The sequence below is a fragment of the Rhinoraja longicauda genome, chromosome 42, assembly GCF_053455715.1.
Source record: "Rhinoraja longicauda isolate Sanriku21f chromosome 42, sRhiLon1.1, whole genome shotgun sequence".
NCBI lineage: Eukaryota > Metazoa > Chordata > Chondrichthyes > Rajiformes > Arhynchobatidae > Rhinoraja > Rhinoraja longicauda.
This window is the reverse complement of record NC_135994.1, coordinates 10,908,423-10,980,511: the sequence shown is the minus strand read 5'-3', so window position 1 is coordinate 10,980,511 and position 72,089 is coordinate 10,908,423. Positions and strand designations below refer to the sequence as shown.

The following is a 72,089-nucleotide window of genomic DNA, read 5'->3' as shown; positions in this document are numbered from 1 at the left end:
ATTCCTGTCTCAGAGAATTTAGAGTACAATTAGAAACAGAAAGTGCCAGATATATTAAGCTTGACGAAATGTGTAAGAAGGAACTGGATGCTGGTTTAAACCGGGTAGATACAAAAAGATGGAATAACTCAGCAGGTCAGACAGCATCTCTGGAGAAAAGGAGTAGGTGACATTTTGGGTTGGTCTGAAAAAGGATCTTGACCCAAAACATCGCCTATTACTTTTCTCCAGAGATTCTGTCTGACCAGCTGAGTTACTGCACAGGGGTATGTAGAGGTCATAGTATAGGCGTGGGGCGCTGTGACGGGGAATTTGGGGGGGGGGGGGGGGCTGGTGTGGACGGGGGGGGGGGGGGGTAGAATAAAGGAGAACCTGGTGTGGGTTACTTTGTAACGTTGTCGGTGCCCTTTATGTAGCAACAATTGCATAACATGGGTATGCAAGCAAAGAATTACATTGTGACTTGTCACATGTGACAAAGAATTTGATTCAATATTAATGTTGGGCGTCTCAAAACTTGGTCTCGCTTGTAAACCTAATAGAAGTGTTCTGTTAAGCATTTGCCCAGTTTGTTTGGTCTCCTCGTTGTAGCAGATACCATGTTGTGAGCAACAGATATAGAATACAAAGTTGAAAGAAGTAATAGTAAATTTGCCCACAAAGCAATTTAATTTCCGATTTCTAGCATCTGAAGTATTGTACTCTGCATTTCTCTTTAAATTAGACCAATTTGCTCTCAGATTTGTCATTGAAGACCACACCAATGTAATGAATAGGGGTGTTGTGGTAATTGTGGTCATTCTGAATGTTTGATTGTACAAAGCCTAGCAATACTAGACACTTGTAAAGTCACAGAGATGGATGATTGGATTTCATAACAATAACCTATTTTTATACACTGCCATAGAGTCTAACAGCACGGAAACGGGCCCTTCAGCCCAACTCGCCCAGGCCAACTAAAATACACCGTCTACACTAGTCCCATTTGCCTGCATTTGGCCCATATCCCTATAACCTTTCCTATCCATATACTTGGCCACGTGGCTTTTAAATCCTCTTCAAATTGTGAAAATGACCCAAGGTGCTTCACAGGAACATAAAGGGACATTTATATTTAAAAAAAAATATTGTGCATTGTAAGGAATTAAAGGTAGATGACCAAAAGGTTGGTGAATGGTAGATTTTAAGGAGCCCATGAGATAAAGAAAGAGTTGGGGAGGTGTAGAGCTCCAGATTCCACAGGTGGAGGTCCCTGGCAACTGATGACTTATCTGGTGCTGTGGCAACAATTAAACGTGGTGAATTGAAGGGAGAGAGGAGGAGGATGGCAGAGATGGGTGCCCACAATTAGAAAAATACATATACTTTGGAGGGAGACAAAGCAGAGGAAAGAGCATGAGGGATTTGAAAATGAGGGTGTGAATTTCTTAAAAATGCACTGTTGTTTAAACGGGTTAATATAAGCCAGTGGGCACAAGCTGATGGTCCACATGTTTTGATTTTGTGATCTCTGCTTTACGGAGAGAAAAATAAGGAATAAAAACAGGAAATGCTGGAAATGGTCAATGGGTCAGGCAGCATCTGTTAGAAAGGGAAAACAGTTGATGTTTGAGGTTGAAGCATGTTTGTCAAAGAGGAAGGCTCACCTGAAGTGCATTGGAATAGGTAAGTTTTTGGATAACAACAGCATGGATCAGTGTTTCACTCGTAGAGGGGCTAAGGTAGGGGAAGAATCAACTAATGTTGCAAAACAAGAAATGGCCATGGAAATTAGCATGGTTCTGTAGACTGATGCTCCTCTCTGGATCAATTAAATACAGTTTAATCTATTGCTACTGTTGCAACAGTCCATTTGTATGCAATGTAACAGATTAAATATTGGATACTGGAGCATAAAATGTCCGTTCGATCTTTAATGAAGATTTCTTCACCAGTGCACCAGTAAATGTCAGCATCGTTTCAATGAGCACAATATAAATGCTGCAAAATAATTTATTTGCTGCAAAATCTATAAAAAGAGTATTGCATATGTTCCTGTTTTTCTGTGGAAAAATAGATGGCCCATAAAACGAGTGTGGTTTTTCAAATACATGAAAATGTGGATTTCATATTGATTTAGTTTTAGATATAAATTCTAGTCTCTGAAAGCTGTTGTGAGTTTGGGTCCTTGTTCAGAAATGAGTGAGATGATACCCAGGTTAGAATCATAGAGTGATATAGCGTGGAAACAGGCCCTTTTCCCCAACTTGCCCACAGCAGCCAACATGTCCCAGCTACACTAGTCTCACCTGCCAGCATTTGGTCCATATCCCTCTTTTTGGACCTGTCCTGTCCATGTACCTGTCTAACTGTTTCTTAATGGATAATTCTAGTGTACAGGGATCACTGGTCGGCGCAGACTCGATGGGCCGAAGGGCCTGTTTCTGCGCTGTATTGTGTGCAGTTTTGGTCTCCTAATTTGAGGAAGGACGTCCTTGCTATTGTAGGTTCACCAGGTTAATCCCCGGGATCGCGGGACTGTCGTATGAGGAAAGATTGAAAAGACTGGGCTTGTATTCACTGGAGTTTAGAAGGATGAGAGGTGATCTTATAGAGACGTATAAAATTATAAAGGACTGGACAAACTAGATGCAGGAAAAATGTTCCCAATGTTGGGGTAGTCCAGAACCAGGGGCCACAGTCTAAGAATAAAGGGGAGGCCGTTTAAAACTGAGGTGAGAAGAAACTTTTCTACCCAGAGAGATGTGAAATTGTGGAATTCTGCCACAGAGGGCAGTGGAGGCCGATTCATTGGATGGATTTAAGAGAGTTAGAAAGAGCTCTAGGGGCTAGTGGAATCAAGGGGTATGTGGAGAAGGCAGGCACAGGTTACTGATTGTGGGCGGTCAGCCATGATCATAATGAATGGTGGTGCTGGCTCGATGAGTCGAATGGCCTCCTCCTGCACCTATTTTCTATGTTTCTTAAACTAAAACTAAATTAAGCAAATGAATTACCGAATTCTCAAGTAAATAGTATTTGGCTTAATTCGGAAGTATTTGAACACAAGTGGTGAACAAATTGTGTTAACTCTTCTAAAGTAATTCAAGTTAGTGTCTCCACACTTGCTGTTGCTTGTGATCCATTTGTTACAATCTCCATGAGTGAGATTGAGTGGTTGGGCGGACTGGGGCCTGGTTCCACTGGAGGCCAAAACTGACTCTTTTTGGGCAAATGGTGGAAGGTCCTCTGGGAAACCCTAGCACTTGTAGTGATGAGGGACACTAGACCTGTCTGAAGCTATCATACACAAGGCATTAAATATTGGGGATCGGTGCCAGTTTCTAAAAAAAGTGATGAATGTGTGCTTGTTTTGTTTTACAGACTTCTGAGTGAAGAAAATATATTGAAGTAGGTTACACTTGAGATGTTCATTGGGATTGATAGTTGTTTTAGACCAATGGAGAAAAACCTTCCATTCATTTAGATTATACATTGTTTAACAAATGGTACCACTTTCCTCTGAATATTTGGAATAGTCTATCCTATTATGGTCATCTGATTGGCGTAAGATTATGCAGCCAGGAGGCTTTACAGGGACCAGGGAAGTGCTTCAGTGTGCCTGCAAAAGAGTTCCAGATTGCTGGAGTTGAGTGGAAGAGTTAGAGTATGAGTGGTGTGTTTTGGGAGATAGACACACAATGCTGGAGTAACTCAGCGGGTCAGACAGCATCTCTGGAGAAAAGGAATAGGTGACGTTTTGGGTCGAGACCCTTCTTCAGACTGAAATGTCGCCTATTCCTTTTCTCCAGAGATGCTGCCTGACCCGCTGAGTTACTCCAGAATTTTGTGTCTCTCTTTGGTGTAAACCAGCATCTGCAGTTCCTTCCCACACGTGTGTTGGGGAAAGTTGGATTGGGGCACGAGCTTTGAAGGGAGATTAGGGTTTTGGATTGATCTTTCACTCGGCTGTCTTTAAACACTGTCCAATCGTTGATCTGTACTTAGGGCCCATGCCGAAGGGAAATGGAGTTGATTCTGCAGGATCTTCAGCCAGAGTTTTTCCACAGCCCAGAAGACATCTACATCCCAAACTGCGATAAGAGAGGTTACTACCGGAGCAAGCAGGTAAACAGTGAACCCAGTCACCACAGTCATCACTTTATCGTTTACGAACGTTGAAGCCCTGTGCCTGTTAAACCCCTACCAAGCCTCCCAAAGATCAATCGAGTCATAGATGGTGTGAAAAGAGAAGGGAAATGGACATCAACTGTTTTTTAAAGTCTGACATCTTAACACCATTTGCCTTCCCTTCCCAGTCGGACCACTTGTAGTTCCTCCCCTTGTTGGGTATGATCAGTTAACACACTGACCAAAAACAAGAGGCTCTGTGGTTTGTATAACTGCCAGTCAGAGAGTTGGATAGGATTTTGACAAATGTAGAAGTCTGCATTTACTGACCAATATTTTAAAGTAAGTAGCTGTTGGCCTTTTGTTTTAAAAGAATGAACCGTTTTGCTTTTGTGAATGCAGAATGCCGAGTCCATGCCTGGCAAGTGGGATGAAATGTCTGTGAAAATGGCAGGGCCACAATTGTTCTCATCCTTAAAATGGGGACAAGAGAACAATGAAATGGATTTTGCTGCCCAGAGGCTTGTGACTACTCCAGTTGTACAAACCTAATATGTATCTCTGTTTAGACATGAGCTGATTTATAAAGACCATTTGACTAATTTTCCCGCCGATTGTTCGGAAGGGATGTTAATATTTCAGATTGACCTTGGAAAATCTCCCTTAGGACTATCTGGAAAAAAAAACTAAGGAAGTTTAGAGATAGTGTGGAAACAGGCCCTTTCGGCCCACTGCAAGTACTGTAAGGCAGCAACTCTACCACTGCGCCACCGTGCTGCCCTATTGTAGAGTTATCTCTAGTGCTCTTGTCTAAAATACATCTAGCATTATAAAGAGATTCTTTCCAAAATTATAGTTTAGGGGAGGTTTCATGCAGCAGTGACCCCATTAACTGTGAAACTCTATTGGGAGGTTTGGAGAATGAAAGATAAGTTCATAAGTTCTAGGAGCAGAATTAGGCCATTCGGCCCATCAAGTCTACTCTGCCATTCATTCATGGCTGATCTATCTCTCCCTCTCAACCCCATGGTTCTGCCTTCTCCCCATAGCCCCTGTCATCTTGAAGGACGATACAGATATATGGGTTTAACATGTTTCTAATGTTTTTTTTCAGTGTAAATCATCAAAAGGCAGAAGGCGTGGTCACTGCTGGTGTGTGGATAAATATGGCCACTCGCTTCCTGGGCTCCCAAGCAGGAAGAGGTCCGTGTCTTGTTCACAGATCGCATCTTCCGAAGAGTTTGGATACTAGCCAGTGCAGGACTGCACTGCCTGAACTTTCTGAAGAGGAAATTAAATTAGAAACGGGATCTCTCCAATCAATCTTGCTCCATATCTGTAGGCCAACTCCAGAAAGGGTTTGCAGACTTTCTAGGGGTCGCATCTGACGGATAAAGCTTACTATAAAGGTTAGAAAACATGCAACAGCTGCTCTGAAAGTCTTCTGAAATCTGAATTTAATTCTAATTCCTGGTTATTCCAAATATGGGGCCAATTTCTTTAGCCGAAAGGCTTCAGTGCCAAGTCCCTGCCACTAACATAATCCACCAGTGTGGTTTTCCTGTCCTTTAGTTTGATCATTTCCTTTTCCTCAGCACCAACCTTAAGCTGGAGCTACAAGGAAGTCCGCCGGGTGACGATGTTTCTGGTAGAACACTCGAGTTAGATCTGAAATTGCCATTTCATGGGCTGAGTCAGTACAGCCGGAATACTGCGGAGAGCTTCTCCTGATAACTTGGTGAGGGCAGCTGAATTACAGGGCCCTCCATAATGTTTGGGACAAAGACCCATTATTTATTTATTTGCCTCTGTACTCCACAATTTGAGATTTGTAATAGAAAAAATCACATGTTTTTAAAGTGCACATTGTCAGATTTTAATAAAAGGCCATTTTTATACATTTTGGTTTCACCACGTAGAAATTACAGCAGTGTTTATACATAGTGCCCCCCATTTCAGGGCACCATAATATTTGGGATACAGCAATGTCATGTAAATGAAAGTAGTCATGTTTAGTATTTTGTTGCATATCCTTTGCATGCAATGACTGCTTGAAGTCTGCGATTCATGGACATCACCAGTTGCTGGGTGTCTTCTCAGGTGATGCTCTGCCAGGCCTGTATTGCAGCCATCTTTAGCTTTTGCTTGTTTTGGAGGCTAGTCCCCTTCAGTTTTCTCTTCAGCATATAAAAGGCATGCTCAATTGGGTTCGGATTGGGTGATTGTCTTGGCCACTCAAGAATTGATAATTTTTTGCTTTGAAAAACTCCTTTGTTGCTTTAGCAGTATGTTTGGGATCATTGTCTTGCTGTAGAATGAACCGCCGGCCAATGAGTTTTGAGGCATTTGTGAGCAGATAGGATGTGTCTATACACTTCAGAATCCATTATGCTAGTACCATCAGCAGTTGTATCATCAATGAAGATAAGTGAGCTAGTACCTTCAGCAGCCATACATGCCCAGTCCATAACACCCCCACCACCGTGTTTCACAGATGAGGTGGTATGCTTTGGATCTTGGGCAGTTCCTTCTCTCCTCCATACTTTGCTCTTGCCATCACTCTGTTTTTCTGTTCATTAAGTCTTTTCTGGACATTGGTCATTGACAAATCCACACCTGACTCCTGAAGAATGTTTCTGATCTGTCGGACAGGTGTTTGGGGATTTTTCTTTATTATAGAGAGAATTCTTCAGTCATCAGCTGTGGAGGTTTTCCTTGGCCTGCCAGTCCCTTTGCGATTAGTAAGCTCACCAGTGCTCTCTTTCTTCTTAATGATGTTCCAAACAGTTGATTTTGGTAAGCCCAAGGTTTGGCTGATGTCTCTTAACAGTTTTATTCTTGTTTCTCCATCTCATAATGGCTTATTTGACTTTCATTGGCACAACTTTGGTCCTCATGTTGATAAACAGCAATCAAAGTTTCCAAAGGTGATGGAAAGACTGGAGGAAAGATTAGGCACTGAGAGCTCTCTTATACCTGCATTAAGGAGGCAATTAAACACACCTGAGCAATTATAAACACATGTGACCCAAACATTACGGTGCCCTGAAATGGGGGGACTATGTATAAACACTGCTGTAATTTCTACATGGTGAAACCAAAATGTATAAAAATACCCTTTAATAAAATCTGACAATGTGCACTTTAACCACATGTGATTTTTTTCTATTACAATTCTCATTGTGGAGTACAGAGGCAAATAAATAAATGATGGGTCTTTGTCCCAAACATTTTGAAGAGCACTGTAGCACTGAGCCACACTGACCAGATGAATTAAAGGTTCATTATCTGATAGGTGGTGTGTTGGTTCCCATCCTTTCACCCTTGTTCGACAAAGTTCTCATGACTGGTTGCCCAGTTCAACTGAGTTGACTCGCTCTATTCTGCCTCGTGCAAACAGCTGTGTGTCATGTGAAATGTATGAATATCTTCAGGAGAGGAGAAAAATGGGTGTAGTGGTGCAGCAGTCATATTACTGATCCACTAATCCAGAGGCCTAAACGAATTGAACACAGCACTGAGGAATCTGGGCAGGTGTCCCCATCTATCAATACATGGTTTGAATGAAACATCTGGAGTAAGATAGTATGAAACTTTCTTTGTTTATATAATTTTTTTAGTAGTTCTGGGTGAAGAAAGAGCACGTCCCCTTGCAGAATGACCTGTTCACCTTCAATTTATTTTTATTTTGAAATCTTACATATTGGTCATGGAGTCGTACAGTACAGGAAACCGGCCCTTCAGCCTAACTCATCCTTGTTGACCAAGATGCCCAGCAGAATTAGCACTGACTGTATTTAGTAATGGCTATCTTTGAGTCAGACATTGGTTTGGTTTGATTGCTTTTCCATCACCGTGCTGCAATGCTTTTCAAGAAATAAAAGTTGCCCTCCTGCTTTTCTTCTTTCAGTTTAATATTTTGAAATTATTTAAGTTAATGTTCTGTTTAAAATCTCTGCTAACAGGTTGAGGATACCTATTGAGAATGCACTGCCCTTGATATGTTTCTGTGCTTCCAGTTCAGTATGAGCACACAGCTCATGCAATTATATATCACTTTATAGAACTTGATAAACACTATGTATTTTTTTTACTGGGAATGTGATCCGCCTAAATATTTAAGTCCACAAACAGAAATAATGTAGTATTTTGAAATGTAATGTCTAATATCAATAAATGCTTTGTGATAAATTGGCGTTGCTCTAAAAATTGGGAATTGCTCTTATGTTTTATTTAATTAAATCTTTTTAATGATTTGATCAGCATTTCATGTTCCTGATCCACAATGTATCTGAGGGAACTGACGATCCAGTTCTTGATACAATCAGCATGTTAAGCTTTGGGTGGAACTCCTCCATAACTGGTCTAATCGTAGGAGTCTATGCTTTCAGTACATGTGAGGGAACGAGCTGGCGGAAGCACCTTTATTGGAGAGAAGCAATTGCTTCACTGAATGATGCAAGAAAGAATGCTTGCTCCGCTGTGCACTGCTGGCCTTTTACTTTGAGCCAACTTGTCAATGGAATTGTGCCTGATACAGTCTCGTGTATAGTCACAGCTGAAAAGCATAATCTCCTCCTTAGTCACAGAGTCATAGCCATACAGCGCAGAAACAGGCCCTTCGGCCCAACCGAGAGACCCGGGAATGGGAAAGGAGGGAGATATAGATGGTGATATAGAGAGACATAGAACAAATGAATGAAAGATATGCAAAAAGCAATGATGATCAAGGAAAGGTGGAGCCCACAATGGTCCATTGTTGGCTGTGGGCTAGGTGATAACATAGAAACATAGAAAATAGGCCAGCACCGCCATTCATTGTGATCATGGCTAATAACGAGTTAGAAAGACAGTGAAACTCAACAAGACGACAGTGAAATTCGTACAAAGGGCCTGTTATTGTGCTGTATTGTTCTATGTGGTATTAAATGAAATGTTATGGTGGAGTGTCAGTGTCAGATCCAGAGAATTGGGAAGGAGTGACACGGGCTTGATTGGGGATTCTGCAAAGGAACAATCGTGACCTGTTTCTGTCTGGATAGAAGGATGAATGATGGGGTGGCATTGTGGCGTAGCCTGTAGAGCCACTCCCTCACAGCTCCAGTGAGCTGAGTTCAATCCTGACCATGGTGCTGTGCATGTGGAGTTTGCATGTTCTCCCTGTGACCTTATGAGTTTTCCCCCAGATGCTCCAGTTTACTTCCACATCTCCCAAGACGTGCAGGTCCGTCAGTTAATTGTCGGCTGTGAATTGCCACTGGAGTGTGGGTGACAATAGACAATAGGTGCAGGAGTAGGCCATTCGGCCCTTCAATGTGATCATGGCTGATCATTCTCAATCAGTACCCCGTTCCTGCCTTCTCCCCATACCCCCTGACTCCGCTATCCTTGAGAGCTCTATTTAGCTCTCTTGAATGCATGCAGAGAATTGGCCTCCGCTACCTTCTGAGGCAGAGAATCCCACAGATTCACAACTCTCTGACTGAAAAAGTTTTTCCTCATCTCAGTTCTAAATCGCCTACCCCTTATTCATAAACTGTGGCCCCTGGTTCTGGACTCCCCCAGCATTGGGAACATGTTTCCTGCCTCTAACATGTCCAACCCCTTAATAATCTTATAGGTTTCGATAAGATCCCCTCTCATCCTTCTAAATTCCAGTGTATACAAGCCTAGTCGCTCCAGTCTTTCAACATATGACAGTCCCGCCATTCCGGGAATTAACCTAGTAAACTTACGCTGCACGCCCTCAATAGCAAGAATATCCTTCCTCAAATTTGGAGACCAAAACTGCACACAGTATTCCAGGTGCGGTCTCACTAGGGCCCTGTACAACTGCAGAAGGACCTCTTTGCTCCTATACTCAACTACTCTTGTTATGAAGGCCAACATTCCATTGGCTTTCTTCACTGCTTGCTGTACCTGCATGCTTCCTTTCAGTGACTGATGCACTAGGACACCCAGATCTCGTTGTACGTCCCCTTTTCCTAACTTGACACCATTCAGATCTGCCTTCCTATTCTTACCACCAAAGTGGATAACCTCACACTTATCCACATTAAACTGCATCTGCCATGCATCCGCCCACTCACACAACCTGTCCAAGTCACCCTGCAACCTCATTGCATCTTCCTCACAGTTCACACTGCCACCCAGCTTTGTATCATATGCAAATTTGCTAATGGTACTTTTAATCCCTTCATCCAAGTCATTGATGTATATTGTAAATAGCTGTGGTCCCAGCACCTAGCCTTGCGGTACCCCACTAGTCACTGCCTGCCATTCTGAAAGGGTCCCATTTATCCCCACTCTTTGCTTTCTGTCTGTCAACCAATTTTCTATCCATGTCAGCACCCTACCTCCAATACCATGCGCTCTAATTTTGCCCACCAATCTCCTATGTGGGACCTTGTCGAATGCTTTCTGAAAGTCGAGGTACACCACATCCACCGGCTCTCCCCTGTCAATTTTCCTAGTTACATCCACAAAAAATTCCAGTAGATTAGTCAAGCATGATTTCCCCTTCGTAAATCCATGCTGACTCGGAACGATCCTGTTACTGCTATCCAAATGCTCCGCAATTTCGTCTTTTATAATTGACTCCAGCATCTTCCCCACCACTGATGCCAGACTAACTGGTTTATAATTTCCCGTTTTCTCTCTCCCTCCTTTCTTAAAAAGTGGGATAACATTAGCTACCCTCCAATCCACAGGAACTGATCCTGAATCTATAGAACATTGGAAAATGATCACCAATGCGTCCATAATTTCTAGAGCCACCTCCTTAAGTACCCTGGGATGCAGACCATCAGGCCCTGGGGATTTATCAGCCTTCAGTCCCATCAGTCTACCCAAAACGTTTTCCCGCCTAATGTGGATTTTCTTCAGTTCCTCCGTCACCCTAGGATCTCTGGCCACTAGAACATCTGGGAGATTGTTTGTATCCTCCTTAGTGAAGACAGATCCAAAGTACCGGTTCAACTCGTCTGCCATTTCCTTGTTCCCCATAATAAATTCCCCTGCTTCTGTCTTCAAGGGACCCACATTTGCCTTGACTATTTGAGGTGAGGTGGAATCTGGGGGGAGTTAATGAGAGTGTGGGGAAAGTGGGATTAATGTAGGATTAGAGTAAATGGGTGGTTAATGGTCTGTGTGCACATGATGGGCCAAAAGGCCTGTTTCCATGCTGTGTGTCTCTGAATCAAAGTGCTTCAATTCAACTAAATTAGATTTTAGAAGAGGGGGATAGTGTGCAAGGGTGACGACTTGGGTGAGGTACTAGAGCTATTCAGAATTGAAATCTAGTGGGAGAGGATAGAGAAAGTGAGATAGAGAGACAGAGAAATGACGTGGAGGCTTTGAAAATGGTGGAGGAGGTTTACCAAAATGATGCCTGGATTTGGGGGTATTAACTACAGGGAGAGGCTGGACAGACTGGGATTGTTTTCTCTGGAACATCAGAGACTGCAGGGAGCCTATTAGAAGTGTATAACATTGAGAGGCATCGATAGGGTAGACAGTCAGAACCTTTTCCCCAGGATGGAAATGTCAAATGCCAGAGGGTCTAGCTTTAAGGTGATGGGTGGGGTTAAAAGGGAGAGGGTTTTTTCACACAGAGGGTGGTGGGTGCCAGGGGTGGTGGTGGAGGCAGGTACGATAGTGGCGCTTAAAAGACTTTTAGAAGGCACGTGGATTTGCAAGGAATGGAGGGGTATGGATCAGGTGCAGGCAGAGGAGATGAATAAATCATGGCATCATGTTTGACACGGACATTGTGGGCCGAAGGGTCTGTTCCTGTGCTGCACTGTTAAGTGTCAGAGAGATAAAGTAATTTGTTTGCAGGGAGAGAAGGAAAGGAAAGGGTTAAAAACTAGTCCCCAAGGGCTGGGGCAAAGAGCTTGTGCATATCTTCTGGATTGGAAGGTCATAGTTGTAACCACTTGGAGGATTACAACACTGTGCATATCTTTGCGAGTGGGTACAAAGGCCGGCACTCACCGAAGTTGATCGAGAAGTTCAGGAGCTGCGGGACTGGAGGTGGCATCGTGGTGAGTACAGACTGCAGCCCGTCACACACATTCAGCTCTGCTACCAGACAGTCGCCGAACAATCCGGGGACAAGCTTTTGTATTTATGGTCAACAGTTTGAAGAAATGTGTTTATAAAGTTATTCTGTTGTTCAGAAATCAATCAAGGTGGGATTTTGATGGTGGAGGTTTGGATTGCAGGTTGCGGGCTCAAGGCTCAAGGCTCAAGGCTCGGACAAGGCCGGGGTGCAGCTCACCCCAGCCCAGGGCTGAGCAGAGTCACAGCTTGCTGTTTCATCAGGCGTGGCAGTGCTTCAGGGGAGCCTGACCCTGACCCTGACCACAGCGCAGCCCCACGCTGCTCCATTACGGTTCATGTCCTTTACACCAGTGGTCCCAGCACGGCGAGCAGCAGCAGGAACAGGAACATGGCATGGGCTCAGGCTTTCAAACCACTCCAAGTAGCTCCTCCTCCAAAAGCTCCCACACTGCTGCAGGACTGACCCTTCCTGCCTCGGTCTCATCTTCTGTACACACCGTGTGTGTGTGTGTGTCCCAGTGTGGAACTATGCACACCGTGTGTGCCACTAGTACCCTGTGTGTGTGAGACCCTGTAGAGAGAGAGACAGGGTCCACTAGAACATCTGTACACGTGTGTGTGCGTGTGTGACCCTGTACACTGTGTGTGTGTGTGTGACCCTGTACACCCTGTGTGTGTGACCCTGTACACCCTGTGTGTGTGTGTGATCCTGTACACTGTGTGTGTGTGTGTGTGACCCTGTACACTGTGTGTGTGTGTGTGACCCTGTACACTGTGTGTGTGTGTGTGACCCTGTACACTGTGTGTGTGTGACCCTGTACACTGTGTGTGTGTGTGTGTGTGTGACCCTGTACACTGTGTGTGTGTGTGACCCTGTACACTGTGTGTGTGTGTGTGACCCTGTACACTGTGTGTGTGTGACCCTGTACACTGTGTGTGTGTGTGACCCTGTACACTGTGTGTGTGTGTGACCCTGTACACTGTGTGTGTGTGTGACCCTGTACACTGTGTGTGTGTGACCCTGTACACTGTGTGTGTGTGACCCTGTACACTGTGTGTGTGTGACCCTGTACACTGTGTGTGTGTGTGACCCTGTACACTGTGTGTGTGTGTGACCCTGTACACTGTGTGTGTGTGTGTGTGACCCTGTACACTGTGTGTGTGTGTGTGACCCTGTACACTGTGTGTGTGTGTGTGACCCTGTACACTGTGTGTGTGTGTGACCCTGTACACTGTGTGTGTGTGTGACCCTGTACACTGTGTGTGTGTGTGTGACCCTGTACACTGTGTGTGTGTGTGTGTGTGTGTGTGTGACCCTGTACACTGTGTGTGTGTGTGATCCTGTACACTGTGTGTGTGTGTGTGTGTGTGACCCTGTACACACTGTGTGTGTGTGTGTGACCCTGTACACACTGTGTGTGTGTGTGTGTGTGTGACCCTGTACACCGTGTGTGTGTGTGTGTGTGTGTGTGTGTGTGTGTGTGTGTGTGTGTGTGTGTGTGTCCCTGTACACCCTGTGTGTGTGTGACCCTGTACACCCTGTGTGTGTGTGTGATCCTGTACACCCTGTGTGTGTGTGTGTGTGTGTGTGTGTGTGTGTGTGTGTGTGTGTGTGTGTGTGTGTGTGTGTGTGTGTGTGTGTGTGTGTGTGTGTGTGTGTGTGTGTGTGTGTGTGTGTGTGTGTGTGTGTGTGTGTGTGTGTGTGTGTGACCCTGTACACCCTGTGTGTGTGTGTGTGACCCTGTACACCGTGTGTGTGTGTGTGACCTGTACACTGTGTGTGTGATCCTGTACACCGTGTGTGTGTGTGACCCAGTACACCCTGTGTGTGTGACCCAGTACACTGTGTGTGCGCATGACTACACTGTGTGTGTGTGACCCTGTACACCCTGTGTGTGTGACCCTGTACACCCTGTGTGTGATCCTGTAGTGTGTGTGTATGACTCTACACTGTGCGTGCGTGTGTATGACTCTACACTGTGCGTGTGTGTATGACTCTACACTGTGCGTGTGTGTATGACTCTGTACCCTCTATGCATGTGAGTCTGGGACCCTGCACTACTGATGTCAGCAGTCCTTATAGTGCAACTCCAGACCAAAAATCACGTTGACAGATCGCAGACCAATGGCTTGATTTGTTTTTACATCTGAAACACTTTTCCTGGACCTGTCATTGCCTGTGTTGGCTCCAGCTCCACTCTTGCTGATCAAACTGTCATTCAGAATCATAACGCATGGAAACGGGCCATTCGGCCCAACTCGTGCATTCAATCCAGTAGAGCCTCAGCTTCTGCCAGCCCTTTTCTTCACTTGTACCAGTCCCACCTGTCAGATAGTTTATAACCACTGAGTTTGCTGATTTTCCACACAGATTAAAGTTCTCTGGGATCTGACTCAGCATCGCTGGAATGGCTTTTAATTATGGGTAACGGACAATGTACGGGCCATTGTTTTGCAACCGGTCCTGCCTAATTAGCACAGAGATACCTGAAATAGACTTTCACTTCTCTGCTACAAAGGTGAAGGCTGTAGGTTTATATTACTATGATATAAAAAATCAATAATAGCATAATAATAACAAAGTTCAGGGCTGACGAATTAACCTTATCATTGCTGAAACCACACCTGGGCCCAGTGCCCACAGTGGGGGAAACCACACCTGGGCCCAGTGCCCACAGTGGGGGAAACCACACCTGGGCCCAGTGCCCACTGTGGGGGAAACCACACCTAGGCCCAGTGCCCACAGTGGGGACCACACCTGGCCCAGTGCCCACAGTGGGGGAAACCACACCTGGGCCCAGTGCCCACAGTGGGGGAAACCACACCTAAGCCCAGTGCCCACAGTGGGGACCACACCTGGCCCAGTGCCCACAGTGGGGACCACACCTGGCCCAGTGCCCACAGTGGGGGAAACCACACCTGGGCCCAGTGCCCACAGTGGGGGAAACCACACCTAGGCCCAGTGCCCACTGTGGGGGAAACCACACCTAGGCCCAGTGCCCACAGTGGGGACCACACCTGGCCCAGTGCCCACAGTGGGGGAAACCACACCTGGGCCCAGTGCCCACAGTGGGGGAAACCACACCTAGGCCCAGTGCCCACTGTGGGGGAAACCACACCTAGGCCCAGTGCCCACAGTGGGGACCACACCTGGCCCAGTGCCCACAGTGGGGACCACACCTGGCCCAGTGCCCACAGTGGGGGAAACCACACCTGGGCCCAGTGCCCACAGTGGGGGAAACCACACCTAGGCCCAGTGCCCACTGTGGGGGAAACCACACCTAGGCCCAGTGCCCACAGTGGGGACCACACCTGGCCCAGTGCCCACAGTGGGGGAAACCACACCTGGGCCCAGTGCCCACAGTGGGGGAAACCACACCTGGGCCCAGTGCCCACAGTGGGGGAAACCACACCTAGGCCCAGTGCCCACTGTGGGGGAAACCACACCTAGGCCCAGTGCCCACAGTGGGGACCACACCTGGCCCAGTGCCCACAGTGGGGGAAACCACACCTGGGCCCAGTGCCCACTGTGGGGGAAACCACACCTAGGCCCAGTGCCCAGGTGTGGTTTCCCCACTGTGGGCACTGGGCCAGGTGTGGTCCCCACTGTGGGCACTGGGCCAGGTGTGGTCCCCACTGTGGGCACTGGGCCCAGGTGTGATTTGAACACTTGGGATCAGTTGGTGAAAGCTCACATTATAGCGAGTCCGAAACTTGTTGGTTGTAAGAGGAGTTTATTGCAGCCGCAATATTCGAATACAGAGTTAAACAACAAGGTAAGGGACAACCAATACAAACTTACTGTCTTCCTTGAAGACTTCGCCGAACAGACTAAATCGGGCGCCAAACGCGCACATGACATCGCTGGCCAAACAGCGATGTCGCTCTCTGGACCAATCCCTATGGTCGCGTTCCCACGTGACCTCGCTGGCCAATCCGAGGGTTCGACGACCTGGACCGTTCTCTATGGTCGCTACATGACCCCCCCCAGAACCCGAGGTGCGGAACCTAGCAGGGAGCCGGATTTCGCGACCATAACGAGTACGGAGAGGGACAGCCTGAACCACAGGAGCCGGAGGTTCCGGACTTGGCGGAACAGCCGGAACGGGAGGTTCTGGAGGAACTACCGGAACGGGGGGTCCTGGAGGGACTGCCGGAACGGGGGGTCCTGGAGGAACTGTCGGAACGGGGGGTCCCGTACTGAGCGGAACTAACGGAGGTCGGCCTCTCCTAGGGGTTTGACCGACCAGGACTGGTTGATCCGGGTCCAAATGGGCAGGTTTGAGCCGGGACACCGAGACGAGCTCACTCTTGCCGCACATGTCTAAGGTGAAGGTAGCCGTTCCCTTACGTAAAACCCGGAACGGCCCTTGATAGACCCTCTGCAACGGGGCGCGATGGGCATCTTTACGCAGAAAAACAAACTCACAGTCCTTCAGGGAAGACGGTTCGTGTACCATGGGACACCCATGACGTGAAGTCGGAACTGGAGCCAGGGAGCCCACCCGTTCCCGGAGAGATGCTAACACTGATGGGACTGTAGGCAGCAGGTCTGAAGGGTCCGGAAACAGATCTCCGGGTACTCGAAGTGTCGAGCCATATACTAGCTCTGCGGACGACGCACCGAGATCTGGCTTAGGAGCAGTCCGGATGCCCAAAAGAACCCAAGGGAGTTGGTCTACCCAGTCCGGGCCTTCAAGCCTTGCACTGAGGGACGCCTTAAGTTGGCGGTGGAACCTTTCTACGAGTCCATTTGCCTGGGGGTGATATGCAGTCGTGGGTTGTAACTTGGACCCGTACAGTTCTGCCAGCGCGGCCCAGAGGGACGAAGTGAACTGTGGCCCTCTGTCAGTGGTAATAACTGCCGGGACCCCGAAACGAGCTACCCAATGAAGGGCCAAAGTCCTAGCACAAGACGCTGATGAAATATCAAACAATGGGAAAGCCTCTGGCCACCGGGTGAACCGATCCACCACCGTGAGGAGGTGGGTGTAGCCCCGGGAGGAAGGCAAAGGCCCGCCCAAATCCACGTGGATGTGGAAAAAACGAACAGCCGGGACCTCGAAATCCTGTACGGGCGGCTGGACGTGGCGCTGGACTTTAGCGGTCTGACAGGGCACGCAGGAACGTGCCCACCCCGCTACCTGTTTCCGCAGGCCATGCCAGACAAACCTCGCTGCTACCAAGGCAGAGGTGGAGCGGATGGACGGGTGCGCCAGCCCATGAATGGCATCGAAAACCCGGCGCTGAAGGGAGGGCGGTACTACCGGCCTGGGACGGGGAAGAGAAACATCGCACCAGACTTTCGTGCCCTCCGACCCACAAGCTACCTGGGCCAACTTCAATCCCGAAGTGGTGGACCGGTAAGCCGAAACGGTATCCGCTAGGAGCTGTGCCTCCGCAAGCTCCTGGGGATCCACTTCGCAGTCCACCGCCGAAATAGGGGGAAAAGCAGGTCTAGACAGGGCGTCAGCAACGGCATTAAGCTTACCCGCGACATGACGGACATCGGTGGTAAATTCGGAGATAGCAGTCAGGTGCCGCTGCTGGCGGGCCGACCATGGGTCAGACAATTTCAAAAAAGCAGATGTTAATGGTTTGTGGTCCGTAAAGGCCACAAATGGGCGGCCCTCGAGGAAGTACCTGAAGTGACGAACAGCTAAATAGAGAGCCAGAAGCTCTCGGTCAAATGCGCTATACTTCAGCTCAGCCGAATTTAGTTGCCGGCTGAAAAACGCTAAAGGCTGCCAACGGCCACCGACCTGCTGCTCCAGAACCCCGCCCACCGCCACGTCAGAGGCGTCAACCGTCAGGGCCGTGGGGGCGGAGGGGCTCGGATGGACCAACATGGTGGCGTCTGCCAAGGCTGCCTTAGCTGCTGTAAAAGCCGACTTTGCGGTCGGAGACCACAACAACTCTACCGGATTCCCTGCAAGGCATTGGAAAAGCGGGCGCATGACTCGCGCCGCTGCCGGAACGAACCTATGGTAGAAATTAACCATGCCTACGAACTCCTGCAGCCCTTTTACTGTGGTGGGCCTGGGAAATGCCCGGATAGCCTCCACCTTCTCGGGCAAAGGGGAGGCGCCGGCAGGGGTAATTCTGTGCCCTAGAAAATCAAGAGCAGGAAGGCCGAATTGACATTTGGAGGGTTGGATAATGAGCCCGTGGTCTTGGAGCCGTTGGAACACGGTCCGCAAATGGGCCTGGTGTTCCTGCACTGAGGGGCTGGCGACCAGGATGTCGTCTAAATAAATAAACAAAAAGGGTAAACCCCGGCCCACGCGGTCCATCAGTCGCTGGAAAGCCTGTGCCGCGTTCTTTAAACCGAAAGGCATAAGCAACCATTCAAACAACCCGAACGGAGTAATAGTTGCAGTTTTCTGTATGTCCTCCGGTCGCACCGGAATCTGATGGTATCCTCGCACCAAATCGATTTTGGAAAACACCACCGCTCCTTCCAGCCCAGGTGAAAAGTCCTGTAGGTGCGGTATGGGGTAGCGATCAGCCGTGGTGACAGCATTGAGACGCCGATAATCGCCACATGGTCTCCACCCCCCAGATGCCTTGGAGACCATGTGTAACGGCGAGGCCCACGGGCTGTCAGACTGACGGACAATTCCCATTTCTTCCATCTTCCTGAACTCCGCCCTTGCCACCACCAGTTTGTCTGGCGGTAGTCTCCTGGCCCGAGCGAAAACGGGAGGGCCTTCGGTGCGGATGTGATGGACCACACCGTGCTTAGCCGAAGGTGTGTCAAAACGTTGGACGAGCAGCTCTGGAAACTCTGCCAGAATCGCAGCATACGAGTCGGGGGCCGCGACGACGGCCTGGACAGTAGGGCTGGGCGAGGAGGCGATTGTCGGAGCGACGTGCTCATCTTCGGCAGAGGGTCGGAGGTCGTTACCGCGGACATCAGGAACCAGTGAAAAAGCCCAGAGAAAATCTGCGCCCAGGATCGCTTGTTTGACGTCGGCTATGATGAATGGCCATTCGTACGTGCGGAGGCCTAACACAAGGGACATCTTCCGTGTACCGAAAGTGCGAATTGGGCTGCCATTAACCGCGATGAGGGTGGGACCTGTCTTACCCGATCTGGTTTCGAGGTCGGTCGGCGGCACTATGCTGACGATGGCTCCCGTGTCTACCAAAAATTCTGTGTCCGTGAATCGATCATGGACATAGAGGCGCCGGTTCTGGCCAATCGTAACTGCCCCTATGTACGATCGGCCGAGGCATTTCCCGCGAAGGTACAAGGCAAACGACAGTTGCGGGATCCGTTACCCCATCGTAGGTGATAATAGCACCAGCCGCGCTTGTGCGGATCTTTTTGGCGGGCTTTCGGAGAATTGGCGGGAGACGTGGCGCCATCTTGCCGTCGCTGTGGCGTGGTCACTGATGTCGAGACTTTGTTGATCGAACCACTTGCCTTGTTTTTTGCCGCTATGAGCGCGTCCGCTTTCGGTGCATATGCTTTGGGGTCCTTAAAAGAACAATCCGTGAGCAGCAGTCGGACATCCTCGGGAAGTTTCTCGCGGAATGCCTGTTCGAACATAGGGCAATCCGTATGCTCACCGGCTAGCATCATCATTTCGGCCATGAGGACTGAAGGCAGTTGGTCTCCAAGATCCGGTAGGTGCAGAAGTTTTGCAGCACCGCCATGCTTATTAAACCCGAAGGTTCGCAGTAATACTTTCTTCATGGCCTCGTACTTGTTTTCCGCAGGTGGATTCACGATGAACCGCATCACGCGCTTGGTTGTGTCCGGCGATAGAGCGCTGACGAGGTAGAAGTACTTCGTGGATTCGTCCGACACCTTCTTTATATGAAATTGAGCCTCGGCGTGGATAAACCAAGCTTGCGGTGCGTGCGTCCAAAACAACGGTAGATGAACGCCTGCCGCGCTTGACTCCGGTGTGCCCTGCTCGGTCATCGTCAACGAGGCGTCGGGTTCCTGCTCAGTCGGTGATCGTCCAGATCATGTCGGGGTCACCAATATAGCGAGTCCGAAACTTGTTGGTTGTAAGAGGAGTTTATTGCAGCCGCAATATTCGAATACAGAGTTAAACAACAAGGTAAGGGACAACCAATACAAACTTACTGTCTTCCTTGAAGACTTCGCCGAACAGACTAAATCGGGCGCCAAACGCGCACATGACATCGCTGGCCAATCAGCGATGTCGCTCTCTGGACCAATCCCTATGGTCGCGTTCCCACGTGACCTCGCTGGCCAATCCGAGGGTTCGACGACCTGGACCATTCTCTATGGTCGCTACAACATCATCTCCCCCTCTGCCCCACCTGTGGGAAAGGACTTTTGATCACCCCTCCCCCAGCACCACCTCCGATGACTCGTGTCTCTGTTCCACAATCACACCTCTTTAAAGCAATTGATTTTTAAAAGGCGTCTGCTTCGTTATTCTTGAAGAAAGTCGATTCTCAATTTAATAAGGCTCTTTCATGGAGAAGACATTATCATCAGTTGGGAATCAATTGTTTCAAGAGTCTTACTTGCAACAATATAATAAACATGAAAAAAGTTTAGTGTGTGTATCAGCAGAGAGGGCAAGGAGCATGGATTTACAGGGAAGGTGTTCGTTTGGGGAACAGCGTGTCCAGTTTATTGGCTGCAAACCTTGTCAAGGGAAGACTGCAGAAAAGCACATGATCAAACACAGGGTGGCACGGTGGCGCAGCGGTAGTTACTTCCTTACATCGCCGGAGATCCAGGTTCGATACTGACTACGGGTGCTGTCTGTACAGTGTTTGGACGTTCTCACCGTGACCTGCGTGGGTTTCGTCCGGGTGCTCTGGTTTCCCACACTCCAAAGATGTGTGGGTTTGTAGGTTAATTGGATTGGTAAAATTGTAAATTGTCCCCAGTGTGTCGGATATGGGTCGAAGAGCCTACTTCTATGCTGAACCTAAAACTAAAATAAAGGAGACAGAAAGCTGGACTAAATTAATGTATGGCTGCTGACCTTTGCCTGCAGGGCACAGTCTGTACCAATTTATCAATCTTCATAGTCAAGTCAAGTCAATTTTATTTGTATAGCACATTTAAAAACAACCCACGTTGACCAAAGTGCTGCACATCTGATTAGGAAAAAAAAAAAGAACAGGTGATAGGGGACTCTCGAGTCAGGGTACAGACAAGCATTTCTGTGGGGGTGAGCGAGACTCCAGGATCGTGTGTTGTCTCCCTGGTGCCAGGGTCAAGGCTGCCTCTCTAGAGGGCAAAGGTCATTCTGGAAGGGGAGGGAGAACAGCCAGAGGTGTTCATATTGGTACCAATGACATACTGTAAGTAAGTAAGATGGGAGGTGAGGTCCCACAAAAATAATTTAACGAGTTTAGTTCAGTTTACCATTGCCACATGTACTGAGGTACAGTGAAAAGATTTTTTGTTGCATGTTGTCGGGTCATGATTACATTGCAGCCATCCAAATTGTACAGATACAGGATAAAGGGGATAATGTTTCGAGCAAGGTAAAGTCTGATTAAAGATAGCCTGAGGTATCACAAAATGCTGCAGTAACTCAGTGGGTCAGGCAGCATCTCAGGAGAGAAGGAATGGGTGAAGTTTCGGGTCGAGACCCTTCTTCAATCTGAAGAAGTGTCTCGACCCGAAACGTCACCCATTCCTTCCCTCCTGAGATGCTGCCTGAGCCGCTGAGTTACTCCAGCATTGTGTGATACCTTCGATTTGTACCAGCATCTGCAGTTGTTCTCCTACAAAGATAGTCTGAGGGTCTCCAATGAGGTAGATAGAAAGTAGTAGGGTACAAAACAGGATATCTAAGAATGTGATCTCCGGATTACTATCTGTGCGATGAGCTGATAAGGCAAGAGATAGTAAGACCATGTATTCAGTAAGTGGTCAACGAGACGGTGCAGGAGAGACGCCTTTAGATATAATCATTATTGGGCTCTCTTCCAGGGCAGGTGGGACCTGTACAAGATGCAACGGGTTGCACCTGAACTGGAGGGGGACCAATATCCTCCCAGGGGAGTTCACTTTGGGGCGGCACGGTGGCGCAGCGGTAGAGCTGCTGCCTGACAGCACCAGAGACCCAGGTTCAATCCTGACTACGGGTGCTGTCTGTACGGAGTTTGCACCTTCTCTCCATGACCTCTGGTTTCCTCCCGCACTCCAAAGACGTACAGGTTTGTAGGTTAATTGGCTTGGTAAAATAGTAAATTGTCCCTAGTGTGTGTGCGATAGTGTTAGTGTGCGGGGATCGCTGGTCAGCACGGACTCGGTGGGCCGAAGGGCCTGTTTCCGCGCTGTATCTCTAAACTAAAGTTAACTAAAAAAGATATCTGGAAACCATGAGAGGAAGGAAGGAAGGAAGGAAGGACGTGGAGCACAAAGCCTGGGATGTGTACAGTACAAGCAGACATGGACACTAGTGGGCAGACTAGTGGAATTCTCTGCCACAGAAGGTAGTTGAGGCCAGTTCATTGGCTATATTTAAAAGGGAGTTAGATGTGGCCCTTGTGGCTAAAGGGATCAGGGGGTATGGAGAGAAGGCAGGTACGGGATACTGAGTTGGATGATCAGCCATGATCATATTGAATGGCAGTACAGGCTCGAAGGGCCGAATGGCCTATTCATGCACCTATTTTCTATGTTTCTATGACACACTGCACACGGTGGTGGGACGGGCAGATTCTTGCTTCTTTTGCAATAAATCTACTTTGATGTATTTTTTTAGAATTCCAAGAAGGATGAATGAACACACGGAAGAGTCTGCTGTCCGGGAGAGAAAGAAGCAATCCAAAGAAAACAGCATACAAAATGCTGTAGGAAATGGTAAGAGTCTTAATTAGATACAGGCCCATGAAAGTAACATCACACATGGAGAACTGCGGCCACAAGTCAGAGGCTGGCTACTTTGCACTGAGCAACTTAGAACTAGTGTGATAAGGTGAGACAACTTAGAACTAGTGTGAATGGGTGATCGATGGTCGGCGTGGACTCGGTGGACTGAATTTAATAGTTTTAACTGTTTAAAGCCCCCCTCTCTACAGTCACACAATAGGTGTCTGCACCAACAATTAGTGATGGTGATGAAGTCAAAGATTGATGTCAAGTCCACCTCAGCTGAACCATCATTTAACCATTTCACCTCAAAACACCTTTGATCCTTTCCAACTTTTTTTGGTGAGCGTTTTCATGCACTCACTGGCACTTCAATAGAGTCAAGAGCATTTAATTGTCATCTGCACCAGGACGTGAACAATGAGATTCCTACCTGCTGCATCTTTACAGGCGCAATAACGCAACAACACGACAAATATACTGTAATTTATTCTAGGTAAACCAGACCATGAGAGTGCAAGCTAAAGTACATAATGCAACCCTGGTGCAAAGTCCATGGTAGTTTGTTGTTGCTGGGGTTGTGCTGTGGTCAGGGTTGTGCAATGTTCAAGAGCTTTATGATTGCTGGGAAGAAGCTGTTTTTGAACCTGGAGGTCACAGTTCTCAGGCTCCTGTATCTTCTTCCCAATGGGTGCAGCATGATGAGAATGTGGCCAGGGTGGTGTGGATCTTTGATGATGTTAGCTGCCTTCTTGAGGCAGTGCTTTCTGTAGATCCCTTCGATGGTGGGGAGGTCCATACCCGTGATGGACCGAGCGGTGTGCACCATTTTCTGCAACCTTCATTGCAAGTCGAAGCCCGCAGTGCATCTGATTTAAAAAGTCCATGGTGGTTTGTTGCTGAGGTAGCATGTGGTTAATGTTGTACAGGGTGGTTCAAGAGCCTGATAGTTGATGGGGAGAAGCTGTTCTTGAACCTGGAGGTCGTGGTTCTCAGGCTCCTGTACCTTCACGTGATAAAAACTGATAGCGGATGGACGGATGTGGTAGACACTATCATGATCTCTGCATCCCACCGTGTCCGATGTAGGTACAGGATGTAAATTACTTTACACTTTAGACTTTAGAGACGCAGCGTGGAAACAGGCCCTTTGGCCCACCGGGTCCGCGCCGACCAGCGATCCCCGCACACTAGCACTATCCTACACACTAGGGACAATTTACAATTTACAGAAGCCAATTAACCTACAAGCCTGTACATCTTTGGAGTGTGGGATGAAACCGGAGCACCCAGAGAAAACCCACGCGGTCACGGGGAGAACTTACAAACTTTGTACAGACAGCACCCGTAGTTAGGACCGAATCCGGTTCTCTGGCGCTGTAGGCAGTAACACTACCGCTGCGCCACCGTGCCGCCCTTGTTCGCTCCCGATTACAAGGGAGTGAGATCCACTCACTGGAACGGTCACGGTAGGAGGGAAGATTTACAAAACATGGCAGTGTAGGAGCTTCAGGGCCCGCTGGTTTTGGCTAAAGCCAAAAGTCCTCAGCAGGAGCTTTTTGAGCCCCTCGTATTTCTCGGTTTGAGGAAGGTTGGTCAGGTACCGTCCCACCCGCGCGGCCACCTCGGCCTGTAGACAGCTTACCAGATGGTGGAACTTCTCTTGGTCCTCCGCAACTTTCTTGAGGTGGAACTGGGACTCTGCCTGCACGAACCACAGGTGCGGTTGATGGGCCCAGAACGGGGGTAGGTGAACGCCGCCCGCGTTCGGCTGCCCACTGTTCGCTCCTACCTGCGACATGCTCTTGTGATCGTTGATCACGTCGGGGTCACCAATGTAGCGAGTCTGATAGCAGATGGATGTTGCAGACGAAGTTTATTGCATGGCTCAAAAACTCCGTGACAATCGCAACACTCAAACTGTAGACAACTACCTAACGTCTTACCTAAACGGAGTTCAACGCTAGACTGACTAATCTCTCCCGCGCTGGCACACCTTGTGACATCGCTAGCCAATCCGAGGGTTCGAACTCTCCCAGCCAATCCCTATGTCCCTACAGTAGGACCCTTGAAACCATTGGGGGAGAGGAGCCCTGTTACCCTGTCAGTCAGTGCTGAGTCTGATCCCAGAGCCCTGGGACACAACCCGTATGTGGTGTAGCCACAAAGGAGCTTTATTAACCTGACTGTATTAATGTTTATGTGTAAGAAGGAACTGCAGATGCTGGTTTGCACTGAAGACAGACCACAAAAATGCTGGAGTAACTCAACGGGTCCAGCATCTCTGGAGAAAAGGAATAGGTGACGTTTTGGTTCCAGACCTTTCATCAGACTGTGAGTTAGGGAGGGGGACACTGGAGGTATGGGAAGATACAGAACAAAGTAGAGCCTGCTTCCATGACTCGGGAAAGGTGGAGCCCACAATGGTCCATTGTTGGCTGGGGACGAGGTGATAACAGAGGAATACAAATGGTGAAATTAGCAAGAGGACTAGGGTGGGGGAATGATGGTGAGAGAGGGAGAGTAAAGGATGGTGAGAGAGAGAGAGTAAAGGACGGTGAGAGAGAGAGAGAGTAAAGGATGGTGAGAGAGAGAGAGTAAAGGATGGTGAGAGAGGGAGAGAGTAAAGGATGGTGAGAGAGTAAAGGATGGTGAGAGAGAGGTAAAGGATGGTAAGAGAGAGAGTTAAAGGATGGAGAGAGGGAGAGTAAAGCATGGTGAGAGAGAGAGTAAAGGATGGTGAGAGAGAGAGTAAAGGATGGTGAGAGAGAGAGAGAGTAAAGGATGGTGAGAGAGAGAGAGAGTAAAGGATGGTGAGAGAGAGAGAGTAAAGGATGGTGAGAGAGAGAGAGAGAGTAAAGGATGGTGAGAGAGGGAGTAAAGGATGGTGAGAGAGAGAGTAAAGGATGGTGAGAGAGAGAGTAAAGGATGGTGAGAGAGAGGGAGAGTAAAGGATGGTGAGAGAGAGAGAGAGTAAAGGATGGTGAGAGAGAGAGAGAGTAAAGGATGGTGAGAGAGAGAGAGAGTAAAGGATGGTGAGAGAGAGAGAGAGTAAAGGATGGTGAGAGAGAGAGAGTTAAAGGATGGAGAGAGGGAGTAAAGGATGGTGAGAGAGGGAGTAAAGGATGGTGAGAGAGAGAGAGTAAAGGACGGTGAGAGAGGGAGAGTAAAGGATGGTGAGAGAGGGAGTAAAGGATGGTGAGAGAGGGAGAGTAAAGGACTGAGGGAGTAAAGGACGGTGAGAGAGAGAGAGAGAGAGTAAAGGATGGTGAGAGAGAGAGAGTAAAGGACGGTGAGAGAGAGAGTAAAGGATGGTGAGAGAGGGAGTAAAGGATGGTGAGAGAGGGAGAGTAAAGGATGGTGAGAGGGAGTAAAGGATGGTGAGAGAGGGAGAGTAAAGGATGGTGAGAGAGAGAGAGAGTAAAGGATGGTGAGAGAGAGAGAGAGAGTAAAGGATGGTGAGAGAGGGAGTAAAGGATGGTGAGAGAGAGAGAGTAAAGGATGGTGAGAGAGAGAGTAAAGGATGGTGAGAGAGAGGGAGAGTAAAGGATGGTGAGAGAGAGAGTAAAGGATGGTGAGAGAGAGAGTAAAGGATGGTGAGAGAGAGGGAGAGTAAAGGATGGTGAGAGAGAGGGAGAGTAAAGGATGGTGAGAGAGGGAGAGTAAAGGATGGTGAGAGGGAGAGTAAAGGATGGTGAGAGAGAGAGAGAGTAAAGGATGGTGAGAGAGAGAGTAAAGGATGGTGAGAGAGAGGGAGAGTAAAGGATGGTGAGAGAGAGAGAGAGTAAAGGATGGTGAGAGAGAGAGTAAAGGATGGTGAGAGAGAGAGAGTTAAAGGATGGAAAGAGGGAGAGTAAAGGATGGTGAGAGAGAGAGTAAAGGACGGTGAGAGAGAGAGAGAGTAAAGGATGGTGAGAGAGGGAGAGTAAAGGATGGTGAGAGAGAGAGAGAGAGTAAAGGATGGTGAGAGAGGGAGAGAGTAAAGGATGGTGAGAGTGAGAGAGTAAAGGATGGTGAGAGAGAGAGAGAGTAAAGGATGGTGAGAGAGGGAGAGTAAAGGATGGTGAGAGAGAGAGAGTAAAGGACGGTGAGAGAGGGAGAGTAAAGGACGGTGAGAGGGAGAGTAAAGGACGGTGAGAGGGAGAGTAAAGGATGGTGAGAGAGAGAGAGTAAAGGACGGTGAGAGAGGGAGAGAGTAAAGGACGGTGAGAGAGGGAGAGTAAAGGACGGTGAGAGAGAGAGGGAGAGTAAAGGACGGTGAGAGAGAGAGAGTAAAGGATGGTGAGAGAGAGAGAGTAAAGGATGGTGAGAGAGAGAGAGTAAAGGTTAGGAAAAAAACTGCAGATGCTGGTTTAAATCGAAGGTGGACACAAAATGCTGGAGTAACTCAGCGGGTCAGGCAGCATCTCTGGAGAAAAGTAATAGGTAGCGTTTCGGGTCCCGAAACGTCACCCATTCCTTCTCTCCCGAGATGCTGCCTGACCCGCTGAGTTACTCCAGCATTTTGTGTCCACCTTCAAAAGTAAGGGTTACTTAAATTTAGAGAAATCAATATTCATACCACTGGGTTGTAAGTTACCCATATTAATATTATGCCCATATTATTAATATTTATGTCCCTTTCTTTGAAGATTCTGCAGATCATGGCAATGACCTCGATCACCCAATTGCCTGGAAGAAACATATTGAGGTAGGACTATAAATGTGTTATTAGGGCATTTCCCCGTTACATTTAGTATTTCACAATAGAATTTGCAGCATCTGGTCATAGAGACTCAATACCATCGTAAACCAGCGACAATTGGTGATTGAAAAGATTTAGTTGCTGCTTCAGCATTGCCAAGTTTAAAGCAGTATTACTGAGCCAGGACGCGCTGCAATGCAAAGTGCGCTGAACAATGCGACTGCCCGACTCATTGTTAACATCGCAATACACTTGCGGCGCAAATTGCGAGAAATGCACAACTTAACGATGCCGCAGGCACAAGGGACTGCAGGTGTGGGAATCTTGCGTAGAGCATAAAGTGCTGGAGGATCTCGAGGAGGGAATGAGTCTATATATATATATAGTGGATGCTGCCTACCCTGCTGAGTTCCTCCACCACTTTATGTTGTGATGACCCTGCAATGGGCAGCGTAACCTCCTGGCTGCGGAAATCCAAGAGCAGAGAAGCAAACAGAGTGAATGATGGCGAAAGAATTAAAAACAGATGAGAGGTAAATAGAGAAACAAGAAGCAAGAAAGTCTCAGAGAGAAGGAAAAGAGACAAAGGAAGAATCGCATTGATATAATGATAATTAAAGCAATCATTGTTCAACAGTATATAACAGCCCCTGTACATTACATGCACATTACTGTACATTATCTGTACACTGCTTGTACATAACCTGCACATTACATGTACATTACCTGTATGTTACTGTACTTTACCTGCACATTACTGGTACATTACCTGTGCATTACACATTAGCTGTACATTACCTGTATATAACCCGTGCATAATCCACACATTACCTGCACATTACTATTTATTACTGATTGTTACTGTACATTACCAGCACATTACCTTTAGATTACCAGCACATTGCTGTACATCACCTGTATGTTACTGTATATTACTTTTACACTAACTGTACACTAATTGAACATTAATGGCACATTACCTGTACATTAACTGCACGTTACCTGTGTATTATCTGTAATTACCAGCAAATTACCAGTACATTACCAGTACATTACCTATACATTTCCCATATATTATCTGTTCTTTACCTGCACATTACAATGCATTACCCGTACATTACCTGTAGATTACCCGTACATTACTGTACATCAACCTACATTACCTGAACATTACGCATTACTGCATATTACCTGTACATCACTGTACATAACCTGCACATTTCCCATACATCATCTGCATATTACTTGCACATTGCCTGTATACTGCCTATACAATACCCATACATTACACCCTCATTACCTGTACATTACTGTACAGTATCTGTATATTACTTGTACCTCACTATGCATTATCTGTACTTTCCCTATACTTTCCCTGTACATTACTGTAAATTACCTGTACAGTAACTGCACATTCCATGTACATTACCATACGTTATGTGTATGTTACTGTACATTACCTGTATATTATTGTACATTACCCATACATTATCTGCATATTACCAATACATTATCTGCACATTACTGTATAATGTGTGTGTATTACTCGTACATTACCTTTATATTACCTGTGCATTACCTGCATATTATCCGCACATTACCATTACTGTACATTACCTATACATTACCTGTACATTGCCCATACTTCCCGCAGATCACTGTACGTTAGAAACATAGAAAAAATAGATGCAGGAGGAGGCCATTCGGCCCTTCGAGCCAGCACTGCCATTCATTGTGATCATGGCTGATCATCCACAACCAGTACCCCATTCTTGCCTTCTCCCCATATCCCTTGATTCTGCTAGCCCCTAGAGCTCTATCTAACTCTCTTTTAAATCCATCCAGTGAATTGGCCTCCACTGCCCTCTGTGGCAGAGAATTCCACAAATTCACAACTCTCTGGGTGAAAAAGTTCCTTCTCACCTCAGTTTTAAATGGCCTCCCCTTTATTCTTAGACTGTGGCCCCTGGTTCTGGACTACCCCAACATTGGGAACATTTTTCCTGCACATTACCCATCTATTGCCCATCCATGATCTGTATGTTACCTGCAAATGACCATGCATTGCTGTACATGACCACACAGCTGACCTGCCTCACAAGCTGTGAAACAACCTGGACTTGCTTGTCTCCATCCCGTGTTTCTTCGTTCAGTCGTCTGTTTGTAATAACGAGAAGGTCACGCCAGTCCAAAAGATGACGGTGAGCGTTGTGAAGAGGGTTAGATTGTGACGTGTTTACACGGGGGTGAAGGCCGGCGCCAAGGACATGCAATCCATCTATCTTTATGATGACTGCCTTATCGGTTCATGAAACGCAAGGTCATGTTTACAACACAGATAAGGACTTGTCACTCCTTGCAGCAGAGCTTCTCTGATCTCTGCTCTACTCCATGGGTTATATTGGTCAACCCACTGGGTAATGGGGGTCACAGAGGGGTGGGTGGGTAATAAAGCTATCAATGAATGAGCAGATGTACTGCAGAACACATGTCAAAGATGTGCGGGTGTGTAGATTAATCGGCTCTCTGTAAATTGCCCCTCGTGTGTAGGGAGTGGACGAGAAAGTGGGATAACACAGAACTCGATGGTCAGCGTGGACTCGGTGGACCGAAGGGCCTGTTTCCCTGCTAATTCTCTAAACATATAACTATGTAAAACTTGAAACAATTCAAGTTTTTTTGAATTATTTCAAATGGAAAACAAATGGGCTTTCACTGATGTTATTATCCAGATTAATCAGTTGGCTGGTTGAGAGTAAGATAAAACTATGGGGGAAATCTACTCCTGAACTGGAATCTAGAGTGCTTTTTATTTAATGATTTAATTCTGTTTCTTTGTCTGCATCTCCCTCTCATTTCAATTCCTGCATCAGCTGAGTGAATATGTTCCAACTCTTCAAACTCAAAGGCGATAAACTTGAATCTCTGGTATTGTATTTGCCCACCCTGACCAATATGTCACATTTACTGTCATCCCACATGCCTGCGTTTGTCCCATATCCCTCGAAACCTGTCCTATCCATGTACCTGTACAAATGTTTCTTAAATGTTGTGGTAGTACCTGCCTCAACTACCTTCTCCGGCACCTCGTTCCATACACCCACCACCCTTTGTGTGAAATAGTTACCCCGAAGGTTCCAATTGAATCTTTCACCCCTCACGAAAATCTTTCACTCCTGGTTTTCAATTCCCCAACACTTTTGCCACCTCCAACGGGATCCCACTACTGGCCACATCTTCCCATCTCCACCCATTTCCGCAGAGACCGTTCCCTCTGTAACTCCCTGGTCAACTCGTCCCTTCTCATCCAAACCTCTCTCCAGAGATGCTGCCTGTTACTCCAGCATTTTGTGTCTATCTTCGATTTAAACCAGCATCTGCAGTTCTTTCCTACACAATATAACCTGTGCCCAGTTACCAGTGATAATATTACCTGTGCCCGGTTATCTGTGACAATATTACCTGTGTCCAGGTTACCTGTGGCAATATTACCTGTGACATTATAACCTGCGACATTATTACCTGTGACCAGGTTACATGTGACAACATTACCTGTGACATTATTACCTGTGGCCAGGTTATCTGTGACATTATTACCTGTGACCAGGTTACTTGTGACAACATTACCTGTGACAACATTACCTGTGACATTATTTCCTGTGACATTATTGCCTGTGGCATTATTACCTACATAGAAACATAGAAAATAGGTGCAGGAGAAGGCCATTGTGATCATGGCTGATCGTCCACAATCAGTAACCCGTGCCTGCCTTCTCCCCATATCCCTTGATTCCACTAGCCCCTAGGGCTCTATCTAACTCTCTCTTAAATCCATCCAGTGATTTGGCCTCCACTGCCCTCTGTGGCAGAGAATTCCACAAATTCACAACTCTCTGGGTGAAAAAGTTGCTTCTCACCTCAGTTTTAAATGGCCTCCCCTTTATTCTAAGACTGTGGCCCCTGGTTCTGGACTCGCCCAACATTGGGAACATTTTTCCTGCATCTAGCTTGTCCAGTCCTTTTATAATTTTATATGTTTCTATAAGATCCCCTCTCATCCTTCTAAACTCCAGTGAATACAAGCCTAGTCTTTTCAATCTTTCCTCATATGACAGTCCTGCCATCCCAGGGATCAATCTCGTGAACCTACGCTGCACTGCCTCAATTACAAGGATGTCCTTCCTCAAATTAGGAGACCAAAACTGTACACAATAATCCAGATGTGGTCTTGCCAGGGCCCTATACAACTGCAGAAGAACCTCTTTACTCCTATACTGAAATCCTCTTGTTATGAAGGCCAACATGCCATTAGCTTTCTTCACTGCCTGCTGTACCTGCACACCAACTTTCAGTGACTGGTGTACAAGGACACACAGGTCTCGCTGCACCTCCCTCTTTCCTAACCTAACACCATTGAGATAATAATCTGCCTCCTTGTTTTTGCTGCCAAAGTGGATAACCTCACATTTATCTATATTATACTGCATCTGCCACACATCTGCCCACTCACTCAACCTGTCCAGGTCACCCTGCAACCTCCCAACATCCTCTTCACAGTTTACACTGCCACCCAGCTTTGTGTCATCCGCAAACTTGCTAGTGTTACTTCTAATTCCCTCTTCCAAATCATTAATATATATGGTAAACAGTTGCGGCCCCAACACCGAGCCTTGCGGCACTCCACTCGCCACTACCTGCCATTCTGAAAAGGACCCGTTTACTCCTACTCTTGGCTTCCTGTCTGCCAACCAATTGTCTATCCATGTCAACACCCTACCCCCAATACCATGTGCTCTAATTTTAGTCACCAATCTCCCGTGCGGGACCTTATCAAAGGCTTTCTGAAAGTCTAGATACACTACATCCACTGGCTCCCCTTCATCCATTGACATACCTGTGACATTATTACCTGTGACATTATTACCTGTGACATTATTACCTGTGTCCAGGTTACCCGTGTCCAGGTTACCCGTGTCCAGGTTACCTGTGACAACATTACCTGTGACAACATTACCTGTGACATTATTACCTGTGACCAGGTTACCTGTGACATTATTACCTGTGACCAGGTTACCTGTGATGTTATTACCTGTGAATTATTAACTGTGACATTATTACCTGTGACATTATTACCTGTGACATTATTACCTGTGGCAACATTACCTGTGACATTATTACCTGTGACATTATTACCTGCGATCAGGTTACGTCTGACAACATTACCACTGACATTATTACCTGTGATCAGGTTACCTATGACCAGGTTACCTGTGACAATATTACCTGTGACAAGCTGCCATGCCATTTAATCTCATGTTCTTGATTAGAACGTTGTCTTTTGTCTCTGACCTAGGATATGAAGGTGGAATTATTGGACCAGTTTAAAGGCCACCTGAGCGAGCTGCTGGACAAAGCCACAGAAGAATCCACTGAGTTCTATTCACAGAATAAACAAGGGACAAAGTCCCAGAAGTCAGGACACAGGTACAGAGAGCTGCAGCCAGAGCGAGCTGTTTGCTTGTGCAGTGAGCGAGGGGCCTCGCGGTGACAGCTCCCACAGTGTGTGACCACAGGCAGCGAAAGGAAAGGGTACTCACCAACCCCTTGGGGCTGGAGGCTCTCGCTGGGAACGCTGTGGGACTGGGCTGTCATCCCCCGGTGAATGCTGGACCTTGCCACCGCCCCTCCCCATCCTAGATCCTTTCAAAGATGGCGCCCAACCGAGGTGTCTCTTTGTGTGCTGGTCACAGAAATGGAATGGATGGAATGGAATATGGAAAACTTTATTGTCACATGTGACAAGTGGCAGTGAATTCTTTGCTTGCGGCATACCGCATGTATACAAATAGCAGCCACATAAAGGGCGCAGATAAAATGACAAAGTATCCCGCGCCGACTCCTCCTTTGTTTTCCCCCCCCTCACCCCCACAGCGGTTCCCCCACACCAGGCCCCCATTGTCCTTTGTTCTCACGGCAGTGATCTGCACCCACACATTGCACTTGCCTCACTCTTTTAAATCTCTACTCCTACAGCAACATTTCTAACCGTGTATCTGTACACTGTGGACGGCTTGATTGTAACCATGTAATGTCTTTCCGCTAACTGTGGACAATAAACTCAACTGAAACGCAACTAAACTAAACTAAACTAAACTAAAACTCCTGCAGATGTGGTTCTATCTGGTGGAGGCTAGGAAACCATCAGATTGTTGCTAAAAAGCAAAGATACTAGAGGAACAAGATAGACCACTCGACCCTAAAAACCGTAGTATGTCACGGCACCATTTTAGTCGGCAGAAACTTGCAGAAACATTTTAAAAGAAAAATAACAAAAATCTTTGAATTGATAGATGAGATATATTCTGCATTTTAATGGTATCATCACACATACTGTTCCCCCAAAACACTGATTACACTGCGAGAGGCAGAGCGAACGGCGGGTTTTGCGTACTAAAATGGCGGACGTTATGCTCCTTTGCGTACTACACTTCAGTACAGGCGATTTCGATGGAGTGGTTCATCTTGCTCCTCTAGTATCTTTGCTAAAAAGCCTTTGGGGAGGTAGGTGCAGCCATTCACAACATGGAGAGCTGACCCTGAGAGATATAGAGTCACACAGATTGGAAACAGCCCCTTCGGCCCACCTTACCCACACCAAACAAGATGTCCCATCTACATTAGTCCCACCTGCCCGCGTTTGGCCCATATCCCTCTCAACCTGTCCTATCCATGTGCCTGTCCAAATATCTTTTAAATATTGTTATAGTACCTGCTTCAACTACCTCCTCCGGCAGCTTGTTCCATACACCCACCACCCTCTGTATGGAAAAAGTTACCCCTCAGGTTCCTATTAAATCGATCCCCTCTCACCTTTTAACCTATGTCCCCAGCTTCTTGATTTACCCTGCTGTCAAGAGTCAAAGGTGCTTTATTGTCATATGTCCCGAAACAGAACAATTCAATTCTTACTTGCAGCAGCACAGCAGACAAGTAAACATAAGAAAGACACAAAATGCTGGAGTAACTCAGTGGGACAGGCAGCATCTCTGGAGGGAAGGAATGGGTGACGTTTTCGGGTCGAGACCCTTCTTCAGACTATAATACTCTGTAAACAACAACAAAAAAGTTAGATATATACGCACGCACACGCACAAACATATATGTACACGCACACATATATATATATATATATATACACACATATACCTTTGTGTCTGCACCATTATTGTTTGTTTATGTGTGTACATACATTACACATGTACATACATGTCCACATATATGAAAAAAAACTTCCTGTTAAATCTTTCCCCTTAGTATCTTGTGCAGAGTACCAGTGTTAATTATCATTGACGAGGTGAGTTGCGTGTTAATAACATCATATTTGTCCCAAGGGGCAAGAACATTGCACCAGAGAAAGGAAAAGTCTTTGTGAATCGACGCTCGATCCTCGAGTAAGTACAGAAGGTATAACTGCGGTGTTGCATGCAGTGTTACTGTGTCGGCGTTTTATTGTGAGCAGTGTCACTGTGTACAGCGTTCTGGTGTAGTGTGTGCAGTGTTACTGTGTGCAGTGTTACTGTGTGCAGTGTTACTGTGTGCAGAGTTACTGTGTGCAGCGTTACTGTGCGCGGCGTTACCGTGTGCGCGGCGTTACCGTGTGCGCGGCGTTACCGTGTGCGCGGTGTTACTGTGTGCGGTGTTATTGTGCGTGGCGTTACTGTGCGCGGCGTTACTGTGCGCGGCGTTACTGTGCGCGGCGTTACTGTGCGCGGCGTTACTGTGCGCGGCGTTACTGTGCGCGGCGTTACCGTGTGCGCGGCGTTACCGTGTGCGCGGCGTTACCGTGTGCGCGGCTTTACCGTGTGCGCGGCGTTACCGTGTGCGCGGCGTTACCGTGTGCGCGGCGTTACCGTGCGCGCGGCGTTACCGTGCGCGCGGCGTTACCGTGCGCGCGGCGTTACCGTGCGCGCGGCGTTACCGTGCGCGCGGCGTTACCGTGCGCGCGGCGTTACCGTGCGCGCGGCGTTACCGTGCGCGCGGCGTTACCGTGCGCGCGGCGTTACCGTGCGCGCGGCGTTACCGTGCGCGCGGCGTTACCGTGCGCGCGGCGTTACTGTGTGCGGCGTTACCGTGTGTGCGGCGTTACCGTGTGTGCAGCGTTACCGTGTGTGTGCAGTGTAACTGTGTACGGTGTTACTGTGTACGGTGTTACTGTGTACGGTGTTACCGTGTGTGCGGTGTTACCGTGTGTGCAGCGTTACCGTGTGCGGCGTTACCGTGTGCGGCGTTACCGTGTGTGCGGCGTTACCGTGTGTACAGTGTTACTGTGTGCAGTGTTACTGTGTACGGTGTTACCGTGTGTGCGGTGTTACCGTGTGTACGGTGTTACTGTGTGCAGCGTTACTGTGCGGTGTTACTGTGTACGGTGTTACCGTGTGTGCGGTGTTACCGTGTGTACAGTGTTACTGTGTGCAGCGTTACTGTGCGGTGTTACTGTGTACGGTGTTACCGTGTGTGCGGTGTTACTGTGTGTACAGTGTTACTGTGTGCAGCGTTACTGTGTGTGCAGTGTTACCGTGTGTACAGTGTTACTGTGTACAGTTACTGTATACCGTGTTACTCTGTACAGTGTTACTGTGTACAGCATCACTGTGCCACCCGATTGCATAAATTCTTGGAAAAGAAAGCAAAATACCCAGAGCACAGTTTAGACCAGGACTGGGGGACTCATTGCAGAACCTCTTCAAAGAATTGATGGGCTGATTGGCCTCCTTGCATGCTATCCCTGCCCCTGGTTGCGTTGATTCTTAGTGGAAGTGCAGCGCGATGCGGAGGGAAAGAGAGGCAGCATCAAGGACAAGAGTCAAGAGTGCTTTATTTACATATATCCCAAAATGGAGCAATGAAATTCTTACTTGCAGCAGCACAACAGATATGTAAACATAGTACTCTGCAAATACCATCATAAACAGCTAAAGACAAGTGCAGGATATTAATTAAAATAACAAACAGACAAATAAATAGACATTAATAGTGCAAAAATAATGTCCCCAGTTTGGAGCATATTTGAGGTTGTGGTGTTTAATAGCCTGATGGCTGCAGGGAAGACGCTGTTCCTGAACCTGGACGTTACAGTTTTCAGGCTCCTGTACTTTCTGCCCGATGGCAGGGGTGAGATGAGTGCGCGGCCAGGGTGGTGTGGGTCTCTGATGATGCTGGCTGCCTTTCTGAGGCAGTGTCTCCTGTAGATGCCTTCGATGGTGGGGAGGTCAGTACCCGTGATAGACACAAAATGCTGGAGTAACTCAGTGGGTCAGACAGCATCTCTGGAGAAATTCCTTTTCTCCAGAGATGCTGCCTGACCCGCTGAGTTACTCCAGCATTTTGTGTCTATCTTCAGTATATGTCAGCATCTGCAGTTCCTTCCGACACAGGTCTGAACCGGTGATGGACTGGGCAGTTTTTTGCAGGCTTCTTCGCTCCTGTGCGTTTGAGTTGCTGGACCAGGCCGTGATGCAAATGGTCAATATGCTCTCCACTGTACATGTACAAGTCCAAGAGTATCCATCGACATACAGAATCTCCACGAAGGTGGACACAAAATGCTGGAGTAACTCAGCAGGTCAGGCAGCATCTCTGGAGAAAAGTAATGGGGGACGTTTCGGTCGAGACCCTTCTTCAGACTGATGTCAGGGGGGTGGGACAAAGATAGGATGTAGTTGGAGACAGGAAGACAGTGGGAGAACTGGGAAGGGGGAGGGGAAGAGCAGGACAGAGGAGCTATCTAAAGTTGGAGAAGTCGATGTTCATACCGCTGGGCTGTAAGCTGCCTAAGCGAAATATGAGGTGCTGTTCCTCCAATTTCCAGTGGGCCTCACTATGGCACTGGAGGAGGCCCATGACAGAAAGGTCAGACTGGGAGGGGGAGTTGAAGTGCTCAGCCACCGGGAGATCAGGTTGGTTAAGGCGGACTGAGCGAAGGTGTTGAGTGAAACGATCGCCGAGCCTGCGTTTGGTTTCGCCGATGTAAAGAAGTTGACATCTAGAGCAGCGGATGCAATAGATGAGGTTGGAGGAGGTGCAGGTGAACCTCTGCCTCACCTGGAAAGACTGTTTGGGTCCTTGGATGGAGTTGAGGGGGCAGGTAAAGGGACAGGTGTTGCATCTCCTGCGGTTGCAGGGGAAAGTGCCTGGGGATGGAGTGGTTTGGGTGGGAAGGGACGAGTGGACCAGGGAGTTACGGAGGGAGCGGTCTCTGCGGAACGCAGAGAGGGGAGGAGATGGGAAGATGTGGCCAATAGTGGGGTCCCGTTGTAGGTGACGGAAATGTTGGAGGAAATCTCCTCTATCTTCTCAGGAGGTAGAGGCATTGATAGGCTTTCTTTATGATTGCGTCAGTGTGTTGGGTCCAGGACAGATCTTCAGAGATATGCACGCACAGGAATTTCAACCTTTTGACTCTCTCCACCTGTTGATGAAGACAGCTTTGTGGATGCTCAGCCTTCCTCTTCAAAAGTCTACAATCAGTTCCTTGGTCTTTCTCACGTTGAGAGCAAGGTTGTTGTTCTGGTGAAGATTGACACAAAGTGCTGGAGTAACTCAGCGGGACGGGCAGCATCTCTGGAGAAAAGGAGTGGGTGACGTTTCAGGTGGAGATCCTTCTTCAGACTGAGAGTCAGGGGAGGGAGAACCCAGAAGCATGAAGGAGTGGGTGACGTTTCAGGTGGAGATCCTTCTTCAGACTGAGAGTCAGGGGAGGGGGAACCCAGAAGCATGAAAAGGTACAAAGAACAAATGGATGAAAGGTATGAAAAGGACAAATCAGAGCCAGCATTGATGACCAAGGAACGGTGGAGCCCACAATGGTCCATTGTTGGCTGTGGATGAGGTAACACAGAAACATAGACAATAGGTGCAGGAGGAGGCCATTCGGCCCTTCGAGCCAGCACCGCCATTCATTGTGATCATGGCTGATCATCTAAAATCAGTACTCGTTCTTGCTTTCTCCCCATATCCCTTGATCCCGTTAGCCCTAAGAGCTGAGATGTGATAATGAAAGGGATACGAGCAGTGAAACTAGCAGGACCACGAGGGTGGGCTTGTTGGTAGGTGGTTGTTCTCGCACCATTTGATCAGTTGATTGATCTTCTACTCAGCTGCATCGCCTGTTATGGAAATACACATGGTCATCTCCCGCCTCTCTACACAGAGGTGGGATGAGTGCCTCACAGAGGTACTCCCTGCAATGCTCCATGTTTGTGTTTTATTGTACATGCACATTCAGACAGGTGTGGGGTATCTTGGTCAAAGTGTGCAGAGTGTAGTGGGGACTGACGTTCCTTTTTACCGGGCACTTGACCAAGTTCAGCCAGTGCAGGCCGTGCTAGCGAGCCACAACAAGCTCCGTCCCAATCACTCACCGAGCCAGCGTCCTTGGGCTGCCAAGACTTAGCTTCATCCTCTCCCAGCTGCTTGCTCCGACTTTACACTGGACTGCTGCTAGAAATGCAAGTGGGAGCATCCCAGGCTTTCCCAGCTCGACTGCGTGCCGGTGATCCAAGGAGATGCCTGTGTTCACGGCACAGCCTCTGCGATATCCAGGCACACCTGTTCCCATGGACCCTGGGCCTCAGGCGGCCGGGCAGACGGGCGCAAGGGTCCTATCGGGGCAACCGGCTCACGGAATCAGCCGGTCAGGCAGCATCTATGGAGAAAGAAACAGCCAGTGTTTTAGGTTGAAGACTGTTTGACTTGGTGCATAATACCTGCCCTGAGCTGTTGCACAAACACACCAAGATTTGACCGCAAACAAAGCAAATCAAAGGGGGATTGCTCCTGTTGTCTGTGTAAAGCAAACTGTTGGTGAATAGAAACATAGAAACATAGAAAATAGGTTCAGGAGGAGGCCATTCGGCCCTTCGAGCCAGCACCACCATTCATTGTGATCATGGCTGATCGTCCACAATCAGTAACCCGTGCCTGCCTTCTCCCCATATCCCTTGATTCCACTAGCCCCTAGAGCTCTATCTAACTCTCTCTTAAACCCATCCAGTGATTTGGCCTCCACTGCCCTCTGTGGCAGAGAATTCCACAAATTCACAACTCTCTGGGTGAAAAAGTTCCTTCTCACCTCAGTTTTAAATGGCCTCCCCTTTATTCTAAGACTGTGGCCCCTGGTTCTGGACTCTCCCAACATTGGGAACATTTTTCCTGCATCTGGCTTGTCCAGTCCTTTTATAAATTTATGTTTCTATAAGATCCCCTCTCATCCTTCTAAACTCCAGTGAATACAAGCCCAGTCTTTCCAATCTTTCCTCATATGTACCAAGCCAATTAACCTACAAACCCGCACGTCTTTGGAGTGTGGGAGGAAACCGAAGATCTCGAAGAAAACCCACGCAGGTCACGGGGAGAACGTACAAACTCCGTACAGACAGTGCCCGCAGTTGGGATGGAACCCGGGTCTCCGGCGCTGTGAGGCAGCAACTCTACCGCTGCGCCACCGTGCCGCCCTTAAATGCTATAAATAACCCCCTCCCGAACCCTCCCGGGGATCAATCTCGTGAACCTACACTGCACTGCCTCAATAGCAAGGACGTCCTTCCCCAAATTTGGAGACCAAAACTGCACACAATACTCCAGATACGGTCTCACCAGGGCCCTGTACAACTACAGAAGGACCTCTTTCCTCCTATACTTTATGAATGATTGAATGAATGAATGAATGAATGAATGAATGAATGAACACTGAATGAATGGAATACTTTATTGTCACATGTGACAAATCACAATGAAATTCTTTGCAAATAGTCGCCACATTAAGGGCGCCGGCAAAGTTGCAAAGTATCCCACGCTGGGTCCACCTTTGTTCTCCCCCCCCCCCCCCCCCCCCACGGCGGTCCACCTACGCTGGGTCCCCAGTTAGCACAACACAACAAACAGCCCATCGAGTCTACTCCGCCATTCAATCATGGCTGGTCTATCTCTCCCTCCTAACCCCATTCTCCTGCCTTCTCCCCATAACCCCTGACACCCGCACTAATCAACAATCTATCTCCACCTTAAAAATATCCACTGACTTGCCCTCCACAGCCGTCTGTGGCAATGAATCCCACAGATTCACCACCCTCTGACTAAAGAAACTCCTCATCTCCTTCCTAAAGGAACGTCCTTTAATTCCGAGGCTGTGCCCTCTGGTCCTAGACTCTCCTTGTGGAAGCATCCTCTCCACACCCAGGCTTTCTTCAGATTGAGAGTCAGGGAGGGGGGGGGGGGAAGTCGAGGTATGAAAGAGGAATGCAGTGGATACTGCACTGAAAGCCTGACCCTGGCACTCCAATGCTGAGAGCAGGAGGCAGGCAACCTGTTGGCTCGGGCAATGGGAATGCTGTGCCATGCCTGGCACTAGGCAGTGCCCAGTCCAGGGGAAGGTGAACCGAATGCAGATCAGAGGTGTCCTTAGTGGGAGAGCGGCCTGGGTTAGTTGGATTTGATCTTATAGAAACATATAGAAAAGTACACATTTATAAAAGGACTGGACAAGCTTGATGCATGAAAAATGTTCCCAATGTTGGGCGAGTCCAGAACCAGGGGCCACAGTCTTAGAATAAAGGGGAGGCCATTTAAAACGGAGGTGAGAAGGAACTTTTTCACCTAGAGAGTTGTGAATTTGTGGAATTCTCTGCCACAGAGGGCAGTGGAGGCCAAATCACTGGATGAATTTAAGAGAGAGTTAGATAGAGCTCTAGGGGCTAGTGGATTCAAGGGATATGGGGAGAAGGCAGGCACGAGGTATTGATTGTGGATGATCAGCCATGATCACAATGAATGGCGGTGCTGGCTCGAAGGGCGAATGGCCTCCTCCTGCACCTATTGTCTATGTCTATGATGGGGCACAATACTGGGGTGCTAATCACTGTGTGAATATACTCTGGGCTTTTTGTTTTGCAGCGAGCTGTTTGAGAACCTCCACATCCAGACGATATACCACATGTTCATCGCCCTCTTCATCGTCTTTGGTGTCAGTACCATGGCTGTCGAGTTCATTGACAAGGGAAGGTGAGAGCGCCGACCGGTGGAGCCGCCCGCCGTGGCTCCCTGCACGCCTTGCCAACGCATTGGGTGGCACGCTGGCGCCCACTGGCTGAGCTCAGTGCCCTTCCTGGCAGAGGATCGCTGGCACGACCGATGCCGCCTCTGACCTGTCATTCACCGTTGCCTCTGAGTCCGAGGAGTCAATGCGGGCAATGTGTCCATGTGGGCAAAGGACAGGGCAATCGCTTGGCATCATTGGGTATCAGATAAGCCTCAGTCCACCTGCCAAGCCTGGCAGAGCTGCCCTTCCCCAAGTGAGCAGCTATTGCCCAGAGGCACCATGAAATGGCTGGCACCTGATCAAATGGGTCAGGATGACAGAGGTATGGTTTATGTACAGAACCCCAGATCGCCAGGAGTGGGTTACAGACTGGGGTCGCATGCAAGGGTTCGGGAGGGGGTTATTTATAGTATTTAAGGGCGGACGGTGGCGCAGCGGTAGAGTTGCTGCCTCACAGCGCCGGAGACCCGGGTTCCATCCTAACTGCGGGCGCTGTCTGTACGGAGTTTGTACGTTCTCCCCGTGACCTGCGTGGGTTTTCTTCGAGATCTTCGGTTTCCTCCCGCACTCCAAAGACGTGCGGGTTTGTAGGTTAATTGGCTTGGTACAAGTGTAAATTATGCCCAGTGTGTGCAGGATAGTGTTAATGTGCGGGGATCGCTGGTCGGAGCGGACCTGGTGGGCCGAAGGGCCTGTTTCCGCGCTAATCTCTAAACTAAACTAAACTAAAAGCAGAAGGTAGACACAAAAAGCTGGAGTAACTCAGCGGGACAGGCAGCATCTCTGGAGAGAAGGAATGGGCGGCATTCCTGGTCGAGAAACTTCTTCAGATTAAGAGTCGGGCAGGGCCGTCTTAACGCATGGGCCTGATGGGCACTTGCTCGGGGGCCCACGAGCATAGGGGCCCCATGCTGATCTGTGTATGTTAAGTGACTTGCAATAAATAAATACTACTTTAAAACTGTAGGTTCAATAAGTGCTTTTTTCGCAACATTTTTGGTCCCTAAGTGCTTCTCACAGCGATCTGTAAGTGCTTTTCGCAACAATGTAGCACCCTAAGTCCATCGCTAAGTGCTTTTCGGTAAGTGCTTTTCGCCGGCACGACAGGGGGGGGGCTGGTAGGGAAAGGGGGGTGGGGAGGGTAACGGTAGGGGCCCCAGTACACTGCTTTGCCCGGGGGCCCATAATGCTGTAAAAACGGCCCTGGAGTCGGGGGGAGGCGGGGGAAAGCGAAACGTCACCCATTCCTTCTCTCCAGAGATGCTGCCTGACCCGCTGAGTTACTCCAGCACTCTGTGAAACGTCACCTATCCATGTTCTCCACAGATGCTGCCTGACACGCTGAGTTACTCCAGCACTCTGTGAAACGTCACCTATCCATGTTCTCCACAGATGCTGCCTGACCCGCTGAGTTACTCCAGCACTCTGTGAAACGTCACCTATCCATGTTCTCCAGAGATGCTGCCTGACCCGCTGAGTTACTCCAGCATTTTGTGTCTACCTTTGGTTTAAACCAGCATCTGCAGTTCCTTCATGAATGAAAAGATGATCCCTGGGGGTGGTTCGAGGCTGGGATGTGAGTGAAGGTTTTGTGCAAAGATACTAGAGGAGCAAGATGAACCACTCCGTGTACTGGTGTAGTACGCAAAGGAGCGTAACGTCCGCCATTTTAGTTGGCAAACCCCGCCGTTCGTTCTGCCTCTCGCAGTGTAATCAGTGTTTTGGGGGAACAGTATGTGTGATGATACCATTAAAATGCAGAATATATCTCATCTATCAATTCACAGATTGTTGTTATTTTACTTTTTAAATGTTTCTGCAAGTTTCTGCCGACTAAAATGGCGCCGTGACATCCTACGGTTTTTAGGGTCGAGTGGTCTATCTTGCTCCTCTAGTATTATGCGGTATTGGGGGTTTAAATGTGGACTAACAGAATGTGCAAGTCTTACACGTTTGACAACAGCCCGGCTTGTATTGTGAGCCGAGGTGTTTGTGGAGAGGAGTTTACCATCTGTATTTTCCCCTCTCAGGCTCATCCTTGACTTTGACATGCTGGTGTATGCCTTTGGGAAATTCCCCAGGGTGTTTGTCGCCTGGAGTTGCCTCTTCCTCTACACGCTGACTGTACCCTACAAAGTTCTGGACGTGTGGGGCAGCTTGTACCAGCTGGCCAGATACCCTCGCCTCGCTACCCTGGTCCTGGGCTTGGTACTGGTCGTGTGCCAAGTCTGCATCCTTGGAATCTACCCCATCTACACCGTCATTCATTACCAGTTGCCCCCAGCCTCCAGGTTCATTGTGATCCTGGAACAGGTATTGTGTGCTGCCCGCGGTTCATCAGCTCTAGGCGCAGAATGAGGCCATTCGGCCTATCGAGTCTACTCCGCCATTCAATCATGGCTGATCTATCTCTCCCTCCTAACCCCATTGTCCTGCCTTCAACCCATAACCCCTGAGACCCGCACTAATCAAGACTCTGTCAATCTCCGCAATAAAAATACCCACTGACTTGGCCTCCACAGCCTTCTGTGGCAATGAATTCCACAGATTCACCGCCCTCTGACTAAAGAAATTCCTCCTCATCTCCTTCCTAAAAGAACGTTGTTTAATTCTGAGGCTGTGCTCTCTGGTCCTAGACTCTCCCACTGGTGGAAACATTCTCCACATCCACTCTATCCAGGCTTTTCCAAGTATTATTCCCAGTATTCTGGCACAGCGACTGGTTGGGGCATTGGATAATTGTTTTTTTAACCACAGATTCGTTTAATGATGAAGAGTTACTCTTACATACGGGAAAATGTTCCCAAAGTGTTGAAGGCGAAACTGTCGCAAGGTAAGGATTCCGTTTACAACCAATCTCTAGCAACCAATGTAACTCACTGAGGGGCAGCACAGCCTGCCCGTGTCTTGCCCGCTCACACCCTGCCCACTGACGCCAATGAAGATGTGGCCTAGGAAGTTCAGCATGTCCTTTACAACTCTCACCAACTTCTACAGATGCACCATAGAAAGTATTTTATCGGGATGTACCACAGCTTGGTTTGGGAACAGCTCCATCCAAGACCGCAAGAAATCGCAGAGAGTTGTGGACGCAGCCCAGACCATCACACAAACCAACCTCCCTTCCATCGACTCCATCTACACCTCACGCTGCCTCGGCAAGGCCAGCAGCCCAGACCATCACACAAACCAACCTCCCTTCCATCGACTCCATCTACACCTCACGCTGCCTCGGCATGGCCAGCAGCCCAGACCATCACACAAACCAACCTCCCTTCCATCGACTCCATCTACACCTCACGCTGCCTCGGCAAGGCCAGCAGCATAATCAAGGACCAGTCTCACCCCGGTCACTCCCTCTTCTCCCCTCTCCCATCGGGCAAGAAGTACAGAAGTGTGAAAACGCACACCTCCAGATTCAGGGACAGTTTCTTCCCAGCTGTTATCAGGCAACTGAACCGTCCTCTCACCAACTAGAGAGCGGTCCTGACCTCCCATCTACCTCATTGGTGACCCTCAGAGGGGTGGCATGACAAATGTTATCGGTTCTTAATAAATTAAAATCTTACTGCTGTTGCTGCTGTGAACACTGCATCCCAACATTTAATGAACAGTTTAATTAAGGAGTGTCCAGAAAAAGCAACAAAGGGCGTGTTTTCCAGATAAACAAGGAATGTCCGTGTCGATCTTCCCCATTGAAGTTGCAGCTCTGAAGGCTTTGTCCCCAGGTCTGTTTGAAACATTTCAGCTTCACTGGCAATCCAAAAAAAAAACACTCTTCCCCTCTTTACAAAGCCAACTGAACTAAGTAAATCGGTGTGGGAGGGAGGTATTTGATGTATACAACCCCATCGATCCAAATCTCAGCTCCCCTGTTTCCAAGTGCTCTTGGCAATCCACCAGCTACTGCCGCCCCTACGACTCGCAAAGACACAGTCAAATTCCTCACAAATTGAAGAAGTATTTTTGAAAAGAAAGCCCCTGAAGTCCGCTGATGATCCAAGCTCCAGAGTCTCGCTGCTTTTGTTCCCCTTCCACAACGAATCCTTCCCAAATTTTGCTTCAAATCCTCCGTCATCAGAACAGCTCCTCTGTGTGTGTGACCCTGGGGGGAGTGTGTGACGGGGTGGTGTAGAGGGAGCGTCACTCTGTGTGTGTGTGTGTGTGTGTGACCCTGGGGAGAGTGTGTGACGGGGTGGTGTAGAGGGAGCGTCACTCGGTGTGTGACCCTGGGGGGAGTGTGTGACGGGGTGGTGTAGAGGGAGCGTCACTCGGTGTGTGACCCTGGGGGGAGTGTGTGACGGGGTGGTGTAGAGGGAGCGTCACTCTGTGTGTGTGTGTGTGTGTGTGTGACCCTGGGGGGAGTGTGTGACGGGGCGGTGTAGAGGGAGCGTCACTCGGTGTGTGTGTGTGTGACCCTGGGGGGAGTGTGTGACGGGGCGGTGTAGAGGGAGCGTCACTCGGTGTGTGACCCTGGGGGGAGTGTGTGACGGGGCGGTGTAGAGGGAGCGTCACTCGGTGTGTGTGTGTGTGTGTGTGTGTGTGACCCTGGGGAGAGTGTGTGACGGGGCGGTGTAGAGGGAGCGTCACTCTGTGTGTGACCCTGGGGGGAGTGTGTGACGGGGCGGTGTAGAGGGAGCGTCACTCTGTCTGTGTGTGTGTGACCCTGGGGAGAGTGTGTGATGGGGCGGTGTAGAGGGAGCGTCACTCTGTGTGTGACCCTGGGGAGAGTGTGTGACGGGGCGGTGTAGAGGGAGCGTCACTCGGTGTCAAACCTTGCTGTTTATTTCTGCATCAGTGTCGAGTGTATTGGCCTCATGTTTTTTTTTGAAGGAGCCGATGCACTTGGATATAATATTTGCCCATTGATGTGTGGACATCCTCCCAGCGTCCGGGTTAGCAATAGGCAGTTGACTTTATACAGGGGTAATCATTGGGTTGAACTCTGCCCTTTTGTTTGTGGACTGTGAACTCCGAGTCAACCCACGAACCTTTCTACTCCAGCATTTTGTGATACCTTCGATTTGTACCAGAATCTACAGTTATTTTCTTACACAACCTTTCTATTCCATCACATTGAAAGGTAGTTGCTGCCTTCACTTCTACTCTGCCTGTATCCACTCACCTCAGGCCACTTTGAGTGATGCATCAAGTGTGGTTCCCCAGCCATTCCCCGCCCAGTGTGTGATGGGGACAGTCTCTCTGAGATATATCACCACCCAGAGGCATTAGACGGTATTGCCTTACTCCCGAATCTCTTTCCTCTTTTACTGCAGCATATTGGCTTGATGTTTTACCGTCTGTGTCCCCAGTTTTCTCCCACCTGTTTCTGAGGCTTCTACTGCTGGCTATGTCCTCTCCTGACCTCTGACCTCGGCATCGCCCTCGGCAAGTGTCCACCCTTGACCTCTGACCCCAGCATTGCCCTCGGCCAGTGTCCACCCTTGACCTCTGACCCCAGCATTGCCCTCGGCCAGTGTCCATCCTTGACCTCTGACCCCAGCATTGCCCTCGGCCAGTGTCCACCCTTGACCTCTGACCCCAGCATTGCCCTCAGCCAGTGTCCACCCTTGACCTCTGACCCCAGCATTGCCCTCGGCCAGTATCCACCCTTGACCTCTGACCCCAGCATTGCCCTCTGTCAATGTCCACTCTTGACCTCTGACTCTAACATTGCCCTCTGCCAATGTCCACTCTTGACCTCTGACCCTAACATCGCCCTCAGCCTGTGTCCACCCTTGACTTCTGACCGCAGCATCACCCTCAGCCAGTGTAGATAAATCAGTTCATCCCAGATGCGGGCAACATGGAGGTTGATGCTTGTGGATCTTTTCCTGGCCTGGACCATTGATACAATATCTGTTGCTATTCTATCCAAAGAAAAATGTGATGAATGCTAAGAATACTTCCAGGCCACACGCCATGGGTACATGAAGAAAACTCTCTTCAGAGAGACTAATGTGAAAGACGTTGCAAGACTGGGACTCCATCATAAGAAAACGTGATGCAGTGTACTACCGATCTCAAGCTGAATGAAGCAGCCGTTTGTGAACTGATTTAAATTGTCTTCTTTTTATTCGCAGGTGAAGTGTTTCAGATGCCAGCGTTCTCCTGTTATCTTTACTTCTTGTTCTGCCCCACCCTCATCTATCGCAACTCATATCCCAGGTATGTCTTGGTCTCTCACTGAATGGGGCTTTTTTCCTTACCCATATTGCTTACCTCCTCTTTGGTTGGGCCAAGGGGTGGGCCTGCCCTGTGTTACTCCCCAGCGTTGTGGGCCCAGATCAAGAACCGCCCACTCTGGTCCGTTCTTCAATGGCCACTCCAACCAGCAGTAATCCATCTCTTGCATCAATATGCCGACACACTGGGCAGCTCGTCCCAAGCATTCTCCTCCCACCCTCTCTGTGGTATTGTTCCCAATGCTTCACATGTGACCTAACCAAAGTCCAAGAGTGCAGGAACAGTGGATTACACTGAGGCAGTTCACAAGGGTCGTCACGTTTCCGCCGCCATTTTGTCTGATTCAAGTCCAAAGTTGTCAAAGATGTGGAGTCTCAACTTGGCCATGAAGGCCCTGTTGTCCTGGCGACGGCACTGGGTGGGAGTTGCAGGGATCGGCCTGGCCTGGCGATGTGTCAATGACCACCACTGCTGCTCTGCTACCGGGGGTTTGTACTCCGCCTGCCTTCTGCTGAAGAGTGGGGTGAGTTGGTGACGTTATCTAGTGAGGCCAGATCCCCTCACAAGGACTGCTTTGCTGCGATGGATGGAAGGGGGCAGGAGATTGACTCTGCTCCACCATCCGCCCCCACACCCACAGCCCCCAGAAGTGGCATTGGGTTCCTTACCAGAAATAAGGGTGGGTGTGACTTTATGTGTCATTGGATAAAGGACACATGCATGATCCTGATGTCCAGGGTTTTAGTTTAGATTACAGATACAGCGTGGAAACAGGCCCTTCGGCCCACCGAGTCTACACCAACCAGCGATCCCCGCACACCAGCGCTATCCTACACTCACTGGGGGCAATTTACAATTTTACCAAAGCCAATTAACCGCACGTCTTTGGTGTGTGGGACGAAACCGGAGCACCAGGGAAAAACCCACGCAGGTCATGGGGAGAACGTACAAACTCCATACAGACAGCGCCCGTGGTCAGGATGGAACCCGTGTCTCTGGCGCTGTGAGGCAGCAACTCTACCGCCGCGCCCCCGACCCCTTTGCTGTCTTGGGGCAAGGACTTATTCTTCAATCAATGCGCAGACTCGGTAACCTCATTCCTCCTTGTGGGAGCGTGCTGTGTAACAATTTCCCACTATGTCCCTTACACTACAGCAGAGGCTACGCTGCAGAAACTTAGTGGGAGTGTCGAGGACCAGAGGGCACAGCCTCAGAAGAAAAGGACGTACCTTTCGGAAGGAGATAAGGAGGAGTTTCTTTAGCCAGAGGGTGGTGAATCTGTGGAATTCATTGCCACAGACGGTGGTGGAGACAGTCATTGGGTATTTTTAAAGCATAGATTGATAGATACTTGATTAGTGCGGGTGTCAGGGGTTACGGGGAGAAGGCAGGAGAATGGGGTTGAGAGGGAGAGATAGATCAGCCATGATTGAATGGCGCAGTAGGCTAGATGGGCCGAATGGCCCAATTCTGCTCCTAGGGCTTATGAACATGAATACTCTGGCAGTTACATGGCTTCGGGACTAACTGGGCTGATGAATAAGGAGCCTTTCCTTCAAATCTCATCAGGGATGTGTCTTATTGCAGGACTCCAAGGATCAGATGGAAGTACGTGGCGCTGAACTTTGCTCAGGTGAGAATGGAACAAATAGTTCAGTGGTACCTTATTGTCACCTGTATTCCTTTTTGCATACAGTTCAGTAAAAACCTTACAGTACGTGCACAATCATACTTCCCTACCTGAGAGAGAAAGATAGATCAGCCACGATTGAATGGCGGGGTAGACTTGATGGGCTGAATGGCCTAATTCTGCTCCTTGAACTTATGAACAGTCGATCACACTGAGGCAGTACACAAGAGTTGCCGCGTTTCCGACGGTATTTTGTTTGATTCAAGACCAAAGTAGTTAACAATGTCTGGCAGTAAACATACCAAAAAATAGAAAATAGGTGCAGGAGAAGGCCATTTGTTCCTTTGAGCCAGCACCGCCATTCATTGTGATCATGGCCGATCATCCACAATCAGTAACCCGTGCCTGCCTTCTCCCCATATCCCTTGATTCCACTAGCCCCTAGCAAAGGCCCGTTGCCAGCACGTTCCAGACACCCACCACTCTCAGTGTAAAAAACACTTTCCCCACACATCTCCATTAAACTTTGACCCTCTCACCTTCAAGCTATGCCCTCTAGTATTTGACAATTACACCCTGGGGAAAAAGGTTCCAAATGTCTACCCTATCTGTCTGCCCCTCATCTTTCTACTAAAACTCTCGTTTGTTTGTTTGTTTGTTCCTGAACTACAGCCAAAACGGTACATGATAGCGCGACAATTTTAGGCCCACCTTACTCACCGCCGTCCCTTTGGTGCTAATGGAAGAAGTTTCATTGAAATCGGTTATATATTTTAAGTTATTCACATTTTAAAGTTTAAATCTATTTCCAGGGAGGGAGGAGGGAGGGGGTGGAGAGAGGGGGGAGGATGATAAGGGGGGTTGAGGGGATGGAGTGGTAGGGAGCGGAAGGGGATAGGGGGAGGGGGTGGAGGGAGGGGGAGGCGGGGGGAAGGGAGAGGAGGGGGAAGGGAGGGGGGAGGGGGAGGGGGGAGGGGGAGGAGAGGGTGCTGCACCAATGCAGGAGAGGTTTGGGCCCAACGGGTCGACTTGGTCTAGTTATTTAATAAACTTCTATCAGGTTGTCCTCAGCCTCGTGCACTCCAGATCAAACAATCCAACAGCCCGTGATCCTGGCCAGGCACTCAATCCACAGAGCACTATATTTTACACTCTGTTTCTTTTCTCTTGTCCTGGGTATGGTCTGACGCACGTGGACAACATGGAGAACGACTGTTTCTATGTACCTATGACAATAATAAAGCCACATCAATTTCCTGTGACTCTCTACTGCACCCTCTTCAAAGACTTCACATCCATCATGTAACGGGATGACCAAAATTGTTCCCAATTCTTCACATGTGACCTAACCAAAGTCCAAGAGTGCAGGAACAGTGGATTACACTGAGGCAGTTCACAAGGGTCGTCACGTTTCCGCCGCCATTTTGTCTGATTCAAGTCCAAAGTTGTCATAGATGCGGAGTCTCAACTTGGCCATGAAGGCCCTGTTGTCCTGGCGACGGCACTGGGTGGGAGTTGCAGGGATCGGCCTGGCCTGGCGATGTGTCGATGACCACCACTGCTGTTCTGCTACCGGGGGTTTGTACTCCGCCTGCCTTCTGCTGAAGAGTGGGGGTGAGTTGGTGACGTTATCTAGTGAGGCCAGATCCCCTCACAAGGACTGCTTTGCTGCGATGGATGGAAGGGGGCAGGAGATTGACTCTGCTCCACCATCCGCCCCCACACCCACAGCCCCCAGAAGTGGCATTGGGATCTTTACCAAATGTCCAGGGTTGTTACATAGAAGTATGGGGCGCGCCACGATGGCGCAGCAGTAGAGTTGCTGCCTCACAGCGTCAGAGAACCAGGTTCGATCCTGACTACGGGTGCGGTTTGTACGTTCTCTCTGTAATCGCCTGGAGTTTCTCTGTGGTCCAGGTTTCCTCCCACACTCCAAAGATGTCCACACCCGTTCACACTAGTTCTGCGTTCTCCCACTTTCTCATCCACTCCCTACACACTAGGGGGCAGTTTACAGAAGCCAATTAAACTTCAAACCCGCACGTCTTTGGGATGTGCAGTTTTGGGCTAATTTGAGGAAGAACATCCTTGCTATTGAGGCAGTGCAGCGTAGGTTCACCAGGTTAATCCCTGGGATGGCGAGACTGTCATATGAGGAAAGATTGGAAAGACTGGGCTTGTATTCACTGGAGTTTAGAAGGATGAGAGGGGATCTCATAGAGACATATAAAATTATGAAAGGACTGGACAAACTAGATGCAGGACAAATGTTCCCAATGTTGGGCGAGTCCCGAACCAGGGGCCACAGTCCAAGAATAAAGGGGAGGCCGTTTAAAACTGAGGTGATAAAAAACTTTTTCACCCAGACAGTTGTGAATTTGTGGAATTCTCTGCCACAGAAGGCAGTGGAGGCCAAATCACTGGATGAATTTAAAAGAGAGTTAGATAGAGCTCTGGGGGCTAGTGGAATCAAGGGATATGGGGAGAAGGCAGGCACGGGTTACTGATTGTAGATGATCAGCCGTGATCACAATGAATGGTGGTGCTGGCCTGAAGGGCCGAATAGCATCCTCCCGCACCTGTTATCTCTGTTTCTATGAAACAGGAGCACCCGGAGAAAACCCACATGGTCACAGGAAGAACGTGCAAACTCCACACGTAGACAGACAGCACCCGAGGTCAGGATCAAACCCGGGTCTCTGGTGCTGAGAGGCAGCAGCTCTACCCGCTGCACCACTGTGCCGCCCTTCTGCCTGCCCCCTGTGCCTGCTGCCCTTATCGTTCTAGGTGGTAAAACTAGGTGGTAGAAATCATGGGTTTGTCAGATGCAGCCAGAGTATTCTCATCGATAGTTAAGTGTGGAGCAGAAGGAATGCATTGTGTAGATGGTGAACACTGCAGCCACTGTGCACTGGGAGAATATAGAAATGATTGATTGCTTATCAATTGACTGAATACAAGAATAATATGTACAATACCAACAAACCATCACCATAGTACAAAGTAATACAAATATTCTTAGATATCAAATACACTGAGTATTAAACAACTACTAGACCAATGGACCCGTTGGGCCCAAACCTCTCCTGCATTGGTGCAGCACCCTCTCCTCCCCCCCCCCCCCACCCCTCTCCTCCTCCTCCTCCTCCTCCTCCTCCTCCTCCTCCTCCTCCTCCTCCTCCTCCTCCTCCTCCTCCTCCTCCTCCTCCTCCTCCTCCTCCCCCTCCCTCCCTTCTCCCCTCTCCCCTCCCCCCTTCCCTCCCTCCTTCCCCTCCCCCCCTCCTCCTCCCCTCCCTCCTCCTCCCCCTCCTCCTCCCCCTCCCTCCTCCCCCCCTCCCCCCTCCCCCCTCCCCCTCCCTCTTCCCCCTCCTCTTCCCCCTCCCTCCTCCCCCTCCCTCCTCCCCCTCCCTCCTCCCCCTCCCTCCTCCCCTCCCCCCTCCCCCCCTCCCTCCTCCCTCCTCCCCTCTCCCTCCCCCCCCTCTCCCTCCCCCCTTCCCCTCCCCCCACTCCATCCCCCTCAACCCCCCTTATCCTCCCTCCTCCCCCCTTCCTCCCTCCCCCCATCCCTCCCCAGGAGATAGATTTAAACTTTAAAATGTGAAAAACTTTAAAGTGAATAACTTTAAAAACATAACACCGATTTCAATGAAACTTCATCCATTAGCACCAAAGAGACGACGGTGAGTAAGGTGGGCCTAAAATTGTCGCGCTGTCGTGTACCGTTTTGGCTGTAGTTCAGGAACAAACAAACAAACAAACAAACAAGAGTTTTAGTATGTAGATATTACCATCCTTGTCCAGGATACATCCACCCCCCGCGATGCCCAGCGGTCCCGGGAATCCCCCAGGGAGCCCGTGGACAGCGCGTGGTCCCTCTCAAGTACCACCTGGGCACGGACGTGACCCCAGGAAAGGGGCAGGCAGTCGGCTCGGGCAGAGCCCTCTTCCGCCTGGCGCCGTGACTTTGATCGCAAAGATTTAAGGACGGCACGGTGGTGCAGCGGTAGAGTTGCTGCCTCACAGCGCCAGAGACCCGGGTTCCATCCCGACTACGGGTGCTGTCTGTACGGAGTTTGTACGTTCTCCCCGTGACCTGCGTGGGTTTTCTCCGGGTGCTCCGGTTTCCTCCCACACTCCAAAGACGTGCAGGTTTGTAGGTTAATTGGCTTCGGTAAAGACTAAATTGTCCCCAGCGTGCAGGATAGTGTTAGTATACAGGGAATTCACTAGTTGGCACGGACTCGGTGGTGACACAGTATCTCTAAAGGATGGATCCATGGCTGAAGGATTGAATGGGAGGCAACTGATTAATTCAGAGTGATTGGTTTCAGAGGGAATGATTAATTGGGGAGTGATCATTTTGGAGACTGCAAGTAGATTGACTTGTGGATGAATGAATGATTGCAGAGAGCAAGCAGGCTGAGTGATTACATTGAAGGAGGTATTGACTTCATCGAGGGGCAAATGGCCTGAAGAATTCAACTGTTTACTTTAGAGATACAGCGTGGCAACAGGCCCTTCGGCCCACCGAGTCTGTGCCAACTAGCGATCACCCTGTACACTAGCACTAAAACTATCCTACACACACACAAGGGATAATTCACAATTTTTACCGAGCCAATTAACTTACAAACCTGCACATCGTTGGAGTGTGGGAGGAAACCAAAGATCTTGGAGAAAACCCACGCGGGTCAGGGGGAGAACGTACAAACTCCGTACAGACAGCATCCGTAGTCAGGATGGAACCCGGGTCTCTGGCGCTGTGAGGCAGCAACTCTACCGCTGCGCCACCGTGCCACCCTGCTTGGAGGCGAGGGCAAGGGAGATGGTGGCGTTGAAAGGAGGGTCCATCTACTGGGTTACTTCTCCTGGCTTTGCTATGGGCATCAGACTGTGACCACTGTTGTTCTTTGCCCCACAGGTCCTCGGCTGCCTCTTCTACTGTTACTTCATCTTGGTGAGGCTCTGCGTCCCAGTGTTCACCAACATGAGCAAACAGCCCTTCAGCACCAAGACACTTGTCCTCTCGATATTCAACGCCACCTTACCAGGTACAGTCTGCGCTCGCCCAGCGATGCTCCCGTCCAGTGGGCAGTGCCTGGTCCAAGGTGGAGCCTGCTTGGAAGATGGTTTCAGGAAGGACGTGAGAATTGAGTATTAGTCGGTTGGCGCTTCCAATGGACTGTGGTGAATGGGCAATCGTCAGACGGCACTGTCATGGCGGCACACGGTGGTGCAGTGGTGGAGTTGCTACCTCACTGTGCCAGAGATCCGGGTTCAATCCTGACCTCGGGTACTGTCTGTGTGGAGTTTGCACCTTCCGCCCCATAACCATGTGGGTTTACTCCGGGTGCTCTGGTTTCCTCCCACATCCCAGAGACGTGCAGGTTTGTGGGTTAATTGGTCCTCTGTGAATCGCCCTTAGTGTATAGGATGCAAAAGTGGGATAACATAGAACTAGTGTACGGGTGGTCAATGGTTGATGTGAGTTGTGCGTCTGCCCGATCTATTCCTCGCATGGTTTTTTACACCTCTATAAGTTCACCCCTCATCCTCCTGCGCTCCAAGGAATAGAGTCCCAGCCTATTCAACCTCTCGCTGTAGCTCACACCCTCTAGTCCTGGCAACATCCTTGTAAATCTTCTCTGTGCCCTGTTTGAGACTCAGGGATGGATGGGATCTGACTGTTGTGCTGCTTCCAGCAGTCAAATAGCCAGCGGTCGTCTGGCTCACTGCTCCAAAGACAACAGTCAGAACCTTCGGGGAAAGATGGGGGGCCGGGGGGGCGGGCGGGGGGTTCAGCTTGTGGAGAACAACTCGGCGGCTCAGGAAGCATCTTTGGACAACATGGGTAGGTGACGTTTCGGGTCGCGAGCCTTCTTCAGACTCCATATTCTCCAGGGCTGCTGCTTGACCTGCTTAGTAGCTCCAGTACTTTGTGGTGGCACGGTGATGCATGGGTAGAGTTGCTGCCTCTCAGCGCCAGAGACCCGGGTTCCATCCCCACTACGGGTGCTGTCTGTACGGAGTTTGTACGTTCTCCCCGTGACCTGCGTGGGTTTTCTCCAGGATCTTCGGTTTCCTCCCACACTCCAAAGACGTGCGGGTTTTAAGGTTAATTGGCTTGGTGCATGTAAAAATTGTCCCGAGTGTGTGTAGGATAGTGTCACTGTGCGGGGATCGCTGGTCGGTGTGGACCCGGTGGGGCGAAGGGCCTGTTTCCGCGCTGTATCTCTAAACTAAACTATTGTGTGTAGGATAGTGTAAGTGTGGGGATCGCTGGTCGGTGCGGTCTCGGTGGGCCGAAGGGCCTGTTTCCGTGCTGTATCTCTAAACATAAACAAACATGGTGGCAAGTGAGCTGGTGTGCTCTCTCCACCAGGAACCTTCCTCCTGCTTCTCTTCTTCTACTCCTTCCTCCACTGCTGGCTGAACGCCTTTGCCGAGATGCTCCGCTTCGGAGACCGCATGTTCTACAAGGTAACAGGAGGGGTGGGATGGAGGGCACTGGTCGGGGCGACTGTGGGACCAGTCGGTGAAACAATGAGGGTGGGTGTGTGTGGGGGAGAGGTCAGAGAGAGCAGGGCACAGTGGAGTGATGGGAGGGGAAGGAATGGGGGGAGAAGGGGGAGAGGAGAGAAGTGAGGGGAGGGGAGGGTGTGGGGGAGAGAGTCATAGAGTGACACAGTGTGGAAACAGGCCCCTCAGCCCAACTTGCCCACACCGGCCAACATGTCCCAGCTACACTATTCCCACCTGCCCGTGTTTGGTCCATATCCCTCCAAACCTGTCCTGTCCATGTACCTGTCTAACTGTTTCTTAAATGTTGGGATAGTCCCAGCCTCAACTACCTCCTCTGGCAGCTCGTTCCATACACCCACCACCCTCTGTGTGAAAAAGATACCCCTCAGATTCCTATTAAATCTTATCCCCTTTACCTTGAACCTATGTCCTCTGGTCCTTGATTCCCCTACTCTGGGCAAGAGACTCTGTGCATCTACCCAATCTATTCCTCTCATGATTTTGTACACCTCTATAAGATCACCCCTCATCCTCCTGCACTCCAAGGAATAGAGACCCAGCCTGCTCAACCCCATAGCTCACACCCTCTAGTCCTGGCAACATCCTCGTAAATCTTCTCTGAACCCTTTCAAGCTTGACAATATCTTTCCTATAACATGGTGCCCAGAACTGAACACAATATTCTAAATGGGTCTCACCAACGTCTTGTACATGGGGGGGAGTGAGGGAGGGGAGGGTGTAGGGAGGGGAGGTTGAGGGTGAGGGGGGCGGGGCGTGCTTGTGTAGGAGGGTGGCAGAGGAGGGCTGCCGAGGGGTGTTGGAGGGAGGTGTAACAGTGCCAGCGTATTGCCCACTTGGCCAGCTCTGACAGACACCTGCCCTTTTCTATCTGCTGACCCATCCTTGAATGTCTCTCCTCTGCGTGGGCACGGCCAGGGTGGGCAGGGGAGAACAGTGGACATGAGGGGTTAGCCATCTGAACGTTTGCTACCCACCAACGTGCTCGCTGCCAGCTTCTCAACCTTCCTTTGGTGGGCAGCAAGCGTTCAGATGGCTAACCCCTCATGTCTACTGTTCACCCCCCCCCTCACCCTGGCCGTGCCCTTCATCCCTCATATCATATCATATCATATATATACAGATGGAAACAGGCCTTTTCGGCCCACCAAGTCCGTGCCGCCCAGCGATCCCCGTACATTAACACTATCCTACACCCACTAGGGACAATTTTTACATTTACCCAGTCAATTAACCTACAAACCTGTACGTCTTTGGAGTGTGGGAGGAAACCGAAGATCTCGGAGAAAACCCACGTTGGTCACGGGGAGAACGTACAAACTCCTTACAGTGCAGCACCCGTATGTGCTGTGCCTGCCCGTTGTGGGCACCGTGATGCCACTCGACCCGTGCGGCGCTCAGCTCCCCCCGCCGCCACCTCAGTCAGACGGTCCCCCTCACCCCCCACACTCCATCAGCCAATCCCCCGAGAGCACCGCCCTCTTGCCTTCCCGCCTCCAGCTCGGGAGAGCTGTCCACCCTGAGGATGAGATCTGATCCGGGGCCGCACGGTGGTGCAGCGGTAGAGTTGCTGCCTCACAGCGCCAGAGACCCGGGTTCCATTCCCACTACGGGCGCTGTCTGTACGGAGTTTGCACGTTCTCCCCGTGACCTGCGTGGGTTTTCCCCGGGCGCTCCGGTTTCTCCCACACTCCAAACACGTGCAGGATTGTAGGTTAATTGGCTGTGGTCAATTGTTGGTAATGTGTCGGGAGTGGATGAGAAAGTGGGATAACGCAGAACTAGTGTGAATGGGTGATCGTGGTCGGCATGGACTTGGCGGGCTGAAGGGCCTGTTTCCGTGCTGTATCTCTGGACTAAACTAAAGCTGGGATAGTTGCCCTCCGCATGGTGATGGTACTGACTCTGCCCATCTCTGCCCCAGGACTGGTGGAACTCCACCTCCTTCGCCAACTACTACCGCACCTGGAACGTGGTAGTCCACGACTGGCTCTACAACTACACCTACACCGACCTGCTCTGGGTAAGCACCACACCGTAGCACAGCACAGCACACCGACCTGCTCTGGGTAAGCACTGCACCACACCACAGCGCGGCACAGCGCGGGCATGATGCCACAACCCGGTGGGAAGATGTTAACCCTCCCCATCTGCGATTAGCCGCACGGTGAGACAGGCACGCCAACATTCACGTTGTGATTGGAGTTGCACAAATCTTCCGAATCTCTCATTGTGATTTACACAAGTGGAGATTTACCACACTGGCTGCACCAGAGAATAATGCACACAAACACACTATTGCACACACTCGTGCACATACACACACACGCACTTGCACACACTCGTGCACATACACACACACTTGCACACGCTCATGCATGCACATACACACACACACACTTGCACACACTCGTGCACGCACACACACACACTTGCACACTCGTGCATGCACGCACACTCACACTTTCACACACTCGTGCACGCAAGCACACACACATACATGCACACACACACGTGCATGCACACACACACACACTTGCACACTCGTGCATGCACACACGCACACTTGCACACACTCGTGCATGCACACACACTTGCATACACTCGTGCATGCACACAGACACTTGCACACACTCGTGCATGCACACACATACACACACTTGCACACACTCGTGCACATACACACACACTTGCATACACTCGTGCATGCACACACACACACTCGTGCATGCACACACACACTTGCACACACTTGTGCACGCGCACACACACACACACACTTGCACACACTCGTACACACACACACACTTGCACACACTCGTGCACGCACACACACACACTTGCACACACTCGTGCACGCACACACACATGCATGTGCAAATGCATACACACACATTTGTGCGCGCGCGCACACACACACACACACACACACACACACACACACACACACACACACACACACACACACACACACACACACACACACACACACACACACACACACACACATATACTTGCACAAGAACACCTGCATGCGCAAGCACACACTCAACACGGGCACATGCACAAACACACATGCATACACATACATATGCACACGCGCACCTGCGTACACTTAAGTGCGACCCTGCACCACACACACCGCGTATATTGAGCACTCCGCGCACACGCACATATACCACACGTGCACACGCGCATGCATACCATTTATGCAAGCACACACATATATACGCACATATACACATGTACACGCATATACACACACATACACATGCACACGCATGCACACTCACACATGCACTCACACTCACACACCAGCAGATGATGTGACTGTGGGAGGTGGCTCCTAGTGTAGCTGGGACATGTTGGTCAGAGTGGGTAAGTTGGGCTGAAGGGCCTGTTTCCGCACAGTATCACTCTATGACACTACGACCTATGCCCCCCCCCCCCCCCCCCCCCCCGTGGATCGAGACCCTCTGCACCTGCAGCTCAACGTGCTGCCACTGAGCTGCCGCTCCCTGCCCTGGCACAGGAGCTGTCCCCCGGCCCACCAGCAGGGGGCAGTAACGTGTCACGAGGGTGTGCATGTGTGGAGGTGGGCAGGGTTGACACGTGCATGTTGTGTTGCAGATCCTGGGCAAGAGGTTCCGCGTGGCTGCCATGCTGTCTGTCTTCATCCTGTCTGCCGTGGTTCACGAGTACGTGCTGACGCTGTGCCTGGGCTACTTCTACCCCGTTATGTTCTGCCTCTTTGCCATCTTGGGAGGTAGGTGGTGCCACCACGATCGCTCCATTGGAAAGCAGTGCCCTCACCCCTTTCCAGTCACGGCTCGAATCGTTGGCATGTGTGCAGCTGGCATTGGCTGGCATGCAGTACAGAGGCCGGCAATGCCAGGTGTTGCCAGCTGCCACCTACCATCCCTGTAGTGGGTCGACCTCCAGCGTCAGAGAAGGTAAAGTTACTGATTACCCCGAAGATCATATGATAGGAGCGGAATGAGGCCATTCAGCCCATCAATCTGTGAATTCTCTGCCTCAGAAGGCAGTGGAGGCCAATTCTCTGAATGCATTCAAGAGAGAGCTAGATAGAGCTCTTAAGGATAGCGAAGTCAGGGGGTATGGGGAGAAGGCAGGAACAGGGTACTGATTGAGAATGATTAGCCATGATCACATTGAATGGCGGTGCTGGCTCGAAGGGCCGAATGGCCTCCTCCTGCACCTATTGTCTATTGTCTATTGTCAAGTCTACTCCACCATTCAATCATGGCTGATCTATCTCTCCCTCCTAACCCCATTCTCCTGCCTTCTCCCCATAACCCCTGACACCCGCACTAATCAATAATCTGTCCATCTCTGCCTTGAAAATATCCACTGACTTGGCCTCCACAGCCGTCTGTGGCAATGAATTCCACAGATTCACCACCCTCTGACTGAAGAAATTCCTCCTCATCTCCTTTCTAAAGGTACGTCCTTTAATTCTGAAGCTGTGCCCTCTGGTCCTAGACTCTCCCACTAGTGGAAACATCCTCTCCACATCCACTCTATCCGGGCCTTTCACTATTTGGTAAGTTTCAATGAGGTCCCCCCTCATCCTTCTAAACTCCAGTGAGTACAGGCCCAGTGCTGACAAACACTCCTCATATGTTAACCCACTCATTCCTGGGATCATTCTTGTAAACCTCCTCTGGACCCTCTTCAGAGCCAGCACATCCTTCCTCAGATACGGGGCCCACAATTGCTCACAGTGCTCCAAATGCGGCCTGACCAGTGCCTTATAGAGCCTCAGCATTACACCCCTGTGACCAGCACCTTGTACAGCCCCAGCATTACACCCACCCCTGTGACCAGCACCTTGTACAGACCCAGCATTACCCACCCCCCTGTGACCAGCACCTTGTACAGCCCCAGCATTACACCCACCCCTGTGACCAGCACCTTGTACAGACCCAGCATTACCCACCCCCCTGTGACCAGCACCTTGTACAGCCCCAGCATTACACCCACCCCTGTGACCAGCACCTTGTACAGACCCAGCATTATCCACCCCCCTGTGACCAGCACCTTGTACAGCCCCAGCATTACACCCACCCCTGTGACCAGCACCTTGTACAGACCCAGCATTACCCACCCCCCTGTGACCAGCACCTTGTACAGCCCCAGCATTACACCCACCCCTGTGACCAGCACCTTGTACAGCCCCAGCATTACCCACCCCCCTGTGACCAGCACCTTGTACAGCCCCAGCATTACACCCACCCCTGTGACCAGCACCTTGTACAGACCCAGCATTACCCACCCCCCTGTGACCAGCACCTTGTACAGCCCCAGCATTACACCCACCCCTGTGACCAGCACCTTGTACAGACCCAGCATTACCCACCCCCCTGTGACCAGCACCTTGTACAGCCCCAGCATTACCCACCCCCCTGTGACCAGCACCTTGTACAGACCCAGCATTACCCACCCCCCTGTGACCAGCACCTTGTACAGACCCAGCATTACCCACCCCCCTTTGACCAGCACCTTGTACAGACCCAGCATTACCCACCCCCCTGTGACCAGCACCTTGTACAGACCCAGCATTACCCACCCCCCTGTGACCAGCACCTTGTACAGACCCAGCATTACCCACCCCCCTGTGACCAGCACCTTGTACAGCCCCAGCATTACACCCACCCCTGTGACCAGCACCTTGTACAGACCCAGCATTACCCACCCCCCTGTGACCAGCACCTTGTACAGCCCCAGCATTACACCCACCCCTGTGACCAGCACCTTGTACAGCCCCAGCATTACCCACCCCCCTGTGACCAGCACCTTGTACAGCCCCAGCATTACACCCACCCCTGTGACCAGCACCTTGTACAGACCCAGCATTACCCACCCCCCTGTGACCAGCACCTTGTACAGCCCCAGCATTACACCCACCCCTGTGACCAGCACCTTGTACAGACCCAGCATTACCCACCCCCCTGTGACCAGCACCTTGTACAGACCCAGCATTACCCACCCCCCTGTGACCAGCACCTTGTACAGACCCAGCATTACCCACCCCCCTGTGACCAGCACCTTGTACAGACCCAGCATTACCCACCCCCCTGTGACCAGCACCTTGTACAGACCCAGCATTACCCACCCCCCTGTGACCAGCACCTTGTACAGACCCAGCATTACCCACCCCCCTGTGACCAGCACCTTGTACAGACCCAGCATTACCCACCCCCCTGTGACCAGCACCTTGTACAGACCCAGCATTACCCACCCCCCTGTGACCAGCACCTTGTACAGACCCAGCATTACCCACCCCCCTGTGACCAGCACCTTGTACAGACCCAGCATTACACCCAGATGGAGCAGGAAGGATCAGCCAGGGTTCCCTCTCCCTGTCAGTCTTGCTGAGACAGTTTTGATCCTGACTGTGGGCAAGGTGGGGAGGAGACAGGTGCCCACACAGAGGGTGGAAGAGAGGGTTAGTCACCCAGTGATAAACAGGCGGGGGTGGAGTGTGAGGATGGATGCGGACTGATCACTCGGCTGCACATATTGGAGACAGTGACTATCCCTGTCACGTGCCGTGGCCCTAACAGACTCTCAAAGGTCAGGCAGCATCTCTGGAGAACATGGATAGGTGACGTTTCACAGGTGTGGTCTCCCCCACTGTGGGCACTGGGCCCAGGTGTGGTCTCCCCCACTGTGGGCACTGGGCCCAGGTGTGGTTTCCCCACTGTGGGCACTGGGCCCAGGTGTGGTTTCCCCACTGTGGGCACTGGGCCCAGGTGTGGTTTCCCCCACTGTGGGCACTGGGCCCAGGTGTGGTCCCCACTGTGGGCACTGGGCCAGGTGTGGTCCCCACTGTGGGCACTGGGCCAGGTGTGGTCCCCACTGTGGACACTGGGCCCAGGTGTGGCTTCCCCCACTGTGGTGAGGAGGGAGGACACATTGCTGTGTACGTGGAGAGGGGACTGATGAAGGGGAGCTGCTGTTGAGGGTGGGTGGAATAACAGGCAGCAGCAGCAGAAGGAGTACACCCACTGCCCCACCTCCATCGTTGTGTCCTCTTCTCCCCCAGTATTCTTCAACTTCATCTTCAATGACAACAGGACGAGCCCTGGCTGGAACATCATGATGTGGGTTTTCCTCTTCATCGGCCAGGGCATCCAGGTGTGCCTGTACAGCCAGGAGTGGTACGCACAGATCCACTGCCCCATCACTGAGGTGAGTGTGGGCTGGCACCCAGACACACAACCTCACTCGCACACACTCACACACTCCCACACACACACACACACACACATGTGCACACGCACGCTCCACACCCACACGCGCACACTCACTCACACGCACACACACACACTCACACACACTCCCACACACACTCACGCACCGCACACACACACACACGCACACTCCCACACACGCGCACACGCACACGCATACGCACGCTCCACACACGCGCACACACACACTCACAAACACACGCGCACAAACACACTCACACGCACACTCCCACACACACGCGCACACGCACGCACCGCACACACGCACGCAACGCACACATGTGCGCACACCGCACACACACGCGCACACACCACGCACGCACACTCACAAACACCAAACACACACACACACATGCGCACACCATGCGCACACACACACATAATCGCACCACATGCGCGCACACACGTGCACACGCACACCACGCACGCAGACACGCAGCAAGCACGCACATGCACACACAAACACATACCACACACATGCACACACACACACACACCGCGCACACACATACACACACACAAAGGCACACACACGGACACATGCACACAACACACACTCACACCCACCACACATTTCCAATGTTCAATAGATTCAGGATCAGCAATCACCTGTGGATTGGAGGATAGCTAATGTTATCCCACTTTTCAAGAAAGGAGCGAGAGAGAAAACGGGGAATTACAGACCAGTTAGCCTGACATCGGTGGTGGGGAAGATGCTGGAGTCAATTATTAAAGAGGTAATAACGGTGCATTTGGATAGCAGTAAAAGGATAAGTCCAAGTCAGCATGGATTTATGAAAGGGAAATCATGCTTGACTAACCTTCTGGATTTTTTTGAGGATGTGACAAGTAAAATGGATGAAGGGGAGCCAGTGGATGTAGTGTATCTAGACTTTCAGAAAGCCTTTGATAAGGTCCCGCACGGGAGATTGGTGACTAAAATTAGAGCACATGGTATTGGGGGTAGGGTGTTGACATGGATAGAAAATTGGTTGGCAGACAGGAAGCAAAGAGTAGGAGTAAACAGGTCCTTTTCAGAATGGCAGGCAGTGGCGAGTGGAGTGCCGCAAGGCTCAGTGTTGGGGCCGCAACTGTTTACCATATATATTAATGATTTGGAAGAGGGAATTAGAAGCAACACTACCAAGTTTGCAGATGACGCAAAGCTGGGTGGATGTTAGGAGGTTGCAGGGTGACCTGGACAGGTTGAGTGAGTGGGCAGATGCGTGGCAGATGCAGTATAATATAGATAAATGTGAGGTTATCCACTTTGGCGGCAAAAACAAGGAGGCAGATTATTATCTCAATGGTGTTAGGTTAGGTAAGGGGGAAGTGCAGCGAGACCTGGGTGTCCTTGTACAGCAGTCACTGAAAGTTGGCGTGCAGGTACAGCAGGCAGTGAAGAAAGCTAATGGCATGTTGGCCTTCATAACAAGAGGATTTCAGTATAGGAGTAAAGAGGTTCTTCTGCAGTTGTATAGCGCCCTGGTAAGACCACATCTGGAGTATTGTGTACAGTTTTGGTCTCCTAATTTTGAGGAAGGACATCCTTCTAATTGAGGCAGTGCAGCATAGGTTCACGAGATTGATCCCTGGGATGGCGGGACTGTCATATGAGGAAAGGTTGAAAAGACTGGGCTTGTATTCACTGGAGTTTAGAAGGATGGGAGGGGATCTTATAGAGACATATAAAATTATAAAAGGACTGGACAAGCTAGATGCAGGAAACATGTTCCCAATGTTGGGGGAGTCCAGAACCAGGGGCCACAGTCTTAGAATAAAGGGGAGGCCATTTAAAACTGAGGTGAGAAGGAACTTTTTCACCCAGAGAGTTGTGAATTTGTGGAATTCTCTGCCACAGAGGTCAGTGGAGGCCAAATCACTGGATGGATTTAAGAGAGAGTTAGATAGAGCTCTGGGGGCTAGTGGAATCAAGGGATATGGGGGGAAGGCAGGCACGGGTTATTGATTGTGGATGATCAGCCGTGATCACAATGAATGGTGGTGCTGGCTCGAAGGGCCGAATGGCCTCCTCCTGCACCTATTTTCTATGTTTCTATGTTTCACACACTCACTCATGTTCACACCCACATTGGCCCACACACACACCACACTCACCACTCACTCCCACGCGTACGTCTACACACTCATACACTTTCACACACACACACTCACTCACCCCCATACTCACACGCACGCTCACACTCATGCAATCCCTCTCACACACACGCACATACTCATGCACACATACACACCCACGTGCACACACACAATTGTGCGTGAGCACACACACATTGCACACCTCCACGTGTGTGCACACACTGGACATCACACTGTATGTAACCGTTAACCTGTCCCTTCCATGCAGAGGAGTTTCTGGGCGTTGGTGACACCGCGATCCTGGTATTGCCGAATAGAGGCCTAAGCCGATGCCAGGGGCTGATGTTCACCTGCGAACCTGTGGTCATGCTCATCAGTAATCGGTTGAGTGAGAGTGAGAGCGTTTGATTGCACGACACTCTCGTGTTATTTATGTCAATTCATAATTTCATCACCTGAGCTGCACACAGTGCTGCCCCTCACCCCCCTGAAAAGTCCATCAGAGCCCACACACCCACCTGCTTCTCCCCGTCCCTCCATACTCCCCCTCCGTCCCTCCCTCTATCCCTCCCTCCCCGTCCCTCCCTCCCCGTCCCTCCCTCCCCCCTCTATCCCTCCGTCCCCCTCTATCTCTCCCTCTACCCCCCATTCCTCCTTACTCCCCCCCATCCCTCTCCACCCCCTCTAACCCTCCCTTTCCCCCGTCCCTCCCTCTATTCCCCCCCCCCCCCCCCCGAGGAACAAGCTGACCCGGCTGTGGTGGCTACGTGTACAGGCCTCAGGGCTGAGGCTGGTTGCCATTGCCACGTGGTCAAACAGCCGACTGACCCGCATGTGGGTGAGGGGATGGAGAGGCCGCTGGAGACCTTACCCACTTTGATCTGGAGTCACACAGCGTGGTACCATGCCCTTCAGCCCACCACGTGATGCCCCATCTATTTGGTCTGACCCTGCACCTGTCCAAGTGTCTTTTAAATGTTGTTCTAGAACCTACCACAACTACCTCCTCTGGCAGCTCGTTCCATACACTCACCTCCCTCTGTGTAAAGAAAGTTGCCCCCCCCGGGTTCCCCTCTCACCTTAAACCTGTGTCATCTGGTTCTTGATTCCCCTACTCTGAATAAAAGATTCATCCTATCTATTTCTCTCATGATTTTATCCACCTCTATAAGATCACCCCTCATCCTCCTGCACTTTAAGGAATTAGGTACCAACCTACCCCAACCTCTCCCTGTGGCTCAGGCCCTCGAGTCCTGGCAACATCCTCGTCAATCTTCTCTGTGCTGTTTCCAGCTTGGCAACATCTTTCCTAAAGCAGGGTGACTGTAACTGCACAACAATGCTCCAAATGCAGCCGCACCAATGCCTTGTACAACTGTAACATCACATCCCACGTGTTATGGTCCGTACACGGCCTGTTGAAGGCCAATGTGCTGAAAGCCTTCTTTCCCGCCCTGTGTACCTGTGGATGCCCCTCGCTGATGATCCTGGGACGCTTCCTCACTTGGCCAGAGCAATTCCTTCCCTCCATTCCTTCTCTCCAGAGATGCTGCCTGTCCCGCTGAGTTACTCCAGCATTTTGTGTGTTTGAACGCATTTTCAGGGTGAGACCACTGGACTGATCGTTCCACTGAACACCTCCGGCTCAGCTCAGTCCGCCTAATCCGGTTGCTAAACACTTTAACTCCCCCTCCCATTCCCACTCTGACCTTTCTGTCCTGGGCCTCCTCCATTGTCAGAGTGAGGCCCAGCGCAAATTGGAGGAACAGCATCCCATACTTCGTTTGGGCAGCTCACACCCCAGCGGTATGAACATTGACTTCTCTAACTTCAAATAGCCCTTGCTTTCCCTCTCCATCCCCTCCCCCTTCCCAGTTCTCCCACTAGTCTTACTGTCTCCGACTACATTCTATCTCTGTCCACTCTCCTGACATCAGTCCGAAGAAGGGTCTCGACCCAAAACGTCACCCATTCCTTCTCTCCAGAGATGCTGCCTGTCCATTGAGTTACTCCAGCATTTTGTGTCTATCTTCGGTTTAAACCAACGTCTGCAGTTTCTTCCTAGTAATAATATCAACTCTAATCTGATGCAGAGCAGTTTCTGTACATTGATCGAAGGTTGTGAATGTGGCCGTGGGAATGTTTATTCCTTCTTGTTGTCGCAGGATATTCTGTGAAATAAATTCTCCAGATCTCTCACTTCTGGTGTTTGTTTCTAACCTACTGACTGGAGGCTGGGATCAGAGGGCAGGCCCCTCTCTCTGGTGCAGTCAGGGTAGGAAGGGCCAGAGCTCCCACGAACAGCCGTCAGCAACAGATGCATGGCAATAAGGTCATCAGTTCACAAGTGACAGGAGCAGAAATAGGCCATTCATCCCATCAAGTCTCCTCCACCATTCAATCATGGCTGATCTATCTCTCTCTCCCAACCCCATTCGTCTGTCCTCTTCCCGTAAACTTTGGAGCAGACTTGAAGGGCTGAATGGTCTAATTCTGCTCCTACGTCTCATAATCCTACCATCTTTACCTACTTTTGCTGCCTTTGCAGCTGAGTTCAGGATGGATAAATCTTCCCATGGTTGTCATTCTGCATTTTCCATTCACTTCTCCCATTTGATGACATATTTCTTCCTTCACTTTCTTTCTGCAATTGCGCAGTGTTTGCTTTACACTGAGCAGCTTAAAATAAAAATTTCCCCGAAACAAAACTTTATTCAGAATAAAAAAGACGTACAAAAGTAGGTTCACCAGGTTAATCCCTGGGATGGAGGGACTGTCGTATGAGGAAAGATTGGAAAGACTGGGCTTGTATTCACTGGAGTTTAGAAGGATGAGAGGGGATCTTAGACAATAGACAATAGGTGCAGGAGTAGGCCATTCGGCCCTTCGAGCCAGCACCGCCATTCAATGTGATCATGGCTGATCATTCTCAATCAGTACCCCGTTCCTGCTTTCTCCCCATACCCCCTGACTCCGCTATCCTTAAGAGCTCTATCTAGCTCTCTCTTGAATGCATTCAGAGAATTGGCCTCCACTGCCCTCTGAGGATCTTATAGAAACATATAAAATTATAAAAGGACTGGACAAGCTGGATGCAGGAAAAATGTTCCCAATGTTGGGGGAGTCCAGAACCAGGGGCCACGGTAAAGGGGAGGTTTAAAACTGAGGTGAGAAGAAACTTTTTCACCCAGAGAGTTGTGAATGTGTGGAATTCTCTGCCACAGAGGGCAGTGGAGGCCAAATCAATGGATGAATTTAAAAGAGAGTTAGATAGAGCTCTAGGGGCTAGTGGAATCAAGGGATATGGGGAGAAGGCAGGCACGGGTTACTGATTGTGGATGATCAGCCATGATCACAATGAATGGTGCTGGCTCGAAAGGCCTCCTCCTGCACCTATTTTCTATGTTTCAATGTTTCTAAAACAAAACCTGTGCAAAAAGTCATTGTATGTCATCAGTATCTATATTCAATAGGGCCATCCTCACCCATCCTCACCCATCCTCACCCATCTCTAAACAAAACACCCTTGCCAGCCATTGCTCCTTGTGGTGGTATTCCACAGGTACATGGATAGGAAAGGCTCAGAGGCATGGGGTCCAATCGTGGGCAAATGGGACCAGCTTATGTGGTGCACTTTGGTCAGAATGGACGAGTTGGGCCGAAGTGCCTGTTTCCATGCTGTGTGACTCTGTGACTCTGTTCATCTCCATCCTTCAGATTGATTGAGCGGATTGAAAGATACAGAACGCAAACAGGCCCTTCGGCCCACTGAGTCCACGCCGATCATCAACCACCCGTTCACACTAGTTATCCCACTTTCTCATCCACTCCCGACACAATTTACAGAGGGCCAATTAGCCTACAAACCCACACTCCAAAGATGGACATGCAGGTTTGGTAAAGGTAGAAAATGTCCCTAGTGCGTGTTGGATGGTGTTAGTGTGCAGTGATCGCTGGTCGGTGTGGACTCGGTGGGCCGAAGAACCTGTTTCCGTGCTGTATCCAAACTAAACTAATTTAACAGATAAATCACAACACTTAGACCAGAGAGGTGGATTTGTAATAATTATTAAGAATAATATATACAGAATTGCTGGAGAGACGGAAAGCCTCAACTTTGGCATAGATTTTTTTTAAAACAGCTTATTAAAAAAAACATTGAAAACTGGAGATAATTGAACTTTTTTTTACACACAATTATGAAAAGATACAGTCGGCTACAAGATTGTAGTTTGGAATGAATTGGAATGGTTAAAATACAAACTAAATACTTCATACAGAATACATGGAAAAAAGACAAGAAATAAAGTGGCAGCGTTATGGATTTGTCCAAGGTATGGATTCTTTTGAAGACTATTTTCCCCAAGTCCACAGTTTACTTTGTCCTTAACTACCACTGGTGGTTTCAATTTACCACCAATCCATGTGTAGGAAGGAACTGCAGACGCTGGTTTAAACCAAAGGTAGACACAAAGTGCTGGAGTGACTCAGCGGGACAGGCAGCATCTCTGGAGGGAAGGGATGGGTGAGGTTTCAGGTCGAGACCCTTCTTCAGACTCTTCTTCTTCCACCAAGACCGTGCCAACCATCCATCACCCTTTCACCATTTCCCACTTACTCATCCATTCCTTGCACAAAGGCGACATGATTATGCCACTGTGCCACCCCTGACCTGAAACCTCACCCATTCCTTTCTCCAGAGATGCTGACTGTCCCGGTGAGTTACTCCAGCATTTTGTGTCATTCTCTGCTCATGGTTCCTTCAGCTGTTCCACTGAACCAAACCTGTGATGCAATCCAGGACATCACCGGCACATCTTATACATTCTTGGGATGCAGGAGTAGTAATATATATTGGAATTTTCTACCGTTGTTTCAAACTAATGTTGCTCTACGGGTTAGTAGTGCATCGGAAAATGAAAGACCAATGAATTACTTAGAAACCATAGCAAAAAATCCTGCTTTAAATAATTTTGTAGTCTTTGGACAGCAACGCTTACGAACATAATTTAAAGAAAGAATGCATTCCAATAAATAAAACTGTTTTCACAGTTATTGAGGGAGTGCGGCATAGGTTCACCAAGTTAATTTCCGGGATGACAGGACTGACATATGATGAAAGAATGGGTCGACTGGAATTCACTGGAATTCACTAAATTCACTGGAATTTAGGGGATCTTATAGAAACATATAAAATTCTTAAAGATTGGACATGCTCGATGCAGGAAAAATGTTCCCAATGTTGGGGGAGTGCAGAATCAGGGGTCACAGTTTAAGAATAAGGGGTAGGCCATTGAGGACTGAGATGAGGAAAAACGTTTTTACCCAGAGAGTTGTGAATCTGTGAAATTCTCTGCCACAGAAGGCAGTGGAGGCTGATTCACTGGATGTTTTCAAGAGAGAACTAGATTTAGCTCTTAGGGCTAACGGAATCAAGGAGGGTGGGGAGAAAGCAGGATCGGGGCACTGATCAGCCATGATCATATTGAATGGCGGTGCTGGCTCGAAGGGCCGAATGGCCTACACCTGCACTTATTTTCTATGTTTCTACACCAGGTTTCGAGCACTCAGTCAGTGAAGCAGTTCTCCATTGCCAGTAGGGGTGCCAACTATCTCACTCCCAAATAAGGGACAAGGTGACCTCACCGAGCCAGCGGCCACGTGCTCCCGCTCTACCAATGGCGGCCGCCCGGGCTGGGAGGCGGGTTGCTACGCAACCTCCGTTAGGCTGTGCCTGGGCCCCCGGGCCTACAGAGTCGGGGCCTACAGTGTCCGGGCCTACAGCGCCCCCCGGGCCTAATACGGGACAAGGGCGGTCCCGTACAGGACAAACCAATTTAGCCCAATATACGGGATGTCCCGGCTAATACGGGACAGTTGGCAACCCTAATTGCCAGGCCCACTCTGGAATCTACACTTGGAGGCATTGGGAGATTTAGGGGCACTGACAAATGTTCCAAATGATTGCAAAGGTCATCGTTTTGCATTTTGACGGGGACTTGTTACCACACTGGAGGGAGTCAGCTAAAGTGAGACAAGAAGGTTTTGGCCGACTCGGGCCGCAGGCCATCTCTGTGTTATAGCAGCATAACGGGTTCGAGAACAGGCCGGGAAAAATGAGTGAAAAGGTGTTAGACACACAGAGGGAGGCCAAATGCAGATATGGATGTGTTCCCGCTTTCTGGAGCCCATGCAGGCATTAGGCCCCAGAACGGTGAATGGGACATGCAGGGGCCAGAGGAGCTCGCCACCGTGCATCAGCACTAAACTACGTTTCCACTTCTTGTAACATGGAACAAACTAACTACCTCCAATGATTGCAGGAAGGAACTTCAGATGCTGGTTTACACCGAAGACAGACACAAAAAGCTGGAGTAACTCAGCGGGTCAGGCAGCATCTCTGGAGAGGAGTGGGTGACGTTTTGGGTCGTCTCGACCAGTTCTCGACCCGAAAACGTCACCTATTCCTTTTCTCCAGAGATGCTGCCTGACCCGCTGAGTTACTCCAGCACTCTGTGAAACGTCACCTATCCATGTTCTCCACAGATGCTGCCTGACCCGCTGAGTTACTCCAGCAC

The 72,089-nt window shown here is 49.7% G+C and overlaps 2 protein-coding genes across 4 annotated transcripts in view; both read left to right on the top strand.

The window, feature by feature from the left end:
• LOC144612044 (insulin-like growth factor-binding protein 5) overlaps positions 1-8,321 on the top strand; it is a 10,623-nt gene extending 2,302 nt beyond the window's left edge. The window contains exons 3-4 of the mRNA XM_078431535.1: positions 3,988-4,107; positions 5,225-8,321. Of these exons, the coding sequence (XP_078287661.1) occupies positions 3,988-4,107; positions 5,225-5,362 (258 nt within the window). The 3' untranslated portion in view covers positions 5,363-8,321. The remainder of the gene's footprint in view (positions 1-3,987; positions 4,108-5,224) is intronic.
• Positions 8,322-11,992: 3,671 nt separating this feature from the next.
• Positions 11,993-66,231, top strand: LOC144611993 (sterol O-acyltransferase 1-like). 3 transcript variants are annotated; one of them, XM_078431391.1, is made up of 17 exons: positions 11,993-12,155; positions 19,900-20,249; positions 22,893-22,990; positions 27,631-27,689; positions 33,037-33,167; positions 35,075-35,134; positions 41,634-41,741; positions 43,809-44,091; positions 44,536-44,611; positions 47,862-47,946; positions 49,552-49,597; positions 54,516-54,645; positions 55,977-56,074; positions 58,059-58,157; positions 59,765-59,900; positions 63,204-63,349; positions 65,780-66,231. In XM_078431391.1, exons 3-17 carry the CDS (start codon positions 22,906-22,908, stop codon positions 65,834-65,836), a joined length of 1,599 nt encoding a protein of 532 aa, XP_078287517.1. In that variant the 5' UTR covers positions 11,993-12,155; positions 19,900-20,249; positions 22,893-22,905; the 3' UTR covers positions 65,837-66,231. The 3 variants fall into 3 exon arrangements, with proteins under 3 accessions (XP_078287517.1, XP_078287518.1, XP_078287519.1); XM_078431392.1 differs by lacking the exon at positions 19,900-20,249; XM_078431393.1 differs by lacking the exons at positions 19,900-20,249; positions 27,631-27,689.
• Positions 66,232-72,089: the final 5,858 nt, after the last annotated feature.

What these genes read in the sequence shown, in the direction of transcription:
- LOC144611993 (XM_078431392.1), top strand. Translation starts at nt 22,906, where the DNA reads ATGAATGAACACACGGAAGAGTCTGCTGTCCGGGAGAGAAAGAAGCAA. An exon ending in TGGCGCTGAACTTTGCTCAG is followed by an intron (nt 49,598 to 54,515) that starts GTGAGAATGGAA and finishes TTTGCCCCACAG; the next exon opens with GTCCTCGGCTGCCTCTTCTA. An exon ending in GAGACCGCATGTTCTACAAG is followed by an intron (nt 56,075 to 58,058) that starts GTAACAGGAGGG and finishes TCTCTGCCCCAG; the next exon opens with GACTGGTGGAACTCCACCTC.